The following is a 70,644-nucleotide window of genomic DNA, read 5'->3' as shown; positions in this document are numbered from 1 at the left end:
TGCATCTTGCTGCCTTTCCAATGAAGCAAGTTTAATTTAGTAATAGGTGAAAAACCATCCTTACAAAGGTGTTAATCAGAGACTTGGCTTTGTGGACACCTTTCAGAGAACAAATTTGTTAGCATAAAAATAAAGCCAGAAAATAAAGAGCTGTTTAATCACTCAATTGGATTTTTCTGCCAGCATATTTTTTTTCTCTGCAACCCACTGCTAAATTGTGCTTCCTAGCTGTTTTTATAAAATCACTGAATCAAATCTAACTCTGATTACATCAGAGAAGGCCAGGTACCCTACACCATAACAGGGGGTTTGAAATTTTGACTTGTCTACTTAAAGATCACCAAAATCTGATAACAAGGTCAATTAGGTCCCTGGGTGGGATTGAACCACCAACCTTTTGGTTAATAGCCGTACATACTAACTGATTGCGCCACAGAGACACTTTGCAAAAGAACATACTGACAAAGGCTAATAAGCATTCATCTAAAACGTTTCCTAGAAAAAATTAATAAAGTCAATAATCTGGAGAGTTTTTGTAAGATGTTTCTTCTATCAACCAACGAAGAAACACATTGGTACTTTCCCATGATGAGTGAGTGCTTCAGGATCTCTTGCACTTACATGTGCAGCAGAGTACAGCAATGGAAGCATGCTGGGCCCATAACCCAGAGGTAGGCAGATTGAAACTATCCTCTGCTATATGCATTTTTTTGTTTGTTAATTAAAGTAATCCAAAACTGGGATTGATATTTTGTCTCTTTTATTTTTACTTAAAGTACAATAACTTTTACCATTTTAATTTGTTTTAATAGTATATTGACAGTATTGTTTTCTTTCAAAAATCCACTTCATTTTCTTTACCCTATTATTAAAATGGTAATTGACAAAAACAAACTACATTGTCACCAGAAGAGCAATACAAAATGTACAAGTGATATATTAAATTCATCTTTCCAGCTTGAATTTCAATGATGCATTGGGTCAACAATTTTGTGAGAAACATCTTCACCCTTAAATAAAGATTTTCTTAATTCCTTACCTGTGTGCTAATTAGATATCACCTTGTTTTCACATTAAACAGACTTCCACATGAGAAAGCAGCAAGGATGCAGTGGCGTTAATGTTTCCTGGTGTCAACTTGTATTATTTCAGTAGACATTGAAATGAGGATGCATCTTGCTGCCTTTCCAATGAAGCAAGTTTAATTTAGTAATAGGTGAAAAACCATCCTTACAAAGGTGTTAATCAGAGACTTGGCTTTGTGGACACTTTTCAGAGAACAAATTTGTTAGCATAAAAATAAAGCCAGAAAATGAAGAGCTGTTTAATCACTCAATTGGATTTTTCTGCCAGCATATTTTTTTTCTCTGCAACCCACTGCTAAATTGTGCTTCCTAGCTGTTTTTAATAAAATCACTGAATCAAATCTAACTCTGATTACATCAGAGAAGGCCAGGTACCCTACACAATAAGAGGGGGCTTGAAATTTTGACTTGTCTACTTAAATATCACCAAAATCTGATCACAAGGTCAATTACGTCCCTGGGTGGGATTGAACCACCAACCTTTTGGTTAATAGCCGAACACACTAACCGATTGCGCCACAGAGACACTTTGCAAAAAGTACATACTGACAAAGGCTAATAAGCATACATCTAGAACATTTCCAAGAAAAACATTAAAAAATCAATAATCTGGAGAGTTTTTGTAAGATGTTTCTTCCATCAACCAACGAATAAACACATTGGTACTTTCCCATGATGAGTGAGTGCTTCAGGATCTCTTGCACTTACATGTGCAGCAGAGTACTGCAATGGAAGCATGCTGGACCCATAACCCAGAGGTAGGCAGATTGAAACTATCCTTTGCTATATGCATTTTTTTTTGTTAATTTAAGTAATCAAAACTGGGATTGATATTTTTGCTCTTTTATTTTTACTTAAAGTACAATAACTTTTACCATTTTAATTTGTTTTAATAGTATATTGACAGTATAGTTTTCTTTCAAAAATCCACTTAATTTTCTTTACCCTATTATTAAAATGGTAATTGACAAAAAAAACTACATTGTCACCAGAAGAGCAATACAAAATGTACAAGTGATATATTAAAATCATCTTTCCAGCTTGAATTTCAATGATGCATTGGGGCAACAATTTTGTGAGAAACATCTTCACCCTTAAATAAAGATTTTCGTAATTCCTTACCTGTGTGCTAATTAGATATCACCTTGTTTTCACATTAAACAGACTTCCACATGAGAAAGCAGCAAGGATGCAGTGGCGTTAATGTTTCCTGGTTTCAACCTGTATTATTTCAGTAGACATTGAAATGAGGATGCATCTTGCTGCCTTTCCAATGAAGCAAGTTTAATTTAGTAATAGGTGAAAAATCATCCCTACAAAGGTGTTAATCAGAGACTTGGCTTTGTGGACACTTTTCAGAGAACAAATTTGTTAGCATAAAAATAAAGCCAGAAAATGAAGAGCTGTTTAATCACGCAATTTGATTTTTTTGCCAGCATATTTCTTTTTCTCTGCAACCCACTGCTAAATTGTGCTTCCTAGATGTTTTTAGAAAATCATTGAATCAAATCTAACTCTGATTACATCAGAGAAGGCCAGGTACCCTACACAATAAGAGGGGGTATGACATTTGACTTGTCTACTTAAAGATCACCAAAATCTGATAACAAGGTCAATTACGTCCCTGGGTGGGATTGAACCACCAACCTTTTGGTTAATAGCCGTACACACTAACTGATTGCGCCACAGAGACACTTTGCAAAAGTACATACTGACAAATGCTAATAAGCATTCATCTAAAACGTTTCCTAGAAAAACTTAAAAAAGTCAATAATCTGGAGAGTTTTTGTAAGATGTTTCTTCTATCAACCAACGAAGAAACACATTGATACTTTCCCATGATGAGTGAGTGCTTCAGGATCTCTTGCACTTACATGTGCAGCAGAGTACAGCAATGGAAGCATGCTGGGCCCATAACCCAGAGGTAGGCAGATTGAAACTATCCTCTGCTATATGCATTTTTTTTTGTTAATTAAAGTAATCCAAAACTGGGATTGATATTTTGGCTCTTTTATTTTTACTTAAAGTACAATAACTTTTACCATTTTAATTTGTTTTAATAGTATATTGACAGTATTGTTTTCTTTCAAAAATCCACTTCATTTTCTTTACCCTATTATTAAAATGGTAATTGACAAAAACAAACTACATTGTCACCAGAAGAGCAATACAAAATGTACAAGTGATATATTAAAATCATCTTTCCAGCTTGAATTTCAATGATGCATTGGGGCAACGATTTTGTGAGAAACATCTTCACCCTTAAATAAAGATTTTCTTAATTCCTTACCTGTGTGCTAATTAGATATCACCTTGTTTTCACATTAAACAGACTTCCACATGAGAAAGCAGCAAGGATGCAGTGGCGTTAATGTTTCCTGGTGTCAACCTGTATTATTTCAGTAGACATTGAAATGAGGATGCATCTTGCTGCCTTTCCAATGAAGCAAGTTTAATTTAGTAATAGGTGAAAAACCATCCCTACAAAGGTGTTAATCAGAGACTTTGCTTTGTGGACACTTTTCAGAGAACAAATTTGTTAGCATAAAAATAAAGCCAGAAAATGAAGAGCTGTTTAATCACTCAATTGGATTTTTCTGCCAGCATATTTCTTTTTCTCTGCAACCCACTGCTAAATTGTGCTTCCTAGCTGTTTTTATAAAATCACTGAATCAAATCTAACTCTGATTACATCAGAGAAGGCCAGGTACCCTACACCATAACAGGGGGTTTGAAATTTTGACTTGTCTACTTAAAGATCACCAAAATCTGATAACAATGTCAATTACGTACCTGGGTGGGATTGAACCACCAACCTTTTGGTTAATAGCCGTACACACTAACTGATTGCGCCACAGAGACACTTTGCAAAAGTACATACTGACAAATGCTAATAAGCATTCATCTAAAACGTTTCCTAGAAAAACTTAAAAAAGTCAATAATCTGGAGCGTTTTTGTAAGATGTTTCTTCTATCAACCAACGAAGAAACACATTGGTACTTTCCCATGATGAGTGAGTGCTTCAGGATCTCTTGCACTTACATGTGCAGCAGAGTACAGCAATGGAAGCATGCTGGGCCCATAACCCAGAGGTAGGCAGATTGAAACTATCCTCTGCTATATGCATTTTTTTGTTTGTTAATTAAAGTAATCCAAAACTGGGATTGATATTTTGGCTCTTTTATTTTTACTTAAAGTACAATAACTTTTACCATTTTAATTTGTTTTAATAGTATATTGACAGTATTGTTTTCTTTCAAAAATCCACTTCATTTTCTTTACCCTATTATTAAAATGGTAATTGACAAAAACAAACTACATTGTCACCAGAAGAGCAATACAAAATGTACAAGTGATATATTAAAATCATCTTTCCAGCTTGAATTTCAATGATGCATTGGGGCAACGATTTTGTGAGAAACATCTTCACCCTTAAATAAAGATTTTCTTAATTCCTTACCTGTGTGCTAATTAGATATCACCTTGTTTTCACATTAAACAGACTTCCACATGAGAAAGCAGCAAGGATGCAGTGGCGTTAATGTTTCCTGGTGTCAACCTGTATAATTTCAGTAGACATTGAAATGAGGATGCATCTTGCTGCCTTTCCAATGAAGCAAGTTTAATTTAGTAATAGGTGAAAAACCATCCTTACAAAGGTGTTAATCAGAGACTTGGCTTTGTGGACACCTTTCAGAGAACAAATTTGTTAGCATAAAAATAAAGCCAGAAAATAAAGAGCTGTTTAATCACTCAATTGGATTTTTCTGCCAGCATATTTTTTTTCTCTGCAACCCACTGCTAAATTGTGCTTCCTAGCTGTTTTTATAAAATCACTGAATCAAATCTGATTACATCAGAGAAGGCCAGGTACCCTACACCATAACAGGGGGTTTGAAATTTTGACTTGTCTACTTAAAGATCACCAAAATCTGATAACAAGGTCAATTAGGTCCCTGGGTGGGATTGAACCACCAACCTTTTGGTTAATAGCCGTACATACTAACTGATTGCGCCACAGACACACTTTGCAAAAGTACATACTGACAAAGGCTAATAAGCATTCATCTAAAACGTTTCCTAGAAAAAATTAATAAAGTCAATAATCTGGAGAGTTTTTGTAAGATGTTTCTTCTATCAACCAACGAAGAAACACATTGGTACTTTCCCATGATGAGTGAGTGCTTCAGGATCTCTTACACTTACATGTGCAGCAGAGTACTGCAATGGAAGCATGCTGGGCCCATAACCCAGAGGTAGGCAGATTGAAACTATCCTCTGCTATATGCATTTTTTTTTTGTTAATTAAAGTAATCCAAAACTGGGATTGATATTTTGTCTCTTTTATTTTTACTTAAAGTACAATAACTTTTACCATTTTAATTTGTTTTAATAGTATATTGACAGTATTGTTTTCTTTCAAAAATCCACTTAATTTTCTTTACCCTATTATTAAAATGGTAATTGACAAAAACAAACTACATTGTCACCAGAAGAGCAATACAAAATGTACAAGTGATATATTAAAATCATCTTTCCAGCTTGAATTTCAATGATGCATTGGGGCAACGATTTTGTGAGAAACATCTTCACCCTTAAATAAAGATTTTCTTAATTCCTTACCTGTGTGCTAATTAGATATCACCTTGTTTTCGCATTAAACAGACTTCCACATGAGAAAGCAGCAAGGATGCAGTGGCGTTAATGTTTCCTGGTGTCAACCTGTATTATTTCAGTAGACATTGAAATGAGGATACATCTTGCTGCCTTTCCAATGAAGCAAGTTTAATTTAGTAATAGGTGAAAAACCATCCCTACAAAGGTGTTAATCAGAGACTTGGCTTTGTGGACACTTTTCAGAGAACAAATTTGTTAGCATAAAAATAAAGCCAGAAAATGAAGAGCTGTTTAATCACGCAATTTGATTTTTTTGCCAGCATATTTCTTTTTCTCTGCAACCCACTGCTAAATTGTGCTTCCTAGATGTTTTTATAAAATCACTGAATCAAATCTAACTCTGATTACATCAGAGAAGGCCAGGTACCCTACAACATAACAGGGGGTATGAAATTTGACTTGTCTACTTAAAGATCACCAAAATCTGATAACAAGGTCAATTACGTCCCTGGGTGGGATTGAACCACCAACCTTTTGGTTAACAGCCGTACACACTAACTGATTGCGCCACAGAGACACTTTGCAAAAGTACATACTGACAAATGCTAATAAGCATTCATCTAAAACGTTTCCTAGAAAAACTTAAAAAAGTCAATAATCTGGAGCGTTTTTGTAAGATGTTTCTTCTATCAACCAACGAAGAAACACATTGGTACTTTCCCATGATGAGTGAGTGCTTCAGGATCTCTTGCACTTACATGTGCAGCAGAGTACAGCAATGGAAGCATGCTGGGCCCATAACCCAGAGGTAGGCAGATTGAAACTATCCTCTGCTATATGCATTTTTTTGTTTGTTAATTAAAGTAATCCAAAACTGGGATTGATATTTTGGCTCTTTTATTTTTACTTAAAGTACAATAACTTTTACCATTTTAATTTGTTTTAATAGTATATTGACAGTATTGTTTTCTTTCAAAAATCCACTTCATTTTCTTTACCCTATTATTAAAATGGTAATTGACAAAAACAAACTACATTGTCACCAGAAGAGCAATACAAAATGTACAAGTGATATATTAAAATCATCTTTCCAGCTTGAATTTCAATGATGCATTGGGGCAACGATTTTGTGAGAAACATCTTCACCCTTAAATAAAGATTTTCTTAATTCCTTACCTGTGTGCTAATTAGATATCACCTTGTTTTCACATTAAACAGACTTCCACATGAGAAAGCAGCAAGGATGCAGTGGCGTTAATGTTTCCTGGTGTCAACCTGTATAATTTCAGTAGACATTGAAATGAGGATGCATCTTGCTGCCTTTCCAATGAAGCAAGTTTAATTTAGTAATAGGTGAAAAACCATCCTTACAAAGGTGTTAATCAGAGACTTGGCTTTGTGGACACCTTTCAGAGAACAAATTTGTTAGCATAAAAATAAAGCCAGAAAATAAAGAGCTGTTTAATCACTCAATTGGATTTTTCTGCCAGCATATTTTTTTTCTCTGCAACCCACTGCTAAATTGTGCTTCCTAGCTGTTTTTATAAAATCACTGAATCAAATCTAACTCTGATTACATCAGAGAAGGCCAGGTACCCTACACCATAACAGGGGGTTTGAAATTTTGACTTGTCTACTTAAAGATCACCAAAATCTGATAACAAGGTCAATTAGGTCCCTGGGTGGGATTGAACCACCAACCTTTTGGTTAATAGCCGTACATACTAACTGATTGCGCCACAGAGACACTTTGCAAAAGTACATACTGACAAAGGCTAATAAGCATTCATCTAAAACGTTTCCTAGAAAAAATTAATAAAGTCAATAATCTGGAGAGTTTTTGTAAGATGTTTCTTCTATCAACCAACGAAGAAACACATTGGTACTTTCCCATGATGAGTGAGTGCTTCAGGATCTCTTGCACTTACATGTGCAGCAGAGTACAGCAATGGAAGCATGCTGGGCCCATAACCCAGAGGTAGGCAGATTGAAACTATCCTCTGCTATATGCATTTTTTTGTTTGTTAATTAAAGTAATCCAAAACTGGGATTGATATTTTGTCTCTTTTATTTTTACTTAAAGTACAATAACTTTTACCATTTTAATTTGTTTTAATAGTATATTGACAGTATTGTTTTCTTTCAAAAATCCACTTCATTTTCTTTACCCTATTATTAAAATGGTAATTGACAAAAACAAACTACATTGTCACCAGAAGAGCAATACAAAATGTACAAGTGATATATTAAATTCATCTTTCCAGCTTGAATTTCAATGATGCATTGGGTCAACAATTTTGTGAGAAACATCTTCACCCTTAAATAAAGATTTTCTTAATTCCTTACCTGTGTGCTAATTAGATATCACCTTGTTTTCACATTAAACAGACTTCCACATGAGAAAGCAGCAAGGATGCAGTGGCGTTAATGTTTCCTGGTGTCAACTTGTATTATTTCAGTAGACATTGAAATGAGGATGCATCTTGCTGCCTTTCCAATGAAGCAAGTTTAATTTAGTAATAGGTGAAAAACCATCCTTACAAAGGTGTTAATCAGAGACTTGGCTTTGTGGACACTTTTCAGAGAACAAATTTGTTAGCATAAAAATAAAGCCAGAAAATGAAGAGCTGTTTAATCACTCAATTGGATTTTTCTGCCAGCATATTTTTTTTCTCTGCAACCCACTGCTAAATTGTGCTTCCTAGCTGTTTTTAATAAAATCACTGAATCAAATCTAACTCTGATTACATCAGAGAAGGCCAGTTACCCTACACAATAAGAGGGGGCTTGAAATTTTGACTTGTCTACTTAAATATCACCAAAATCTGATCACAAGGTCAATTACGTCCCTGGGTGGGATTGAACCACCAACCTTTTGGTTAATAGCCGAACACACTAACCGATTGCGCCACAGAGACACTTTGCAAAAAGTACATACTGACAAAGGCTAATAAGCATACATCTAGAACATTTCCAAGAAAAACATTAAAAAATCAATAATCTGGAGAGTTTTTGTAAGATGTTTCTTCCATCAACCAACGAATAAACACATTGGTACTTTCCCATGATGAGTGAGTGCTTCAGGATCTCTTGCACTTACATGTGCAGCAGAGTACTGCAATGGAAGCATGCTGGACCCATAACCCAGAGGTAGGCAGATTGAAACTATCCTTTGCTATATGCATTTTTTTTTTGTTAATTTAAGTAATCAAAACTGGGATTGATATTTTTGCTCTTTTATTTTTACTTAAAGTACAATAACTTTTACCATTTTAATTTGTTTTAATAGTATATTGACAGTATAGTTTTCTTTCAAAAATCCACTTAATTTTCTTTACCCTATTATTAAAATGGTAATTGACAAAAAAAACTACATTGTCACCAGAAGAGCAATACAAAATGTACAAGTGATATATTAAAATCATCTTTCCAGCTTGAATTTCAATGATGCATTGGGGCAACAATTTTGTGAGAAACATCTTCACCCTTAAATAAAGATTTTCGTAATTCCTTACCTGTGTGCTAATTAGATATCACCTTGTTTTCACATTAAACAGACTTCCACATGAGAAAGCAGCAAGGATGCAGTGGCGTTAATGTTTCCTGGTTTCAACCTGTATTATTTCAGTAGACATTGAAATGAGGATGCATCTTGCTGCCTTTCCAATGAAGCAAGTTTAATTTAGTAATAGGTGAAAAATCATCCCTACAAAGGTGTTAATCAGAGACTTGGCTTTGTGGACACTTTTCAGAGAACAAATTTGTTAGCATAAAAATAAAGCCAGAAAATGAAGAGCTGTTTAATCACGCAATTTGATTTTTTTGCCAGCATATTTCTTTTTCTCTGCAACCCACTGCTAAATTGTGCTTCCTAGATGTTTTTATAAAATCATTGAATCAAATCTAACTCTGATTACATCAGAGAAGGCCAGGTACCCTACACAATAAGAGGGGGTATGACATTTGACTTGTCTACTTAAAGATCACCAAAATCTGATAACAAGGTCAATTACGTCCCTGGGTGGGATTGAACCACCAACCTTTTGGTTAATAGCCGTACACACTAACTGATTGCGCCACAGAGACACTTTGCAAAAGTACATACTGACAAATGCTAATAAGCATTCATCTAAAACGTTTCCTAGAAAAACTTAAAAAAGTCAATAATCTGGAGAGTTTTTGTAAGATGTTTCTTCTATCAACCAACGAAGAAACACATTGATACTTTCCCATGATGAGTGAGTGCTTCAGGATCTCTTGCACTTACATGTGCAGCAGAGTACAGCAATGGAAGCATGCTGGGCCCATAACCCAGAGGTAGGCAGATTGAAACTATCCTCTGCTATATGCATTTTTTTTTGTTAATTAAAGTAATCCAAAACTGGGATTGATATTTTGGCTCTTTTATTTTTACTTAAAGTACAATAACTTTTACCATTTTAATTTGTTTTAATAGTATATTGACAGTATTGTTTTCTTTCAAAAATCCACTTCATTTTCTTTACCCTATTATTAAAATGGTAATTGACAAAAACAAACTACATTGTCACCAGAAGAGCAATACAAAATGTACAAGTGATATATTAAAATCATCTTTCCAGCTTGAATTTCAATGATGCATTGGGGCAACGATTTTGTGAGAAACATCTTCACCCTTAAATAAAGATTTTCTTAATTCCTTACCTGTGTGCTAATTAGATATCACCTTGTTTTCACATTAAACAGACTTCCACATGAGAAAGCAGCAAGGATGCAGTGGCGTTAATGTTTCCTGGTGTCAACCTGTATTATTTCAGTAGACATTGAAATGAGGATGCATCTTGCTGCCTTTCCAATGAAGCAAGTTTAATTTAGTAATAGGTGAAAAACCATCCCTACAAAGGTGTTAATCAGAGACTTTGCTTTGTGGACACTTTTCAGAGAACAAATTTGTTAGCATAAAAATAAAGCCAGAAAATGAAGAGCTGTTTAATCACTCAATTGGATTTTTCTGCCAGCATATTTCTTTTTCTCTGCAACCCACTGCTAAATTGTGCTTCCTAGCTGTTTTTATAAAATCACTGAATCAAATCTAACTCTGATTACATCAGAGAAGGCCAGGTACCCTACACCATAACAGGGGGTTTGAAATTTTGACTTGTCTACTTAAAGATCACCAAAATCTGATAACAATGTCAATTACGTACCTGGGTGGGATTGAACCACCAACCTTTTGGTTAATAGCCGTACACACTAACTGATTGCGCCACAGAGACACATTGCAAAAGTATATACTGACAAGGGCTAATAAGCATTCATCTAAAACGTTTCCTAGAAAAACTTTAAAAAGTCAATAATCTGGAGAGTTTTTGTAAGATGTTTCTTCCATCAACCAACGAAGAAACACATTGGTACTTTCCCATGATGAGTGAGTGCTTCAGGATCTCTTGCACTTACATGTGCAGCAGAGTACTGCAATGGAAGCATGCTGGGCCCATAACCCAGAGGTAGGCAGATTGAAACTATCCTCTGCTATATGCATTTTTTTTTTGTTAATTAAAGTAATCCAAAACTGGGATTGATATTTTGTCTCTTTTATTTTTACTTAAAGTACAATAACTTTTACCATTTTAATTTGTTTTAATAGTATATTGACAGTATTGTTTTCTTTCAAAAATCCACTTAATTTTCTTTACCCTATTATTAAAATGGTAATTGACAAAAACAAACTACATTGTCACCAGAAGAGCAATACAAAATGTACAAGTGATATATTAAAATCATCTTTCCAGCTTGAATTTCAATGATGCATTGGGGCAACGATTTTGTGAGAAACATCTTCACCCTTAAATAAAGATTTTCTTAATTCCTTACCTGTGTGCTAATTAGATATCACCTTGTTTTCGCATTAAACAGACTTCCACATGAGAAAGCAGCAAGGATGCAGTGGCGTTAATGTTTCCTGGTGTCAACTTGTATTATTTCAGTAGACATTGAAATGAGGATGCATCTTGCTGCCTTTCCAATGAAGCAAGTTTAATTTAGTAATAGGTGAAAAACCATCCCTACAAAGGTGTTAATCAGAGACTTGGCTTTGTGGACACTTTTCAGAGAACAAATTTGTTAGCATAAAAATAAAGCCAGAAAATGAAGAGCTGTTTAATCACTCAATTGGATTTTTTTTGCCAGCATATTTTTTTTCTCTGCAACCCACTGCTAAATTGTGCTTCCTAGCTGTTTTTTTATAAAATCACTGAATCAAATCTAACTCTGATTACATCAGAGAAGGCCAGGTACCCTACACAATAAGAGGGGGTTTGAAATTTTGACTTGTCTACTTAAATATCACCAAAATCTGATCACAAGGTCAAATACGTTCCTGGGTGGGATTGAACCACCAACCTTTTGGTTAATAGCCTTACACACTAACCAATTGCACCACAGAGACACTTTGCAAAAAGTACATACTGACAAAGGCTAATAAGCATTCATCAAGAACGTTTCCTAGAAAAACTTTAAAAAGTCAATAATCTGGAGAGTTTTTGTAAGATGTTTTTTCCATCAACCAATGAAGAAACACATTGGTACTTTCCCATGATGAGTGAGTGCTTCAGGATCTCTTGCACTTACATGTGCAGCAGAGTACTGCAATGGAAGCATGCTGGGCCCATAACCCAGAGATAGGCAGATTGAAACTATCCTTTGCTATATGCATTTTTTTTGTTAATTAAAGTAATCCAAAACTGGGATTGATATTTTTGCTCTTTTATTTTTACTTAAAGTACAATAACTTTTACCATTTTAATTTGTTTTAATAGTATATTGACAGTATTGTTTTCTTTCAAAAATCCACTTCATTTTCTTTACCCTATTATTAAAATGGTAATTGACAAAAACAAACTACATTGTCACCAGAAGAGCAATACAAAATGTACAAGTGATATATTAAAATCATCTTTCCAGCTTGAATTTCAATGATGCATTGGGGCAACGATTTTGTGAGAAACATCTTCACCCTTAAATAAAGATTTTCTTAATTCCTTACCTGTGTGCTAATTAGATATCACCTTGTTTTCACATTAAACAGACTTCCACATGAGAAAGCAGCAAGGATGCAGTGGCGTTAATGTTTCCTGGTGTCAACCTGTATTATTTCAGTAGACATTGAAATGAGGATGCATCTTGCTGCCTTTCCAATGAAGCAAGTTTAATTTAGTAATAGGTGAAAAACCATCCCTACAAAGGTGTTAATCAGAGACTTTGCTTTGTGGACACTTTTCAGAGAACAAATTTGTTAGCATAAAAATAAAGCCAGAAAATGAAGAGCTGTTTAATCACTCAATTGGATTTTTCTGCCAGCATATTTCTTTTTCTCTGCAACCCACTGCTAAATAGTGCTTCCTAGATGTTTTTATAAAATCACTGTATCAAATCTAACTCTGATTACATCAGAGAAGGCCAGGTACCCTACACCATAACAGGGGGTATAAAATTTGACTTGTCTACTTAAAGATCACCAAAATCTGATAACAAGGTCAATTACGTCCCTGGGTGGGATTGAACCACCAACCTTTTGGTTAATAGCCGTACACACTAACTGATTGCGCCACAGAGACACTTTGCAAAAGTACATACTGACAAAGGCTAATAAGCATTCATCTAAAACGTTTCCTAGAAAAACTTAATAAAGTCAATAATCTGGAGAGTTTTTGTAAGATGTTTCTTCTATCAACCAACGAAGAAACACATTGGTACTTTCCCATGATGAGTGAGTGCTTCAGGATCTCTTGCACTTACATGTGCAGCAGAGTACAGCAATGGAAGCATGCTGGGCCCATAACCCAGAGGTAGGCAGATTGAAACTATCCTCTGCTATATGCATTTTTTTGTTTGTTAATTAAAGTAATCCAAAACTGGGATTGATATTTTGGCTCTTTTATTTTTACTTAAAGTACAATAACTTTTACCATTTTAATTTGTTTTAATAGTATATTGACAGTATTGTTTTCTTTCAAAAATCCACTTCATTTTCTTTACCCTATTATTAAAATGGTAATTGACAAAAACAAACTACATTGTCACCAGAAGAGCAATACAAAATGTACAAGTGATATATTAAAATCATCTTTCCAGCTTGAATTTCAATGATGCATTGGGGCAACGATTTTGTGAGAAACATCTTCACCCTTAAATAAAGATTTTCTTAATTCCTTACCTGTGTGCTAATTAGATATCACCTTGTTTTCACATTAAACAGACTTCCACATGAGAAAGCAGCAAGGATGCAGTGGCGTTAATGTTTCCTGCTGTCAACCTGTATTATTTCAGTAGACATTGAAATGAGGATGCATCTTGCTGCCTTTCCAATGAAGCAAGTTTAATTTAGTAATAGGTGAAAAACCATCCTTACAAAGGTGTTAATCAGAGACTTGGCTTTGTGGACACCTTTCAGAGAACAAATTTGTTAGCATAAAAATAAAGCCAGAAAATAAAGAGCTGTTTAATCACTCAATTGGATTTTTCTGCCAGCATATTTTTTTTCTCTGCAACCCACTGCTAAATTGTGCTTCCTAGCTGTTTTTATAAAATCACTGAATCAAATCTAACTCTGATTACATCAGAGAAGGCCAGGTACCCTACACCATAACAGGGGGTTTGAAATTTTGACTTGTCTACTTAAAGATCACCAAAATCTGATAACAAGGTCAATTAGGTCCCTGGGTGGGATTGAACCACCAACCTTTTGGTTAATAGCCGTACATACTAACTGATTGCGCCACAGAGACACTTTGCAAAAGTACATACTGACAAAGGCTAATAAGCATTCATCTAAAACGTTTCCTAGAAAAAATTAATAAAGTCAATAATCTGGAGAGTTTTTGTAAGATGTTTCTTCTATCAACCAACGAAGAAACACATTGGTACTTTCCCATGATGAGTGAGTGCTTCAGGATCTCTTGCACTTACATGTGCAGCAGAGTACAGCAATGGAAGCATGCTGGGCCCATAACCCAGAGGTAGGCAGATTGAAACTATCCTCTGCTATATGCATTTTTTTGTTTGTTAATTAAAGTAATCCAAAACTGGGATTGATATTTTGGCTCTTTTATTTTTACTTAAAGTACAATAACTTTTACCATTTTAATTTGTTTTAATTGTATATTGACAGTATTGTTTTCTTTCAAAAATCCACTTCATTTTCTTTACCCTATTATTAAAATGGTAATTGACAAAAACAAACTACATTGTCACCAGAAGAGCAATACAAAATGTACAAGTGATATATTAAATTCATCTTTCCAGCTTGAATTTCAATGATGCATTGGGTCAACAATTTTGTGAGAAACATCTTCACCCTTAAATAAAGATTTTCTTAATTCCTTGCCTGTGTGCTAATTAGATATCACCTTGTTTTTTTTACATTAAACAGACTTCCACATGAGAAAGCAGCAAGGATGCAGTGGCGTTAATGTTTCCTGGTGTCAACTTGTATTATTTCAGTAGACATTGAAATGAGGATGCATCTTGCTGCCTTTCCAATGAAGCAAGTTTAATTTAGTAATAGGTGAAAAACCATCCTTACAAAGGTGTTAATCAGAGACTTGGCTTTGTGGACACTTTTCAGAGAACAAATTTGTTAGCATAAAAATAAAGCCAGAAAATGAAGAGCTGTTTAATCACTCAATTGGATTTTTCTGCCAGCATATTTTTTTTCTCTGCAACCCACTGCTAAATTGTGCTTCCTAGCTGTTTTTTATAAAATCACTGAATCAAATCTAACTCTGATTACATCAGAGAAGGCCAGGTACCCTACACAATAAGAGGGGGTTTGAAATTTTGACTTGTCTACTTAAATATCACCAAAATCTGATCACAAGGTCAATTACGTCCCTGGGTGGGATTGAACCACCAACCTTTTGGTTAATAGCCGAACACACTAACCGATTGCGCCACAGAGACACTTTGCGAAAAGTACATACTGACAAAGGCTAATAAGCATACATCTAGAACATTTCCTAGAAAAACATTAAAAAATCAATAATCTGGAGAGTTTTTGTAAGATGTTTCTTCCATCAACCAATGAATAAACACATTGGTACTTTCCCATGATGAGTGAGTGCTTCAGGATCTCTTGCACTTACATGTGCAGCAGAGTACAGCAATGGAAGCATGCTGGGCCCATAACCCAGAGGTAGGCAGATTGAAACTATCCTCTGCTATATGCATTTTTTTGTTTGTTAATTAAAGTAATCCAAAACTGGGATTGATATTTTGGCTCTTTTATTTTTACTTAAAGTACAATAACTTTTACCATTTTAATTTGTTTTAATAGTATATTGACAGTATTGTTTTCTTTCAAAAATCCACTTAATTTTCTTTACCCTATTATTAAAATGGTAATTGACAAAAACAAACTACATTGTCACCAGAAGAGCAATACAAAATGTACAAGTGATATATTAAAATCATCTTTCCAGCTTGAATTTCAATGATGCATTGGGGCAACGATTTTGTGAGAAACATCTTCACCCTTAAATAAAGATTTTCTTAATTCCTTACCTGTGTGCTAATTAGATATCACCTTGTTTTCACATTAAACAGACTTCCACATGAGAAAGCAGCAAGGATGCAGTGGCGTTAATGTTTCCTGGTGTCAACCTGTATTATTTCAGTAGACATTGAAATGAGGATGCATCTTGCTGCCTTTCCAATGAAGCAAGTTTAATTTAGTAATAGGTGAAAAACCATCCTTACAAAGGTGTTAATCAGAGACTTGGCTTTGTGGACACCTTTCAGAGAACAAATTTGTTAGCATAAAAATAAAGCCAGAAAATAAAGAGCTGTTTAATCACTCAATTGGATTTTTCTGCCAGCATATTTTTTTTCTCTGCAACCCACTGCTAAATTGTGCTTCCTAGCTGTTTTTATAAAATCACTGAATCAAATCTAACTCTGATTACATCAGAGAAGGCCAGGTACCCTACACCATAACAGGGGGTTTGAAATTTTGACTTGTCTACTTAAAGATCACCAAAATCTGATAACAAGGTCAATTAGGTCCCTGGGTGGGATTGAACCACCAACCTTTTGGTTAATAGCCGTACATACTAACTGATTGCGCCACAGAGACACTTTGCAAAAGTACATACTGACAAAGGCTAATAAGCATTCATCTAAAACGTTTCCTAGAAAAAATTAATAAAGTCAATAATCTGGAGAGTTTTTGTAAGATGTTCCTTCTATCAACCAACGAAGAAACACATTGGTACTTTCCCATGATGAGTGAGTGCTTCAGGATCTCTTGCACTTACATGTGCAGCAGAGTACAGCAATGGAAGCATGCTGGGCCCATAACCCAGAGGTAGGCAGATTGAAACTATCCTCTGCTATATGCATTTTTTTGTTTGTTAATTAAAGTAATCCAAAACTGGGATTGATATTTTGTCTCTTTTATTTTTACTTAAAGTACAATAACTTTTACCATTTTAATTTGTTTTAATAGTATATTGACAGTATTGTTTTCTTTCAAAAATCCACTTCATTTTCTTTACCCTATTATTAAAATGGTAATTGACAAAAACAAACTACATTGTCACCAGAAGAGCAATACAAAATGTACAAATGATATATTAAATTCATCTTTCCAGCTTGAATTTCAATGATGCATTGGGTCAACAATTTTGTGAGAAACATCTTCACCCTTAATTAAAGATTTTCTTAATTCCTTACCTGTGTGCTAATTAGATATCACCTTGTTTTCACATTAAACAGACTTCCACATGAGAAAGCAGCAAGGATGCAGTGGCGTTAATGTTTCCTGGTGTCAACTTGTATTATTTCAGTAGACATTGAAATGAGGATGCATCTTGCTGCCTTTCCAATGATGCAAGTTTAATTTAGTAATAGGTGAAAAACCATCCTTACAAAGGTGTTAATCAGAGACTTGGCTTTGTGGACACTTTTCAGAGAACAAATTTGTTAGCATAAAAATAAATCCAGAAAATGAAGAGCTGTTTAATCACTCAATTGGATTTTTCTGCCAGCATATTTTTTTTCTCTGCAACCCACTACTAAATTGTGCTTCCTAGCTGTTTTTTATAAAATCACTGAATCAAATCTAACTCTGATTACATCAGAGAAGGCCAGGTACCCTACACAATAAGAGGGGGTTTGAAATTTTGACTTGTCTACTTAAATATCACCAAAATCTGATCACAAGGTCAATTACGTCCCTGGGTGGGATTGAACCACCAACCTTTTGGTTAATAGCCGAACACACTAACCGATTGCGCCACAGAGACACTTTGCAAAAAGTACATACTGACAAAGGCTAATAAGCATACATCTAGAACATTTCCTAGAAAAACATTAAAAAATCAATAATCTGGAGAGTTTTTGTAAGATGTTTCTTCCATCAACCAACGAATAAACACATTGGTACTTTCCCATGATGAGTGAGTGCTTCAGGATCTCTTGCACTTACATGTGCAGCAGAGTACTGCAATGGAAGCATGCTGGACCCATAACCCAAAGGTAGGCAGATTGAAACTATCCTCTGCTATATGCATTTTTTTTTGTTAATTAAAGTAATCCAAAACTGGGATTGATATTTTGGCTCTTTCATTTTTACTTAAAGTACAATAACTTTTACCATTTTAATTTGTTTTAATAGTATATTGACAGTATTGTTTTCTTTCAAAAATCCACTTCATTTTCTTTACCCTATTATTAAAATGGTAATTGACAAAAACAAACTACATTGTCACCAGAAGAGCAATACAAAATGTACAAGTGATATATTAAAATCATCTTTCCAGCTTGAATTTCAATGATGCATTGGGGCAACGATTTTGTGAGAAACATCTTCACCCTTAAATAAAGATTTTCTTAATTCCTTACCTGTGTGCTAATTAGATATCACCTTGTTTTCACATTAAACAGACTTCCACATGAGAAAGCAGCAAGGATGCAGTGGCGTTAATGTTTCCTGGTGTCAACCTGTATTATTTCAGTAGACATTGAAATGAGGATGCATCTTGCTGCCTTTCCAATGAAGCAAGTTTAATTTAGTAATAGGTGAAAAACCATCCCTACAAAGGTGTTAATCAGAGACTTGGCTTTGTGGACACTTTTCAGAGAACAAATTTGTTAGCATAAAAATAAAGCCAGAAAATGAAGAGCTGTTTAATCACTCAATTGGATTTTTTTGCCAGCATATTTCTTTTTCTCTGCAACCCACTGCTAAATTGTGCTTCCTATCTGTTTTTATAAAATCACTGAATCAAATCTAACTCTGATTACATCAGAGAAGGCCAGGTACCCTACACCATAACAGGGGGTTTGAAATTTTGACTTGTCTACTTAAAGATCACCAAAATCTGATAACAAGGTCAATTACGTACCTGGGTGGGATTGAACCACCAACCTTTTGGTTAATAGCCGTACACACTAACTAATTGCGCCACAGAGACACATTGCAAAAGTATATACCGACAAGGGCTAATAAGCATTCATCTAAAACGTTTCCTAGAAAAACTTTAAAAAGTCAATAATCTGGAGAGTTTTTGTAAGATGTTTCTTCCATCAACCAACGAAGAAACACATTGGTACTTTCCCATGATGAGTGAGTGCTTCAGGATCTCTTGCACTTACATGTGCAGCAGAGTACTGCAATGGAAGCATGCTGGGCCCATAACCCAGAGGTAGGCAGATTGAAACTATCCTCTGCTATATGCATTTTTTTTTTGTTAATTAAAGTAATCCAAAACTGGGATTGATATTTTGGCTCTTTTATTTTTACTTAAAGTACAATAACTTTTACCATTTTAATTTGTTTTAATAGTATATTGACAGTATTGTTTTCTTTCAAAAATCCACTTCATTTTCTTTACCCTATTATTAAAATGGTAATTGACAAAAACAAACTACATTGTCACCAGAAGAGCAATACAAAATGTACAAGTGATATATTAAAATCATCTTTCCAGCTTGAATTTCAATGATGCATTGGGGCAACGATTTTGTGAGAAACATCTTCACCCTAATATAAAGATTTTCTTAATTCCTTACCTGTGTGCTAATTAGATATCACCTTGTTTTCGCATTAAACAGACTTCCACATGAGAAAGCAGCAAGGATGCAGTGGCGTTAATGTTTCCTGGTGTCAACTTGTATTATTTCAGTAGACATTGAAATGAGGATGCATCTTGCTGCCTTTCCAATGAAGCAAGTTTAATTTAGTAATAGGTGAAAAACCATCCCTACAAAGGTGTTAATCAGAGACTTGGCTTTGTGGACACTTTTCAGAGAACAAATTTGTTAGCATAAAAATAAATCCAGAAAATGAAGAGCTGTTTAATCACTCAATTGGATTTTTTTTGCCAGCATATTTTTTTTCTCTGCAACCCACTGCTAAATTGTGCTTCCTAGCTGTTTTTTTATAAAATCACTGAATCAAATCTAACTCTGATTACATCAGAGAAGGCCAGGTACCCTACACAATAAGAGGGGGTTTGAAATTTTGACTTGTCTACTTAAATATCACCAAAATCTGATCACAAGGTCAATTACGTTCCTGGGTGGGATTAAACCACCAACCTTTTGGTTAATAGCCTTACACACTAACCAATTGCACCACAGAGACACTTTGCAAAAAGTACATACTGACAAAGGCTAATAAGCATTCATCAAGAACGTTTCCTAGAAAAACTTTAAAAAGTCAATAATCTGGAGAGTTTTTGTAAGATGTTTCTTCCATCAACCAATGAAGAAACACATTGGTACTTTCCCATGATGAGTGAGTGCTTCAGGATCTCTTGCACTTACATGTGCAGCAGAGTACTGCAATGGAAGCATGCTGGGCCCATAACCCAGAGATAGGCAGATTGAAACTATCCTTTGCTATATGCATTTTTTTTGTTAATTAAAGTAATCCAAAACTGGGATTGATATTTTTGCTCTTTTATTTTTACTTAAAGTACAATAACTTTTACCATTTTAATTTGTTTTAATAGTATATTGACAGTATTGTTTTCTTTCAAAAATCCACTTAATTTTCTTTACCCTATTATTAAAATGGTAATTGACAAATACAAACTACATTGTCACCAGAAGAGCAATACAAAATGTACAAGTGATATATTAAAATCATCTTTCCAGCTTGAATTTCAATGATGCATTGGGGCAACGATTTTGTGAGAAACATCTTCACCCTTAAATAAAGATTTTCGTAATTCCTTACCTGTGTGCTAATTAGATATCACCTTGTTTTCACATTAAACAGACTTCCACATGAGAAAGCAGCAAGGATGCAGTGGCGTTAATGTTTCCTGGTGTCAACCTGTATTATTTCAGTAGACATTGAAATGAGGATGCATCTTGCTGCCTTTCCAATGAAGCAAGTTTAATTTAGTAATAGGTGAAAAACCATCCCTACAAAGGTGTTAATCAGAGACTTGGCTTTGTGGACACTTTTCAGAGAACAAATTTGTTAGCATAAAAATAAACCAGAAAATGAAGAGCTGTTTAATCACTCAATTGGATTTTTTTGCCAGCATATTTTTTTTCTCTGCAACCCACTGCTAAATTGTGCTTCCTAGCTGTTTTTTTATAAAATCACTGAATCAAATCTAACTCTGATAACATCAGAGAAGGCCAGGTACCCTACACAATAAGAGGGGGTTTGAAATTTTGACTTGTCTACTTAAATATCACCAAAATCTGATCACAAGGTCAATTACGTCCCTGGGTGGGATTGAACCACCAACCTTCTGGTTAATAGCCTTACACACTAACCAATTGCACCACAGAGACACTTTGCAAAAGTACATACTGACAAAGGCTAATAAGCATTCATCTAGAACGTTTCCTAGAAAAACTTTAAAAAGTCAATAATCTGGAGAGTTTTTGTAAGATGTTTCTTCCATCAACCAATGAAGAAACACATTGGTACTTTCCCATGATGAGTGAGTGCTTCAGGATCTCTTGCACTTACATGTGCAGCAGAGTACTGCAATGGAAGCATGCTGGGCCCATAACCCTGAGGTAGGCAGATTGAAACTATCCTTTGCTATATGCATTTTTTTTGTTAATTAAAGTAATCCAAAACTGGGATTGATATTTTTGCTCTTTTATTTTTACTTAAAGTACAATAACTTTTACCATTTTAATTTGTTTTGATAGTATATTGACAGTATTGTTTTCTTTCAAAAATCCACTTAATTTTCTTTACCCTATTATTAAAATGGTAATTGACAAAAACAAACTACATTGTCACCAGAAGAGCAATACAAAATGTACAAGTGATATATTAAAATCATCTTTCCAGCTTGAATTTCAATGATGCATTGGGGCAACGATTTTGTGAGAAACATCTTCACCCTTAAATAAAGATTTTCTTAATTCCTTACCTGTGTGCTAATTAGATATCACCTTGTTTTCACATTAAACAGACTTCCACATGAGAAAGCAGCAAGGATGCAGTGGCGTTAATGTTTCCTGGTGTCAACCTGTATTATTTCAGTAGACATTGAAATGAGGATGCATCTTGCTGCCTTTCCAATGAAGCAAGTTTAATTTAGTAATAGGTGAAAAACCATCCCTACAAAGGTGTTAATCAGAGACTTGGCTTTGTGGACACTTTTCAGAGAACAAATTTGTTAGCATAAAAATAAAGCCAGAAAATGAAGAGCTGTTTAATCACTCAATTGGATTTTTTTGCCAGCATATTTCTTTTTCTCTGCAACCCACTGCTAAATTGTGCTTCCTAGCTGTTTTTATAAAATCACTGAATCAAATCTAACTCTGATTACATCAGAGAAGGCCAGGTACCCTACACCATAACAGGGGGTTTGAAATTTTGACTTGTCTCCTTAAAGATCACCAAAATCTGATCACAAGGTCAATTACGTCCCTGGGTGTGATTGAATTACCAACCTTTTGGTTAGTAGCCGTACACACTAACTGATTGCGCCACAGAGACACTTTGCAGAAGTAAATACTGACAAAGGCTAATAAGCATTCATCTAAAACGTTTCCTAGAAAAACTTTAAAAAGTCAATAATCTGGAGAGTTTTTGTAAGATGTTTCTTCCATCAACCAACGAAGAAACACATTGGTACTTTCCCATGATGAGTGAGTGCTTCAGGATCTCTTGCACTTACATGTGCAGCAGAGTACAGCAATGGAAGCATGCTGGGCCCATAACCCAGAGGTAGGCAGATTGAAACTATCCTCTGCTATATGCATTTTTTTTTGTTAATTAAAGTAATCCAAAACTGGGATTGATATTTTGCCTCTTTTATTTTTACTTAAAGTACAATAACTTTTACCAATTAATTTGTTTTAATAGTATATTGACAGTATTGTTTTCTTTCAAAAATCCACTTAATTTTCTTTACCCTATTATTAAAATGGTAATTGACAAAAACAAACTACATTGTCACCAGAAGAGCAATACAAAATGTACAAGTGATACATTAAAATCATCTTTCCAGCTTGAATTTCAATGATGCATTGGGGCAACGATTTTGTGAGAAACATCTTCACCCTTAAATAAAGATTTTCTTAATTCCTTGCTTGTGTGCTAATTAGATATCACCTTGTTTTCACATTAAACAGACTTCCACATGAGAAAGCAGCAAGGATGCAGTGGCGTTAATGTTTCCTGGTGTCAACTTGTATTATTTCAGTAGACATTGAAATGAGGATGCATCTTGCTGCCTTTCCAATGAAGCAAGTTTAATTTAGTAATATGTGAAAAACCATCCCTACAAAGGTGTTAAACAGAGACTTGGCTTTGTGGACACTTTTCAGAGAACAAATTTGTTAGCATAAAAATAAAGCCAGAAATGAAGAGCTGTTTAATCACTCAATTGGATTTTTTTGCCAGCATATTTCTTTTTCTCTGCAACCCACTGCTAAATTGTGCTTCCTATCTGTTTTTATAAAATCACTGAATCAAATCTAACTCTGATTACATCAGAGAAGGCCAGGTACCCACACCATAACAGGGGGTTTGAAATTTTGACTTGTCTACTTAAATATCACCAAAATCTGATCACAAGGTCAATTACATCCCTGGGTGGGATTGAACCACCTACCTTTTGGTTAATAGCCGAACACACTAACCGATTGCGCCACAGAGACACTTTGCAAAAAGTTCATACTGACAAAGGCTAATAAGCATTCATCTAGAACGTTTCCTAGAAAAACTTTAAAAAGTCAATAATCTGGAGAGTTTTTGTAAGATGTTTCTTCCATCAACCAACGAAGAAACACATTGGTACTTTCCCATGATGAGTGAGTGCTTCAGGATCTCTTGCACTTACATGTGCAGCAGAGTACTGCAATGGAAGCATGCTGGGCCGATAACCCAGAGGTAGGCAGATTGAAACTATCCTCTGCTATATGCATTTTTTTTTAATTAAAGTAATCCAAAATTGGGATTGATATTTTAGCTCTTTTATTTTTACTTAAAGTACAATAACTTTTACCATTTTAATTTGTTTAATAGTATATTGACAGTATTGTTTTCTTTCAAAAATCCACTTAATTTTCTTTACCCTATTATTAAAATGGTAATTGACAAAAACAAACTACATTGTCACCAGAAGAGCAATACAAAATGTACAAGTGATATATTAAAATCATCTTTCCAGCTTGAATTTCAATGATGCATTGGGGCAACGATTTTGTGAGAAACATCTTCACCCTTAAATAATGATTTTCTTAATTCCTTACCTGTGTGCTAATTAGATATCACCTTGTTTTCACATTAAACAGACTTCCACATGAGAAAGCAGCAAGGATGCAGTGGCGTTAATGTTTCCTGGTGTCAACCTGTATTATTTCAGTAGATATTGAAATGACGATGCATCTTGCTGCCTTTCCAATGAAGCAAGTTTAATTTAGTAATAGGTGAAAAACCATCCCTACAAAGGTGTTAAACAGAGACTTGGCTTTGTGGACACTTTTCAGAGAACAAATTTGTTAGCATAAAAATAAAGCCAGAAAATGAAGAGCTGTTTAATCACTCAATTGGATTTTTTTGCCAGCATATTTCTTTTTCTCTGCAACCCACTGCTAAATTGTGCTTCCTATCTATTTTTATAAAATCACTGAATCAAATCTAACTCTGATTACATCAGAGAAGGCCAGGTACCCACACCATAACAGGGGGTTTGAAATTTTGACTTGTCTACTTAAATATCACCAAAATCTGATCACAAGGTCAATTACATCCCTGGGTGGGATTGAACCACCTACCTTTTGGTTAATAGCCGAACACACTAACCGATTGCGCCACAGAGACACTTTGCAAAAAGTTCATACTGACAAAGGCTAATAAGCATTCATCTAGAACGTTTCCTAGAAAAACTTTAAAAAGTCAATAATCTGGAGAGTTTTTGTAAGATGTTTCTTCCATCAACCAACGAAGAAACACATTGGTACTTTCCCATGATGAGTGAGTGCTTCAGGATCTCTTGCACTTACATGTGCAGCAGAGTACTGCAATGGAAGCATGCTGGGCCGATAACCCAGAGGTAGGCAGATTGAAACTATCCTCTGCTATATGCATTTTTTTTTAATTAAAGTAATCCAAAATTGGGATTGATATTTTAGCTCTTTTATTTTTACTTAAAGTACAATAACTTTTACCATTTTAATTTGTTTAATAGTATATTGACAGTATTGTTTTCTTTCAAAAATCCACTTAATTTTCTTTACCCTATTATTAAAATGGTAATTGACAAAAACAAACTACATTGTCACCAGAAGAGCAATACAAAATGTACAAGTGATATATTAAAATCATCTTTCCAGCTTGAATTTCAATGATGCATTGGGGCAACGATTTTGTGAGAAACATCTTCACCCTTAAATAATGATTTTCTTAATTCCTTACCTGTGTGCTAATTAGATATCACCTTGTTTTCACATTAAACAGACTTCCACATGAGAAAGCAGCAAGGATGCAGTGGCGTTAATGTTTCCTGGTGTCAACCTGTATTATTTCAGTAGATATTGAAATGACGATGCATCTTGCTGCCTTTCCAATGAAGCAAGTTTAATTTAGTAATAGGTGAAAAACCATCCCTACAAAGGTGTTAATCAGATACTTGGCTTTGTGGACACTTTTCAGAGAACAAATTTGTTAGCATAAAAATAAAGCCAGAAAATGAAGAGCTGTTTAATCACTCAATTGGATTTTTTTGCCAGCATATTTCTTTTTCTCTGCAACCCACTGCTAAATTGTGCTTCCTAGCTGTTTTTTTTATAAAATCACTTAATCAAATCTAACTCTGATTACATCAGAGAAGGCCAGGTACCCTACACCACAAGAGGGGGTTTGAAATTTTGACTTGTCTACTTAAAGATCACCAAAATCTGATAACAAGGTAAATTACGTCCCTGGGTGGGATTGAACCACCAATCTTTTGGATAATAACCGAACACACTAACTGATTGCGCCACAGTGACACTTTGCAAACGTACATTCTGACAAACGCTAATAAGCATTCATCTAGAACGTTTCCTAGAAAAACTTTAAAAAGTCAATAATCTGGAGAGTTTTTGTAAGATGTTTCTTCCATCAATCAACGAAGAACATTCAAGCTGATTTCTTGCAGCAGCTGGGCACTGTAACAGCTCCAGAGCTGCTCTGTAAGGCAACTAAAAGGGTGTGGGCCCTGCAGCACTACCTGTAGTTCGCATTGTGCGTTGGAAGGCACAAAGTAAGCAGACGGGAGAAGTCAGGATAGTGCGCAAGGGCATAGAAGGGAGCGGCTCAAGAAAAGAGAAGTGGAAACAGACAGCAAACTAGGCTGGAGAAAGACCTGAGACAAAGAGATCTGAATTATACGAGAGCCGACCAGGGGAAACACAAATTATGCAGTCGAGTTTCCCACATTTGGGGAAATCGCTGGAGCAGCACACACAGAGTGCAATGGGTGAGCCTTGCCCTGGGAGAAGCACCTTCATGATCATAGTATCTCACCTGGCAGGTAAGTAGGAGTTGGGCAAGAGCTGAGGAGGGTCGCTGCTCGGGCAAACCCCTGTCAAGTGAAGGAGATCCAACTGAGGCAGCACAAGAGAACTCTCGAAAGAAGAACAAGGCTAGAGGAAGATCTGAGACACAGAAATCTGGCTTTTGCCAGAGCTGACCAGAGGAAAGCACAAACACAGTCCCCCACTACCACAAATAATGCAGTCGAGTTTCCCACATTTGGGGAAATCACAGGGGTCAGCATACCCAGAATGCAATGAATGAACCTCACCCTGGGAGAACAATCTTCATGACCATGGTATCTCCTATGCAAAATAAGTATGATTTGGGATAGGGCTGGGGAGGGCCGCTGCTCAGGCACATCTCTGTCAAGTAAAGGAGATTCAACTGAGGCAGCACAAGGGAACTCTCATCTGGGGACAACAACTGCAGGTAGAACACATATTTTCAGATGAACATGGGAGGGCAGAAGGCTGCCTAATACTGAAGCACCCCCAAACAACAAACCAAATGCAACAACTAGTACAAGCATTCCTGGGGGAAGGCCTGCAGCAGATGGATTTGCATATGGTGATGTCATCCAAGCAGTGGGTCAAAGTTGGCTTCAACCCTCATCTGCATATGAAAAGAAAAAAGGGATGTGCAGGGCATGGCATCCTTTTGTGGCGCTTGGATGACCCTTAATTCGCATTAAACATCTCCACCCTCCTTCGGTGTGGGGCTCATGTTGGCTATGCCCCAGCCCCTGAAGCATTCAAGATGATTTCTTGCAGCAGCTGGGCACTGTAACAGCTCCAGAGCTGTTCTGTAAAGCATGTAAAAGGGTGTGGGCCCTGCAGCACTACCTGTAGTATGCATTGTGCGTTGGAAGGCACAAAGTAAGCAGACGGGAGAGGTCAGGATAGTGCGCAAGGGCATAGAAGGGAGCGGCTCAAGAAAAGAGAAGTGGAAACAGACAGCAAACTAGGCTGGAGAAAGACCTGAGACAAAGAGATCTGAATTATACGAGAGCCGACCAGAGGAAACACAAATTATGCAGTCAAGTTTCCCACATTTGGGGAAATCGCAGGAGCAGCACACCCAGAGTGCAATGGGTGAGCCTTTCCCTGGGAGAAGCACCTTCCTGATCATAGTATCTCACCTGGCAGGTAAGTAGGAGTTGGGCTAGAGCTAGGGAGGGTCGCTGCTCGGGCACCCCCCTGTCAAGTGAAGGAGATCCAACTGAGGCAGCTCAAGGGAACTCTCGAAAGAAGAACAAGGCTAGAGGAAGATCTGAGACAAAGAAATCTGACTTTTACCAGAGCTGAGCAGAGGAAAGCACAAACACAGTCCCCCACTACCACAAATAATGCAGTCGAGTTTCCCACATTTGGGGAAATCACAGGGGTCAGCATACCCAGAATGCAATGAATGAACCTCACCCTGGGAGAACAATCTTCATGACCATGGTATCTCCTATGCAAAATAAGTATGATTTGGGATAGGGCTGGGGAGGGCCGCTGCTCAGGCACATCTCTGTCAAGTAAAGGAGATTCAACTGAGGCAGCACAAGGGAACTCTCATCTGGGGACAACAACTGCAGGGAGAACACATATTTTCAGATGAACATGGGAGGGCAGAAGGCTGCCTAATACTGAAGCACCCCCAAACAACAAACCAAATGCAACAACTAGTGCAAGCATTCCTGGGGGAAGGCCTGCAGCAGATTGATTTGCATATGGTAATGCCATCCAAGCAGTGGGTCAAAGTTGGCTTCAACCCTCGTCTGCATATGAAAAGAGAAAAGGGGCGTGCAGGGCATGGCGGCCTTTTGCGGCGCTTGGGTGACCCTTAGTTCGCATTAAACACCCCCACCCTCCTTCGGTGTGGGGCTCATGTTGGCAATGCCCCAGCCCCTGAAGCATTCAAGCTGATTTCTTGCAGCAGCTGGGCACTGTAACAGCTCCAGAGCTGCTCTGTGAGGCAAGTAAAAGGGTGTGGGCCCTGCAGCACTACCTGTAGTTTGCATTGTGTGTTGGAAGGCACAAAGTAAGCAGACGGGAGAAGTCAGGATAGTGCGCAAGGGCATAGAAGGGAGCGGCTCAAGAAAAGAGAAGTGGAAACAGACAGCAAACTAGGCTGGAGAGAGACCTGAGACAAAGAGATCTGAATTATACGAGAGCCGACCAGAGGAAACACAAATTATGCAGTCAAGTTTCCCACATTTGGGGAAATCACAGGGGCAGCACACCCAGAGTGCAATGGGTGAGCCTTGCCCTGGGAGAAGCACCTACATGATCATAGTATCTCACCTGGCAGGTAAGTAGGAGTTGGGCTAGAGCTGCGAAGGGTCGCTGCTCGGGTACCCCCCTGTCAAGTGAAGGAGATCCAACTGAGGCAGCACAAGGGAACTCTCGAAAGAGGAACAAGGCTAGAGGAAGATCTGAGACAAAGAAATCTGATTTTTACCAGAGTTGACCAGAAGAAAGCACAAACACAGTCCCCCACTACCACAAATAATGCAGTTGAGTTTCCCACATTTGGGGAAATCACAGGGGTCAGCATACCCAGAATGCAATGAATGAACCTCACCCTGGGAGAACAATCTTCATGACCATGGTATCTCCTATGCAAAATAAGTATGATTTGGGATAGGGCTGGGGAGGGCCGCTGCTCAGGCACATCTCTGTCAAGTAAAGGAGATTCAACTGAGGCAGCACAAGGGAACTCTCATCTGGGGACAACAACTGCAGGGAGAACACATATTTTCAGATGAACATGGGAGGGCAGAAGGCTGCCTAATACTGAAGCACCCCCAAACAACAAACCAAATGCAACAACTAGTGCAAGCATTCCTGGGGGAAGGCCTGCAGCAGATGGATTTGCATATGGTGATGTCATCCAAGCAGTGGGTCAAAGTTGGCTTCAACCCTCGTCTGCATATGAAAAGAAAAAAGGGATGTGCAGGGCATGGCGTCCTTTTGTGGCGCTTGGATGACCCCTAATTCGCATTAAACATCTCCACCCTCCTTCGGTGTGGGGCTCATGTTGGCTATGCCCCAGCCCCTGAAGCATTCAAGATGATTTCTTGCAGCAGCTGGGCACTGTAGCAGCTCCAGAGCTTCTCTGTAAAGCATGTAAAAGGGTGTGGGCCCTGCAGCACTACCTGTAGTATGCATTGTGCGTTGGAAGGCACAAAGTAAGCAGACGGGAGAGGTCAGGATAGTGCGCAAGGGCATAGAAGGGAGCGGCTCAAGAAAAGAGAAGTGGAAACAGACAGCAAACTAGGCTGGAGAAAGACCTGAGACAAAGAGATCTGAATTATATGAGAGCCGACCAGAGGAAACACAAATTATGCAGTCAAGTGTCCCACATTTGGGGAAATCGCAGGAGCAGCACACCCAGAGTGCAATGGGTGAGCCTTGCCCTGGGAGAAGCACCTTCCTGATCATAGTATCTCACCTGGCAGGTAAATAGGAGTTGGGCTAGAGCTGGGGAGGGTCGCTGCTCGTGCACCCCACTGTCAAGTGAAGGAGATCCAACTGAGGCAGCACAAGGGAACTCTCGAAAGAAGAACAAGGCTAGAGGAAGATCTGAGACAAAGAAATCTGACTTTTACCAGAGCTGACCAGAGGAAAGCACAAACACAGTCCCCCACTACCACAAATAATGCAGTTGAGTTTCCCACATTTGGGGAAATCACAGGGGTCAGCATACCCAGAATGCAATGAATGAACCTCACCCTGGGAGAACAATCTTCATGACCATGGTATCTCCTATGCAAAATAAGTATGATGTGGGATAGGGCTGGGGAGGGCCGCTGCTCAGGCACATCTCTGTCAAGTAAAGGAGATTCAACTGAGGCAGCACAAGGGAACTCTCATCTGGGGACAACAACTGCAGGGAGAACACATATTTTCAGATGAGCATGGGAGGGCAGAAGGCTGCCTAATACTGAAGCACCCCCAAACAACAAACCAAATGCAACAACTAGTGCAAGCAATCCTGGGGGAAGGCCTGCAGCAGATTGATTTGCATATGGTAATGCCATCCAAGCAGTGGGTCAAAGTTGGCTTCAACCCTCGTCTGCATATCAAAAAAGAGAAAAGGGGCGTGCAGGGCATGGCGGCCTTTTGCGGCGCTTGGATGACCCCTAGTTTGCATTAAACACCTCCACCCTCCTTCGGTGTGGGGCTCATGTTGGCTATGCCCCAGCCCCTGAAGCATTCAAGCTGATTTCTTGCAGCAGCTGGGCACTGTAACAGCTCAAGAGCTGCTCTGTAAGGCAAGTAAAAGGGTGTGGGCCCTGCAGCACTACCTGTAGTTTGCATTGTGCATTGGAAGGCACAAAGTAAGCAGACGGGAGAAGTCAGGATAGTGCGCAAGGGCATAGAAGGGAGCGGCTCAAGAAAAGAGAAGTGGAAACAGACAGCAAACTAGGCTGGAGAGAGACCTGAGACAAAGAGATCTGAATTATACGAGAGCCGACCAGGGGAAACACAAATTATGCAGTCAAGTGTCCCACATTTGGGGAAATTGCAGGAGCAGCACACCCAGAGTGCAATGGGTGAGCCTTGCCCTGGGAGTAGCACCTTCATGATCATAGTATCTCACCTGGCAGGTAAGTAGGAGTTGGGCTAGAGCTGGGGAGGGTCGCTGCTCGGGCACCCCCCTGTCAAGTGAAGGAGATCCAACTGAGGCAGCACAAGGGAACTCTTGAAAGAGGAACAAGGCTAGAGGAAGATCTGAGACAAAGAAATCTGACTTTTATCAGAGCTGACCAGAGGAAAGCACAAACACAGTCCCCCTCTACCACAAATAATGCAGTCGAGTTTCCCACATTTGGGGAAATCACAGGGGTCAGCATACCCAGAATGCAATGAATGAACCTCACCCTGGGAGAACAATCTTCATGACCATGGTATCTCCTATGCAAAATAAGTATGATTTGGGATAGGGCTGGGGAGGGCCGCTGCTCAGGCACATCTCTGTCAAGTAAAGGAGATTCAACTGAGGCAGCACAAGGGAACTCTCATCTGGGGACAACAACTGCAGGGAGAACACATATTTTCAGATGAACATGGGAGGGCAGAAGGCTGCCTAATACTGAAGCACCCCCAAACAACAAACCAAATGCAACAACTAGTACAAGCATTCCTGGGGGAAGGCCTGCAGCAGATGGATTTGTATAGGGTGATGTCATCCAAGCAGTGGGTCAAAGTTGGCTTCAACCCTCATCTGCATATGAAAAGAGAAAAGGGGCGTGCAGGGCATGGCGGTCTTTTGCGGCGCTTGGATGACCCCTAGTTCGCATTAAACACCTCCACCCTCATTCGGTGTGGGGCTCATGTTGGCTATGCCCCAGCCCCTGAAGCATTCAAGCTGATTTCTTGCAGCAGCTGGGCACTGTAACAGCTCCAGAGCTGCTCTGTAAGGCAAGTAAAAGGGTGTGGGCCCTGCAGCACTACCTGTAGTTCGCATTGTGCGTTGGAAGGCACAAAGTAAGCAGACGGGAGAAGTCAGGATAGTGCGCAAGGGCATAGAAGGGAGCGGCTCAAGAAAAGAGAAGTGGAAACAGACAGCAAACTAGGCTGGAGAGAGACCTGAGACAAAGAGATCTGAATTATATGAGAGCCGACCAAGGGAAACACAAATTATGCAGTCAAGTTTCCCACATTTGGGGAAATCAAAGGGGCAGCACACCCAGAGTGCAATAGGTGAGCCTTGCCCTGGGAGAAGCACCTACATGATCATAGTATCTCACCTGGCAGGTAAGTAGGAGTTGAGCTAGAGCTGGGGAGGGTCGCTGCTCGGGCACCCCCCTGTCAAGTGAAGGAGATCCAACTGAGGCAGCACAAGGGAACTCTCGAAAGAAGAACAAGGCTAGAGGAAGATCTGAGACAAAGAAATCTGACTTTTGCCAGAGCTGACCAGAGGAAAGCACAAACACAGTCCCCCTCTACCACAAATAATGCAGTCGAGTTTCCCACATTTGGGGAAATCACAGGGGTCATCATACCCAGAATGCAATGAATGAACCTCACCCTGGGAGAACAATCTTCATGACCATGATATCTCCTATGCAAAATAAGTATGATTTGGGATAGGGCTGGGGAGGGCCGCTGCTCAGGCACATCTCTGTCAAGTAAAGGCGATTCAACTGAGGCAGCACAAGGGAACTCTCATCTGGGGACAACAACTGCAGGGAGAACACATATTTTCAGATGAACATGGGAGGGCAGAAGGCTGCCTAATACTGAAGCACCCCCAAACAACAAACCAAATGCAACAACTAGTACAAGCATTCCTGGGGGAAGGCCTGCAGCAGATGGATTTGCATATGGTGATGTCATCCAAGCAGTGGGTCAAAGTTGGCTTCAACCCTCGTCTGCATATGAAAAGAAAAAAGGGATGTGCAGGGCATGGCGGCCTTTTGCGGCGCTTGCATGACCCCTAATTCGCATTAAACACCTCCACCCTCCTTCGGTGTGGGGCTCATGTTGGCTATGCCCCAGTACCTGAAGCATTCAAGCTGATTTCTTGCAGCAGCTGGGCACTGTAACAGCTCCAGAGCTGCTCTGTAAGGCATCTAAAAGGGTGTGGGCCCTGCAGCACTACCTGTAGTTCGCATTGTGCGTTGGAAGGCACAAAGTAAGCAGACGGGAGAAGTCAGGATAGTGCGCAAGGGCATAGAAGGGAGCGGTTCAAGAAAAGAGAAGTGGAAACAGACAGCAAACTAGGCTGGAGAGAGACCTGAGACAAAGAGATCTGAATTATACGAGAGCCGACCAGAGGAAACACAAATTATGCAGTCAAGTGTCCCACATTTGGGGAAATCGCAGGAGCAGCACACCCAGAGTGCAATGGGTGAGCCTTGCCCTGGGAGAAGCACCTTCCTGATCATAGTATCTCACCTGGCAGGTAAGTAGGAGTTGAGCTAGAGCTGGGGAGGGTCGCTGCTCGGGCACCCCCCTGTCAAGTGAAGGAGATCCAACTGAGGCAGCACAAGGGAACTCTCGAAAGAAGAACAAGGCTAGAGGAAGATCTGAGACAAAGAAATCTGACTTTTACCAGAGCTGACCAGAGGAAAGCACAAACACAGTCCCCCTCTACCACAAATAATGCAGTCGAGTTTCCCACATTTGGGGAAATCACAGGGGTCATCATACCCAGAATGCAATGAATGAACCTCACCCTGGGAGAACAATCTTCATGACCATGATATCTCCTATGCAAAATAAGTATGATTTGGGATAGGGCTGGGGAGGGCCGCTGCTCAGGCACATCTCTGTCAAGTAAAGGCGATTCAACTGAGGCAGCACAAGGGAACTCTCATCTGGGGACAACAACTGCAGGGAGAACACATATTTTCAGATGAACATGGGAGGGCAGAAGGCTGCCTAATACTGAAGCACCCCCAAACAACAAACCAAATGCAACAACTAGTACAAGCATTCCTGGGGGAAGGCCTGCAGCAGATGGATTTGCATATGGTGATGTCATCCAAGCAGTGGGTCAAAGTTGGCTTCAACCCTCGTCTGCATATGAAAAGAAAAAAGGGATGTGCAGGGCATGGCGTCCTTTTGTGGCGCTTGGATGACCCTTAATTCGCATTAAACATCTCCACCCTCCATCGGTGTGGGGCTCATGTTGGCTATGCCCCAGCCTCTGAAGCATTCAAGATGATTTCTTGCAGCAGCTGGGCACTGTAACAGCTCCAGAGCTGTTCTGTAAAGCATGTAAAAGGGTGTAGGCCCTGCAGCACTACCTGTAGTATGCATTGTGCGTTGGAAGGCACAAAGTAAGCAGACGGGAGAGGTCAGGATAGTGCGCAAGGGCATAGAAGGGAGCGGCTCAAGAAAAGAGAAGTGGAAACAGACAGCAAACTAGGCTGGAGAAAGACCTGAGACAAAGAGATCTGAATTATACGAGAGCCGACCAGAGGAAACACAAATTATGCAGTCAAGTTTCCCACATTTGGGGAAATCGCAGGAGCAGCACACCCAGAGTGCAATGGGTGAGCCTTGCCCTGGGAGAAGCACCTACATGATCATAGTATCTCACCTGGCAGGTAAGTAGGAGTTGGGCTAGAGCTGGGGAGGGTCGCTGCTCGGGCACCCCCCTGTCAAGTGAAGGAGATCCAACTGAGGCAGCACAAGGGAACTCTCGAAAGAAGAACAAGGCTAGAGGAAGATCTGAGACAAAGAAATCTGACTTTTACCAGAGCTGAGCAGAGGAAAGCACAAACACAGTCCCCCACTACCACAAATAATGCAGTCGAGTTTCCCACATTTGGGGAAATCACAGGGGTCAGCATACCCAGAATGCAATGAATGAACCTCACCCTGGGAGAACAATCTTCATGACCATGGTATCTCCTATGCAAAATAAGTATGATTTGGGATAGGGCTGGGGAGGGCCGCTGCTCAGGCACATCTCTGTCAAGTAAAGGAGATTCAACTCAGGCAGCACAAGGGAACTCTCATCTGGGGACAACAACTGCAGGGAGAACACATATTTTCAGATGAACATGGGAGGGCAGAAGGCTGCCTAATACTGAAGCACCCCCAAACAACAAACCAAATGCAACAACTAGTGCAAGCATTCCTGGGGGAAGGCCTGCAGCAGATTGATTTGCATATGGTAATGCCATCCAAGCAGTGGGTCAAAGTTGGCTTCAACCCTCGTCTGCATATGAAAAGAGAAAAGGGGCGTGCAGGGCATGGCGGCCTTTTGCGGCGCTTGGGTGACCCTTAGTTCGCATTAAACACCCCCACCCTCCTTCGGTGTGGGGCTCATGTTGGCAATGCCCCAGCCCCTGAAGCATTCAAGCTGATTTCTTGCAGCAGCTGGGTACTGTAACAGCTCCAGAGCTGCTCTGTAAGGCAAGTAAAAGGGTGTGGGCCCTGCAGCACTACCTGTAGTTTGCATTGTGTGTTGGAAGGCACAAAGTAAGCAGACGGGAGAAGTCAGGATAGTGCGCAAGGGCATAGAAGGGAGCGGCTCAAGAAAAGAGAAGTGGAAACAGACAGCAAACTAGGCTGGAGAGAGACCTGAGACAAAGAGATCTGAATTATACGAGAGACGACCAGGGGAAACACAAATTATGCAGTCAAGTTTCCCACATTTGGGGAAATCACAGGGGCAGCACACCCAGAGTGCAATGGGTGAGCCTTGCCCTGGGAGAAGCACCTACATGATCATAGTATCTCACCTGGCAGGTAAGTAGGAGTTGGGCTAGAGCTGGGGAGGGTCGCTGCTCGGGTACCCCCCTGTCAAGTGAAGGAGATCCAACTGAGGCAGCACAAGGGAACTCTCGAAAGAGGAACAAGGCTAGAGGAAGATCTGAGACAAAGAAATCTGATTTTTACCAGAGTTGACCAGAAGAAAGCACAAACACAGTCCCCCACTACCACAAATAATGCAGTCGAGTTTCCCACATTTGGGGAAATCACAGGGGTCAGCATACCCAGAATGCAATGAATGAACCTCACCCTGGGAGAACAATCTTCATGACCATGGTATCTCCTATGCAAAATAAGTATGATTTGGGATAGGGCTGGGGAGGGCCGCTGCTCAGGCACATCTCTGTCAAGTAAAGGAGAGTCAACTGAGGCAGCACAAGGGAACTCTCATCTGGGGACAACAACTGCAGGGAGAACACATATTTTCAGATGAACATGGGAGGGCAGAAGGCTGCCTAATACTGAAGCACCCCCAAACAACAAACCAAATGCAACAACTAGTGCAAGTATTCCTGGGGGAAGGCCTGCAGCAGATGGATTTGTATATGGTGATGTCATCCAAGCAGTGGGTCAAAGTTGGCTTCAACCCTCGTCTGCATATGAAAAGAAAAAAGGGATGTGCAGGGCATGGTGTCCTTTTGTGGCGCTTGGATGACCCCTCCTTCGGTGTGGGGCTCATGTTGGCTATGCCCCAGCCCCTGAAGCATTCAAGATGATTTCTTGCAGCAGCTGGGAACTGTAACAGCTCCAGAGTTGCTCTGTAAAGCATGTAAAAGGGTGTGGGCCCTGCAGCACTACCTGTAGTATGCATTGTGCGTTGGAAGGCACAAAGTAAGCAGACGGGAGAGGTCAGGATAGTGCGCAACTGCATAGAAGGGAGCGGCTCAAGAAAAGAGAAGTGGAAACAGACAGCAAACTAGGCTGGAGAAAGACCTGAGACAAAGAGATCTGAATTATATGAGAGACGACCAGAGGAAACACAAATTATGCAGTCAAGTGTCCCACATTTGGGGAAATCGCAGGAGCAGCACACCCAGAGTGCAATGGGTGAACCTTGCCCTGGGAGAAGCACCTTCCTGATCATAGTATCTCACCTGGCAGGTAAATAGGAGTTGGGCTAGAGCTGGGGAGGGTCGCTGCTCGTGCACCCCCCTGTCAAGTGAAGGAGATCCAACTGAGGCAGCACAAGGGAACTCTCGAAAGAAGAACAAGGTTAGAGGAAGATCTGAGACAAAGAAATCTGACTTTTACCAGAGCTGACCAGAGGAAAGCACAAACACAGTCCCCCACTACCACAAATAATGCAGTCGAGTTTCCCACATTTGGGGAAATCACAGGGGTCAGCATACCCAGAATGCAATGAATGAACCTCACCCTGGGAGAACAATCTTCATGACCATAGTATCTCCTATGCAAAATAAGTATGATTTGAGATAGGGCTGGGGAGGGCCGCTGCTCAGGCACATCTCTGTCAAGTAAAGGAGATTCAACTGAGGCAGCACAAGGGAACTCTCATCTGGGGACAACAACTGCAGGGAGAACACATATTTTCAGATGAACATGGGAGGGCAGAAGGCTGCCTAATACTGAAGCACCCCCAAACAACAAACCAAATGCAACAACTAGTACAAGCATTCCTGGGGGAAGGCCTGCAGCAGATTGATTTGCATATGGTAATGCCATCCAAGCAGTGGGTCAAAGTTGGCTTCAACCCTCGTCTGCATATGAAAAGAGAAAAGGGGCGTGCAGGGCATGGCGGCCTTTTGCGGCGCTTGGATGACCCCTAGTTCGCATTAAACACCTCCACCCTCCTTCGGTGTGGGGCTCATGTTGGCTATGCCCCAGCCCCTGAAGCATTCAAGCTGATTTCTTGCAGCAGCTGGGCACTGTAACAGCCCCAGAGCTGCTCTGTAAGGCAAGTAAAAGGGTGTGGGCCCTGCAGTACTACCTGTAGTTTGCATTGTGCATTGGAAAGCACAAAGTAAGCAGACGGGAGAAGTCAGGATAGTGCGCAAGGGCATAGAAGGGAGCGGCTCAAGAAAAGAGAAGTGGAAACAGACAGCAAACTAGGCTGGAGAGAGACCTGAGACAAAGAGATCTGAATTATACGAGAGCCGACCAGGGGAAACACAAATTATGCAGTCAAGTTTCCCACATTTGGGGAAATCGCAGGAGCAGCACACCCAGAGTGCAATGGGTGAGCCTTGCCCTGGGAGAAGCACCTTCATGATCATAGTATCTCACCTGGCAGGTAAGTAGGAGTTGGGCTAGAGCTGGGGAGGGTTGCTGCTCGGGTACCCCCCTGTCAAGTGAAGGAGATCCAACTGAGGCAGCACAAGGGAACTCTCATCTGGGGACAACAACTGCAGGGAGAACACATATTTTCAGATGAACATGGGAGGGCAGAAGGCTGCCTAATACTGAAGCACCCCCAAACAACAAACCAAATGCAACAACTAGTGCAAGCATTCCTGGGGGAAGGCCTGCAGCAGATGGATTTGCATATGGTGATGTCATCACATCAACCCTCGTCTGCATATGAAAAGAGAAAAGGGGCGTGCAGGGCATGGCGGCCTTTTGCGGCGCTTGGATGACCCCTAGTTCGCATTAAACACCTCCACCCTCCTTCGGTGTGGGGCTCATGTTGGCTATGCCCCAGCCGCTTAAGCATTCAAGCTGATTTCTTGCAGCAGCCGGGCACTGTAACAGCTCCAGAGCTGCTCTATAAGGCAAGTAAAAGGGTCTATGTGGCGCAATCAGTTAGTATGTACGGCTATTAACCAAAAGGTTGGTGGTTCAATCCCACCCAGGGACCTAATTGACCTTGTTATCAGATTTTGGTGATCTTTAAGTAGACAAGTCAAATTTCATACCCCCTGTTATGGTGTAGGGTACCTGGCCTTCTCTGATGTAATCAGAGTTAGATTTGATTCAGTGATTTTATAAAAACAAGTAGGAAGCACTATTTAGCAGTGGGTTGCAGAGAAAAAGAAATATGCTGGCAAAAAAATCAAATTGCGTGATTAAACAGCTCTTCATTTTCTGGCTTTATTTTTATGCTAACAAATTTGTTCTCTGAAAAGTGTCCACAAAGCCAAGTCTCTGATTAACACCTTTGTAGGGATGGTTTTTCACCTATTACTAAATTAAACTTGCTTCATTGGAAAGGCAGCAAGATGCATCCTCATTTCAATGTCTACTGAAATAATACAGGTTGACACCAGGAAACATTAACGCCACTGCATCCTTGCTGCTTTCTCATGTGGAAGTCTGTTTAATGTGAAAACAAGGTGATATCTAATTAGCACACAGGTAAGAAATTACGAAAATCTTTATTTAAGGGTGAAGAGGTTTCTCACAAAATTGTTGCCCCAATGCATCATTGAAATTCAAGCTGGAAAGATGATTTTAATATATCACTTGTACATTTTGTATTGCTCTTCTGGTGACAATGTAGTTTTTTTTGTCAATTACCATTTTAATAATAGGGTAAAGAAAATTAAGTGGATTTTTGAAAGAAAAGTATACTGTCAATATACTATTAAAACAAATTAAAATGGTAAAAGTTGTTGTACTTTAAGTAAAAATAAAAGAGCAAAAATATCAATCCCAGTTTTGATTACTTAAATTAACAAAAAAAAATGCATATAGCAAAGGATAGTTTCAATCTGCCTACCTCTGGGTTATGGGTCCAGCATGCTTCCATTGCAGTACTCTGCTGCACATGTAAGTGCAAGAGATCCTGAAGCACTCACTCATCATAGGAAAGTACCAATGTGTTTATTCATTGGTTGATGGAAGAAACATCTTACAAAAACTCTCCAGATTATTGATTTTTTAATGTTTTTCTAGGAAACGTTCTAGATGTATGCTTATTAGCCTTTGTCAGTATGTACTGTTTGCAAAGTGTCTCTGTGGCGCAATCGGTTAGTGTGTTCGGCTATTAACCAAAAGGTTGGTGGTTCAATCCCACCCAGGGACGTAATTGACCTTGTGATCAGATTTTGGTGATATTTAAGTAGACAAGTCAAAATTTCAAACCCCCTCTTATTGTGTAGGGTACCTGGCCTTCTCTGATGTAATCAGAGTTAGATTTGATTCAGTGATTTTATAAAAAACAGCTAGGAAGCACAATTTAGCAGTGGGTTGCAGAGAAAAAAAATATGCTGGCAGAAAAATCCAATTGAGTGATTAAACAGCTCTTCATTTTCTGGCTTTATTTTTATGCTAACAAATTTGTTCTCTGAAAAGTGTCCACAAAGCCAAGTCTCTGATTAACACCTTTGTAAGGATGGTTTTTCACCTATTACTAAATTAAACTTGCTTCATTGGAAAGGCAGCAAGATGCATCCTCATTTCAATGTGTACTGAAATAATACAAGTTGACACCAGGAAACATTAACGCCACTGCATCCTTGCTGCTTTCTCATGTGGAAGTCTGTTTAATGTGAAAACAAGGTGATATCTAATTAGCACACAGGTAAGGAATTAAGAAAATCTTTATTTAAGGGTGAAGATGTTTCTCACAAAATTGTTGACCCAATGCATCATTGAAATTCAAGCTGGAAAGATGAATTTAATATATCACTTGTACATTTTGTATTGCTCTTCTGGTGACAATGTAGTTTGTTTTTGTCAATTACCATTTTAATAATAGGGTAAAGAAAATGAAGTGGATTTTTGAAAGAAAACAATACTGTCAATATACTATTAAAACAAATTAAAATGGTAAACGTTATTGTACTTTAAGTAAAAATAAAAGAGACAAAATATCAATCCCAGTTTTGGATTACTTTAATTAACAAAAAAAAATGCATATAGCAGAGGATAGTTTCAATCTGCCTACCTCTGGTTTATGGGCCCAGCATGCTTCCATTGCAGTACTCTGCTGCACATGTAAGTGCAAGAGATCCTGAAGCACTCACTCATCATGGGAAAGTACCAATGTGTTTCTTCGTTGGTTGATGGAAGAAACATCTTACAAAAACTCTCCCGTTTATTGACTTTTTAAAGTTTTGCTAGGAAACGTTTTAGATGAATGCTTATTAGCCTTTGTCAGTATGGACTTTTGCAAAGTGTCTCTGTGGCGCAATCAGTTAGTATGTACGGCTATTAACCAAAAGGTTGGTGGTTCAATCCCACCCAGGGACCTAATTGACCTTGTTATCAGATTTTGGTGATCTTTAAGTAGACAAGTCAAAATTTCAAACCCCCTGTTATGGTGTAGGGTACTTGGCCTTCTCTGATGTAATTAGAGTTAGATTTGATTCAGTGATTTTATAAAAACAGCTAGGAAGCACAATTTAGCAGTGGGTTGCAGAGAAAAAAAATATGCTGGCAGAAAAATCCAATTGAGTGATTAAACAGCTCTTTATTTTCTGGCTTTATTTTTATGCTAACAAAATTGTTCTCTGAAAAGTGTCCACAAAGCCAAGTCTCTGATTAACACCTTTGTAAGGATGGTTTTTCACCTATTACTAAATTAAACTTGCTTCATTGGAAAGGCAGCAAGATGCATCCTCATTTCAATGTGTACTGAAATAATACAGGTTGACACCAGGAAACATTAACGCCACTGCATCCTTGCTGCTTTCTCATGTGGAAGTCTGTTTAATATGAAAACAAGGTGATATCTAATTAGCACACAGGTAAGGAATTAAGAAAATCTTTATTTAAGGGTGAAGATGTTTCTCACAAAATCGTTGCCCCAATGCATCATTGAAATTCAAGCTGGAAAGATGATTTTAATATATCACTTGTACATTTTGTATTGCTCTTCTGGTGACAATGTAGTTTGTTTTTGTCAATTACCATTTTAATAATAGGGTAAAGAAAATGAAGTGGATTTTTGAAAGAAAACAATACTGTCAATATACTATTAAAACAAATTAAAATGGTAAAAGTTATTGTACTTTAAGAAAAAATAAAAGAGCCAAAATATCAATCCCAGTTTTGGATTACTTTAATTAACAAAAAAAAATGCATATAGCAGAGGATAGTTTCAATCTGCCTACCTCTGGGTTATGGGCCCAGCATGCTTCCATTGCAGTACTCTGCTGCACATGTAAGTGCAAGAGATCCTGAAGCACTCACTCATCATGGGAAAGTACCAATGTGTTTCTTCGTTGGTTGATGGAAGAAACATCTTACAAAAACTCTCCAGATTATTGACTTTTTAAAGTTTTTCTAGGAAACGTTTTAGATGAATGCTTATTAGCATTTGTCAGTATGTACTTTTGCAAAGTGTCTCTGTGGCGCAATCAGTTAGCGTGTACGGCTATTAACCAAAAGGTTGGTGGTTCAATCCCACCCAGGGACCTAATTGACCTTGTTATCAGATTTTGGTGATCTTTAAGTAGACAAGTCAAATTTCATACCCCCTGTTATGGTGTAGGGTACCTGGCCTTCTCTGATGTAATCAGAGTTAGATTTGATTCAGTGATTTTATAAAAACATATAGGAAGCACAATTTAGCAGTGGCTTGCAGAGAAAAAGAAATATGCTGGCAAAAAAATCAAATTGCGTGATTAAACAGCTCTTAATTTTCTGGCTTTATTTTTATGCTAACAAATTTGTTCTCTGAAAAGTGTCCACAAAGCCAAGTCTCTGATTAACACCTTTGTAGGGATGGTTTTTCACCTATTACTAAATTAAACTTGCTTCATTGGAAAGGCAGCAAGATGCATCCTCATTTCAATGTCTACTGAAATAATACAGGTTGACACCAGGAAACATTAACGCCACTGCATCCTTGCTGCTTTCTCATGTGGAAGTCTGTTTAATGTGAAAACAAGGTGATATCTAATTAGCACACAGGTAAGAAATTACGAAAATCTTTATTTAAGGGTGAAGATGTTTCTCACAAAATTGTTGCCCCAATGCATCATTGAAATTCAAGCTGGAAAGATGATTTTAATATATCACTTGTACATTTTGTATTGCTCTTCTGGTGACAATGTAGTTTTTTTTGTCAATTACCATTTTAATAATAGGGTAAAGAAAATTAAGTGGATTTTTGAAAGAAAACTATACTGTCAATATACTATTAAAACAAATTAAAATGGTAAAAGTTATTGTACTTTAAGTAAAAATAAAAGAGCAAAAATATCAATCCCAGTTTTGATTACTTAAATTAACAAAAAAAATGCATATAGCAAAGGATAGTTTCAATCTGCCTACCTCTGGGTTATGGGTCCAGCATGCTTCCATTGCAGTACTCTGCTGCACATGTAAGTGCAAGAGATCCTGAAGCACTCACTCATCATGGGAAAGTACCAATGTGTTTATTCGTTGGTTGATGGAAGAAACATCTTACAAAAACTCTCCAGATTATTGATTTTTTAATGTTTTTCTAGGAAACGTTCTAGATGTATGCTTATTAGCCTTTGTCAGTATGTACTTTTTCGCAAAGTGTCTCTGTGGCGCAATCGGTTAGTGTGTTTGGCTATTAACCAAAAGGTTGGTGGTTCAATCCCACCCAGGGACGTAATTAACCTTGTGATCAGATTTTGGTGATATTTAAGTAGACAAGTCAAAATTTCAAACCTCCTCTTATGGTGTAGGGTACATGGCCGTCTCTGATGTAATCAGAGTTAGATTTGATTCAGTGATTTTATAAAAAACAGCTAGGAAGCACAATTTAGCAGTGGGTTGCAGAGAAAAAAAATATGCTGGCAGAAAAATCCAATCGAGTGATTAAACAGCTCTTCATTTTCTGGCTTTATTTTTATGCTAACAAATTTGTTCTCTGAAAAGTGTCCACAAAGCCAAGTCTCTGATTAACACCTTTGTAAGGATGGTTTTTCACCTATTACTAAATTAAACTTGCTTCATTGGAAAGGCAGCAAGATGCATCCTCATTTCAATGTCTACTGAAATAATACAAGTTGACACCAGGAAACATAAACGCCACTGCATCCTTGCTGCTTTCTCATGTGGAAGTCTGTTTAATGTGAAAACAAGGTGATATCTAATTAGCACACAGGTAAGGAATTAAGAAAATCTTTATTTAAGGGTGAAGATGTTTCTCACAAAATTGTTGACCCAATGCATCATTGAAATTCAAGCTGGAAAGATGATTTTAATATATCACTTGTACATTTTGTATTGCTCTTCTGGTGACAATGTAGTTTGTTTTTGTCAATTACCATTTTAATAATAGGGTAAAGAAAATGAAGTGGATTTTTGAAAGAAAACAATACTGTCAATATACTATTAAAACAAATTAAAATGGTAACAGTTATTGTACTTTAAGTAAAAATAAAAGAGACAAAATATCAATCCCAGTTTTGGATTACTTTAATTAACAAAAAAAAAATGCATATAGCAGAGGATAGTTTCAATCTGCCTACCTCTGGGTTATGGGCCCAGCATGCTTCCATTGCAGTACTCTGCTGCACATGTAAGTTCAAGAGATCCTGAAGCACTCACTCATCATGGGAAAGTACCAATGTGTTTCTTCGTTGGTTGATGGAAGAAACATCTTACAAAAACTCTCCAGATTATTGACTTTTTAAAGTTTTTCTAGGAAACGTTTTAGATGAATGCTTATTAGCCTTTGTCAGTATGGACTTTTGCAAAGTGTCTCTGTGGCGCAATCAGTTAGTATGTATGACTATTAACCAAAAGGTTGGTGGTTCAATCCCACCCAGGGACCTAATTGACCTTGTTATCAGATTTTGGTGATCTTTAAGTAGACAAGTCAAAATTTCAAACCCCCTGTTATGGTGTAGGGTACCTGGCCTTCTCTGATGTAATCAGAGTTAGATTTGATTCAGTGATTTTATAAAAACAGCTAGGAAGCACAATTTAGCAGTGGGTTGCAGAGAAAAAAAATATGCTGGCAGAAAAATCCAATTGAGTGATTAAACAGCTCTTTATTTTCTGGCTTTATTTTTATGCTAACAAATTTGTTCTTTTGAAAAGTGTCCACAAAGCCAAGTCTCTGATTAACACCTTTGTAAGGATGGTTTTTCACCTATTACTAAATTAAACTTGCTTCATTGGAAAGGCAGCAAGATGCATCCTCATTTCAATGTCTACTGAAATAATACAGGTTGACACCAGGAAACATTAACGCCACTGCATCCTTGCTGCTTTCTCATGTGGAAGTCTGTTTAATGTGAAAACAAGGTGATATCTAATTAGCACACAGGTAAGGAATTAAGAAAATCTTTATTTAAGGGTGAAGATGTTTCTCACAAAATCGTTGCCCCAATGCATCATTGAAATTCAAGCTGGAAAGATGATTTTAATATATCACTTGTACATTTTGTATTGCTCTTCTGGTGACAATGTAGTTTGTTTTTGTCAATTACCATTTTAATAATAGGGTAAAGAAATTTAAGTGGATTTTTGAAAGAAAACAATACTGTCAATATACTATTAAAACAAATTAAAATGGTAAAAGTTATTGTACTTTAAGTAAAAATAAAAGAGCCAAAATATCAATCCCAGTTTTGGATTACTTTAATTAACAAACAAAAAAATGCATATAGCAGAGGATAGTTTCAATCTGCCTACCTCTGGGTTATGGGCCCAGCATGCTTCCATTGCAGTACTCTGCTGCACATGTAAGTGCAAGAGATCCTGAAGCACTCACTCATCATGGGAAAGTACCAATGTGTTTCTTCGTTGGTTGATGGAAGAAACATCTTTCAAAAACTCTCCAGATTATTGACTTTTTAAAGTTTTTCTAGGAAACGTTTTAGATGAATGCTTATTAGCCTTTGTCAGTATGGACTTTTGCAAAGTGTCTCTGTGGCGCAATCAGTTAGTATGTATGGCTATTAACCAAAAGGTTGGTGGTTCAATCCCACCCAGGGACCTAATTGACCTTGTTATCAGATTTTGGTGATCTTTAAGTAGACAAGTCAAAATTTCAAACCTCCTGTTATGGTGTAGGGTACCTGGCCGTCTCTGATGTAATCAGAGTTAGATTTGATTCAGTGATTTTATAAAAACAGCTAGGAAGCACAATTTAGCAGTGGGTTGCAGAGAAAAAAAATATGCTGGCAGAAAAATCCAATTGAGTGATCAAACAGCTCTTTATTTTCTGGCTTTATTTTTATGCTAACAAATTTGTTCTCTGAAAAGTGTCCACAAAGCCAAGTCTCTGATTAACACCTTTGTAAGGATGGTTTTTCACCTATTACTAAATTAAACTTGCTTCATTGGAAAGGCAGCAAGATGCATCCTCATTTCAATGTCTACTGAAATAATACAGGTTGACACCAGGAAACATTAACGCCACTGCATCCTTGCTGCTTTCTCATGTGGAAGTCTGTTTAATGTGAAAACAAGGTGATATCTATTTAGCACACAGGTAAGGAATTAAGAAAATCTTTATTTAAGGGTGAAGATGTTTCTCACAAAATCGTTGCCCCAATGCATCATTGAAATTCAAGCTGGAAAGATGATTTTAATATATCACTTGTACATTTTGTATTGCTCTTCTGGTGACAATGTAGTTTGTTTTTGTCAATTACCATTTTAATAATAGGGTAAAGAAAATTAAGTGGATTTTTGAAAGAAAACAATACTGTCAATATACTATTAAAACAAATTAAAATGGTAAAAGTTATTGTACTTTAAGTAAAAATAAAAGAGCCAAAATATCAATCCCAGTTTTGGATTACTTTAATTAACAAACAAAAAAATGCATATAGCAGAGGATAGTTTCAATCTGCCTACCTCTGGGTTATGGGCCCAGCATGCTTCCATTGCTGTACTCTGCTGCACATGTAAGTGCAAGAGATCCTGAAGCACTCACTCATCATGGGAAAGTACCAATGTGTTTCTTCGTTGGTTGATAGAAGAAACATCTTACAAAAACTCTCCAGATTATTGATTTTTTAAGTTTTTCTAGGAAACGTTTTAGATGAATGCTTATTAGCCTTTGTCAGTATGAACTTTTGCAAAGTGTCTCTGTGGCGCAATCAGTTAGTATGTACGGCTATTAACCAAAAGGTTGGTGGTTCAATCCCACCCAGGGACCAAATTGACCTTGTTATCAGATTTTGGTGATCTTTAAGTAGACAAGTCAAATTTCATACCCCCTGTTATGGTGTAGGGTACCTGGCCTTCTCTGATGTAATTAGATTTGATTCAGTGATTTTATAAAAACATCTAGGAAGCACAATTTAGCAGTGGGTTGCAGAGAAAAAGAAATATGCTGGCAAAAAAATCAAATTGCGTGATTAAACAGCTCTTCATTTTCTGGCTTTATTTTTATGCTAACAAATTTGTTCTCTGAAAAGTGTCCACAAAGCCAAGTCTCTGATTAACACCTTTGTAGGGATGGTTTTTCACCTATTACTAAATTAAACTTGCTTCATTGGAAAGGCAGCAAGATGCATCCTCTTTTCAATGTCTACTGAAATAATACAGGTTGACACCAGGAAACATTAACGCCACTGCATCCTTGCTGCTTTCTCATGTGGAAGTCTGTTTAATGTGAAAACAAGGTGATATCTAATTAGCACACAGGTAAGGAATTAAGAAAATCTTTATTTAAGGGTGAAGATGTTTCTCACAAAATTGTTGCCCCAATGCATCATTGAAATTCAAGCTGGAAAGATGATTTTAATATATCACTTGTACATTTTGTATTGCTCTTCTGGTGACAATGTAGTTTTTTTTGTGAATTACCATTTTAATAATAGGGTAAAGAAAATTAAGTGGATTTTTGAAAGAAAACTATACTGTCAATATACTATTAAAACAAATTAAAATGGTAAAAGTTATTGTACTTTAAGTAAAAATAAAAGAGCAAAAATATCAATCCCAGTTTTGATTACTTAAATTAACAAAAAAAATGCATATAGCAAAGGATAGTTTCAATCTGCCTACCTCTGGGTTAAGGGTCCAGCATGCTTCCATTGCAGTACTCTGCTGCACATGTAAGTGCAAGAGATCCTGAAGCACTCACTCATCATGGGAAAATACCAATGTGTTTATTCATTGGTTGATGGAAGAAACATCTTACAAAAACTCTCCAGATTATTGATTTTTTAATGTTTTTCTAGGAAACGTTCTAGATGTATGCTTATTAGCCTTTGTCAGTATGTACTGTTTGCAAAGTGTCTCGGTGGCGCAATCGGTTAGTGTGTTCAGCTATTAACCAAAAGTTTGGTGGTTCAATCCCACCCAGGGACGTAATTGACCTTGTGATCAGATTTTGGTGATATTTAAGTAGACAAGTCAAAATTTCAAACCCCCTCTTATTGTGTAGGGTACCTGGCCTTCTCTGATGTAATCAGAGTTAGATTTGATTCAGTGATTTAAAAAAAAACAGCTAGGAAGCACAATTTAGCAGTGGGTTGCAGAGAAAAAAAATATGCTGGCAGAAAAATCCAATTGAGTGATTAAACAGTTCTTCATTTTCTGGCTTTATTTTTATGCTAACAAATTTGTTCTCTGAAAAGTGTCCACAAAGCCAAGTCTCTGATTAACACCTTTGTAAGGATGTTTTTTCACCTATTACTAAATTAAACTTGCTTCATTGGAAAGGCAGCAAGATGCATCCTCATTTCAATGTCTACTGAAATAATACAGGTTGACACCAGGAAACATTAACGCCACTGCATCCTTGCTGCTTTCTCATGTGGAAGTCTGTTTAATGTGAAAACAAGGTGATATCTAATTAGCACACAGGTAAGGAATTACGAAAATCTTTATTTAAGGGTGAAGATGTTTCTCACAAAATTGTTGCCCCAATGCATCATTGAAATTCAAGCTGGAAAGATGATTTTAATATATCACTTGTACATTTTGTATTGCTCTTCTGGTGACAATGTAGTTTTTTTGTCAATTACCATTTTAATAACAGGGTAAAGAAAATTAAGTGGATTTTTGAAAGAAAACTATACTGTCAATATACTATTAAAACAAATTAAAATGGTAAAAGTTATTGTACTTTAAGTAAAAATAAAAGAGCAAAAATATCAATCCCAGTTTTGATTACTTAAATTAACAAAAAAAATGCATATAGCAAAGGATAGTTTCAATCTGCCTACCTCTGGGTTATGGGTCCAGCATGCTTCCATTGCAGTACTCTGCTGCCCATGTAAGTGCAAGAGATCCTGAAGCACTCACTCATCATGGGAAAGTACCAATGTGTTTATTCGTTGGTTGATGGAAGAAACATCTTACAAAAACTCTCCAGATTATTGATTTTTTAATGTTTTTCTAGGAAACGTTCTAGATGTATGCTTATTAGCCTTTGTCAGTATGTACTTTTTGCAAAGTGTCTCTGTGGCGCAATCGGTTAGTGTGTTTGGCTATTAACCAAAAGGTTGGTGGTTCAATCCCACCCAGGGACGTAATTAACCTTGTGATCAGATTTTGGTGATATTTAAGTAGACAAGTCAAAATGTCAAACCTCCTCTTATGGTGTAGGGTACATGGCCTTCTCTGATGTAATCAGAGTTAGATTTGATTCAGTGATTTTATAAAAAACAGCTAGGAAGCACAATTTAGCAGTGGGTTGCAGAGAAAAAAAATATGCTGGCAGAAAAATCCAATTGAGTGATTAAACAGCTCTTTATTTTCTGGCTTTATTTTTATGCTAACAAATTTGTTCTCTGAAAAGTGTCCACAAAGCCAAGTCTCTGATTAACACCTTTGTAAGGATGGTTTTTCACCTATTACTAAATTAAACTTGCTTCATTGGAAAGGCAGCAAGATGCATCCTCATTTCAATGTCTACTGAAATAATACAGGTTGACACCAGGAAACATTAACGCCACTGCATCCTTGCTGCTTTCTCATGTGGAAGTCTGTTTAATGTGAAAACAAGGTGATATCTAATTAGCACACAGGTAAGGAATTAAGAAAATCTTTATTTAAGGGTGAAGATGTTTCTCACAAAATCGTTGCCCCAATGCATCATTGAAATTCAAGCTGGAAAGATGATTTTAATATATCACTTGTACATTTTGTATTGCTCTTCTGGTGACAATGTAGTTTGTTTTTGTCAATTACCATTTTAATAATAGGGTAAAGAAAATGAAGTGGATTTTTGAAAGAAAACAATACTGTCAATATACTATTAAAACAAATTAAAATGGTAACAGTTATTGTACTTTAAGTAAAAATAAAAGAGACAAAATATCAATCCCAGTTTTGGATTACTTTAATTAACAAAAAAAAAATGCATATAGCAGAGGATAGTTTCAATCTGCCTACCTCTGGGTTATGGGCCCAGCATGCTTCCATTGCAGTACTCTGCTGCACATGTAAGTTCAAGAGATCCTGAAGCACTCACTCATCATGGGAAAGTACCAATGTGTTTCTTCGTTGGTTGATGGAAGAAACATCTTACAAAAACTCTCCAGATTATTGACTTTTTAAAGTTTTTCTAGGAAACGTTTTAGATGAATGCTTATTAGCCTTTGTCAGTATGGACTTTTGCAAAGTGTCTCTGTGGCGCAATCAGTTAGTATGTATGACTATTAACCAAAAGGTTGGTGGTTCAATCCCACCCAGGGACCTAATTGACCTTGTTATCAGATTTTGGTGATCTTTAAGTAGACAAGTCAAAATTTCAAACCCCCTGTTATGGTGTAGGGTACCTGGCCTTCTCTGATGTAATCAGAGTTAGATTTGATTCAGTGATTTTATAAAAACAGCTAGGAAGCACAATTTAGCAGTGGGTTGCAGAGAAAAAAAATATGCTGGCAGAAAAATCCAATTGAGTGATTAAACAGCTCTTTATTTTCTGGCTTTATTTTTATGCTAACAAATTTGTTCTCTGAAAAGTGTCCACAAAGCCAAGTCTCTGATTAACACCTTTGTAAGGATGGTTTTTCACCTATTACTAAATTAAACTTGCTTCATTGGAAAGGCAGCAAGATGCATCCTCATTTCAATGTCTACTGAAATAATACAGGTTGACACCAGGAAACATTAACGCCACTGCATCCTTGCTGCTTTCTCATGTGGAAGTCTGTTTAATGTGAAAACAAGGTGATATCTAATTAGCACACAGGTAAGGAATTAAGAAAATCTTTATTTAAGGGTGAAGATGTTTCTCACAAAATCGTTGCCCCAATGCATCATTGAAATTCAAGCTGGAAAGATGATTTTAATATATCACTTGTACATTTTGTATTGCTCTTCTGGTGACAATGTAGTTTGTTTTTGTCAATTACCATTTTAATAATAGGGTAAAGAAATTTAAGTGGATTTTTGAAAGAAAACAATACTGTCAATATACTATTAAAACAAATTAAAATGGTAAAAGTTATTGTACTTTAAGTAAAAATAAAAGAGCCAAAATATCAATCCCAGTTTTGGATTACTTTAATTAACAAACAAAAAAATGCATATAGCAGAGGATAGTTTCAATCTGCCTACCTCTGGGTTATGGGCCCAGCATGCTTCCATTGCTGTACTCTGCTGCACATGTAAGTGCAAGAGATCCTGAAGCACTCACTCATCATGGGAAAGTACCAATGTGTTTCTTCGTTGGTTGATGGAAGAAACATCTTACAAAAACTCTCCAGATTATTGACTTTTTAAAGTTTTTCTAGGAAACGTTTTAGATGAATGCTTATTAGCCTTTGTCAGTATGAACTTTTGCAAAGTGTCTCTGTGGTGCAATCAGTTAGTATGTATGGCTATTAACCAAAAGGTTGGTGGTTTAATCCCACCCAGGGACCTAATTGACCTTGTTATCAGATTTTGGTGATCTTTAAGTAGACAAGTCAAATTTCATACCCCCTGTTATGGTGTAGGGTACCTGGCCTTCTCTGATGTAATCAGAGTTAGATTTGATTCAGTGATTTTATAAAAACATCTAGGAAGCACAATTTAGCAGTGGGTTGCAGAGAAAAAGAAATATGCTGGCAAAAAAATCAAATTGCGTGATTAAACAGCTCTTCATTTTCTGGCATTGTTTTTATGCTAACAAATTTGTTCTCTGAAAAGTGTCCACAAAGCCAAGTCTCTGATTAACACCTTTGTAGGGATGGTTTTTCACCTATTACTAAATTAAACTTGCTTCATTGGAAAGGCAGCAAGATGCATCCTCATTTCAATGTCTACTGAAATAATACAGGTTGACACCAGGAAACATTAACGCCACTGCATCCTTGCTGCTTTCTCATGTGGAAGTCTGTTTAATGTGAAAACAAGGTGATATCTAATTAGCACACAGGTAAGGAATTAAGAAAATCTTTATTTAAGGGTGAAGATGTTTCTCACAAAATCGTTGACCCAATGCATCATTGAAATTCAAGCTGGAAAGATGATTTTAATATATCACTTGTACATTTTGTATTGCTCTTCTGGTGACAATGTAGTTTGTTTTTGTCAATTACCATTTTAATAATAGGGTAAAGAAAATGAAGTGGATTTTTGAAAGAAAACAATACTGTCAATATACTATTAAAACAAATTAAAATGGTAAAAGTTATTGTACTTTAAGTAAAAATAAAAGAGACAAAATATCAATCCCAGTTTTGGATTACTTTAATTAACAAAAAAAAAATGCATATAGCAGAGGATAGTTTCAATCTGCCTACCTCTGGGTTATGGGCCCAGCATGCTTCCATTGCAGTACTCTGCTGCACATGTAAGTGCAAGAGATCCTGAAGCACTCACTCATCATGGGAAAGTACCAATGTGTTTCTTCGTTGGTTGATGGAAGAAACATCTTTCAAAAACTCTCCAGATTATTGACTTTTTAAAGTTTTTCTAGGAAACGTTTTAGATGAATGCTTATTAGCCTTTGTCAGTACGGACTTTTGCAAAGTGTCTCTGTGGCGCAATCAGTTAGTATGTATGGCTATTAACCAAAAGGTTGGTGGTTCAATCCCACCCAGGGACCTAATTGACCTTGTTATCAGATTTTGGTGATCTTTAAGTAGACAAGTCAAAATTTCAAACCTCCTGTTATGGTGTAGGGTACCTGGCCGTCTCTGATGTAATCAGAGTTAGATTTGATTCAGTGATTTTATAAAAACAGCTAGGAAGCACAATTTAGCAGTGGGTTGCAGAGAAAAAAAATATGCTGGCAGAAAAATCCAATTGAGTGATCAAACAGCTCTTTATTTTCTGGCTTTATTTTTATGCTAACAAATTTGTTCTCTGAAAAGTGTCCACAAAGCCAAGTCTCTGATTAACACCTTTGTAAGGATGGTTTTTCACCTATTACTAAATTAAACTTGCTTCATTGGAAAGGCAGCAAGATGCATCCTCATTTCAATGTCTACTGAAATAATACAGGTTGACACCAGGAAACATTAACGCCACTGCATCCTTGCTGCTTTCTCATGTGGAAGTCTGTTTAATGTGAAAACAAGGTGATATCTATTTAGCACACAGGTAAGGAATTAAGAAAATCTTTATTTAAGGGTGAAGATGTTTCTCACAAAATCGTTGCCCCAATGCATCATTGAAATTCAAGCTGGAAAGATGATTTTAATATATCACTTGTACATTTTGTATTGCTCTTCTGGTGACAATGTAGTTTGTTTTTGTCAATTACCATTTTAATAATAGGGTAAAGAAAATTAAGTGGATTTTTGAAAGAAAACAATACTGTCAATATACTATTAAAACAAATTAAAATGGTAAAAGTTATTGTACTTTAAGTAAAAATAAAAGAGCCAAAATATCAATCCCAGTTTTGGATTACTTTAATTAACAAACAAAAAAATGCATATAGCAGAGGATAGTTTCAATCTGCCTACCTCTGGGTTATGGGCCCAGCATGCTTCCATTGCTGTACTCTGCTGCACATGTAAGTGCAAGAGATCCTGAAGCACTCACTCATCATGGGAAAGTACCAATGTGTTTCTTCGTTGGTTGATAGAAGAAACATCTTACAAAAACTCTCCAGATTATTGATTTTTTAAGTTTTTCTAGGAAACGTTTTAGATGAATGCTTATTAGCCTTTGTCAGTATGAACTTTTGCAAAGTGTCTCTGTGGCGCAATCAGTTAGTATGTACGGCTATTAACCAAAAGGTTGGTGGTTCAATCCCACCCAGGGACCAAATTGACCTTGTTATCAGATTTTGGTGATCTTTAAGTAGACAAGTCAAATTTCATACCCCCTGTTATGGTGTAGGGTACCTGGCCTTCTCTGATGTAATTAGATTTGATTCAGTGATTTTATAAAAACATCTAGGAAGCACAATTTAGCAGTGGGTTGCAGAGAAAAAGAAATATGCTGGCAAAAAAATCAAATTGCGTGATTAAACAGCTCTTCATTTTCTGGCTTTATTTTTATGCTAACAAATTTGTTCTCTGAAAAGTGTCCACAAAGCCAAGTCTCTGATTAACACCTTTGTAGGGATGGTTTTTCACCTATTACTAAATTAAACTTGCTTCATTGGAAAGGCAGCAAGATGCATCCTCTTTTCAATGTCTACTGAAATAATACAGGTTGACACCAGGAAACATTAACGCCACTGCATCCTTGCTGCTTTCTCATGTGGAAGTCTGTTTAATGTGAAAACAAGGTGATATCTAATTAGCACACAGGTAAGGAATTAAGAAAATCTTTATTTAAGGGTGAAGATGTTTCTCACAAAATTGTTGCCCCAATGCATCATTGAAATTCAAGCTGGAAAGATGATTTTAATATATCACTTGTACATTTTGTATTGCTCTTCTGGTGACAATGTAGTTTTTTTTGTGAATTACCATTTTAATAATAGGGTAAAGAAAATTAAGTGGATTTTTGAAAGAAAACTATACTGTCAATATACTATTAAAACAAATTAAAATGGTAAAAGTTATTGTACTTTAAGTAAAAATAAAAGAGCAAAAATATCAATTCCAGTTTTGATTACTTAAATTAACAAAAAAAATGCATATAGCAAAGGATAGTTTCAATCTGCCTACCTCTGGGTTAAGGGTCCAGCATGCTTCCATTGCAGTACTCTGCTGCACATGTAAGTGCAAGAGATCCTGAAGCACTCACTCATCATGGGAAAATACCAATGTGTTTATTCATTGGTTGATGGAAGAAACATCTTACAAAAACTCTCCAGATTATTGATTTTTTAATGTTTTTCTAGGAAACGTTCTAGATGTATGCTTATTAGCCTTTGTCAGTATGTACTGTTTGCAAAGTGTCTCGGTGGCGCAATCGGTTAGTGTGTTCAGCTATTAACCAAAAGTTTGGTGGTTCAATCCCACCCAGGGACGTAATTGACCTTGTGATCAGATTTTGGTGATCTTTAAGTAGACAAGTCAAAATTTCAAACCCCCTCTTATTGTGTAGGGTACCTGGCCTTCTCTGATGTAATCAGAGTTAGATTTGATTCAGTGATTTAAAAAAAAACAGCTAGGAAGCACAATTTAGCAGTGGGTTGCAGAGAAAAAAAATATGCTGGCAGAAAAATCCAATTGAGTGATTAAACAGTTCTTCATTTTCTGGCTTTATTTTTATGCTAACAAATTTGTTCTCTGAAAAGTGTCCACAAAGCCAAGTCTCTGATTAACACCTTTGTAAGGATGTTTTTTCACCTATTACTAAATTAAACTTGCTTCATTGGAAAGGCAGCAAGATGCATCCTCATTTCAATGTCTACTGAAATAATACAGGTTGACACCAGGAAACATTAACGCCACTGCATCCTTGCTGCTTTCTCATGTGGAAGTCTGTTTAATGTGAAAACAAGGTGATATCTAATTAGCACACAGGTAAGGAATTACGAAAATCTTTATTTAAGGGTGAAGATGTTTCTCACAAAATTGTTGCCCCAATGCATCATTGAAATTCAAGCTGGAAAGATGATTTTAATATATCACTTGTACATTTTGTATTGCTCTTCTGGTGACAATGTAGTTTTTTTGTCAATTACCATTTTAATAACAGGGTAAAGAAAATTAAGTGGATTTTTGAAAGAAAACTATACTGTCAATATACTATTAAAACAAATTAAAATGGTAAAAGTTATTGTACTTTAAGTAAAAATAAAAGAGCAAAAATATCAATCCCAGTTTTGATTACTTAAATTAACAAAAAAAATGCATATAGCAAAGGATAGTTTCAATCTGCCTACCTCTGGGTTATGGGTCCAGCATGCTTCCATTGCAGTACTCTGCTGCCCATGTAAGTGCAAGAGATCCTGAAGCACTCACTCATCATGGGAAAGTACCAATGTGTTTATTCGTTGGTTGATGGAAGAAACATCTTACAAAAACTCTCCAGATTATTGATTTTTTAATGTTTTTCTAGGAAACGTTCTAGATGTATGCTTATTAGCCTTTGTCAGTATGTACTTTTTGCAAAGTGTCTCTGTGGCGCAATCGGTTAGTGTGTTTGGCTATTAACCAAAAGGTTGGTGGTTCAATCCCACCCAGGGACGTAATTAACCTTGTGATCAGATTTTGGTGATATTTAAGTAGACAAGTCAAAATGTCAAACCTCCTCTTATGGTGTAGGGTACATGGCCTTCTCTGATGTAATCAGAGTTAGATTTGATTCAGTGATTTTACAAAAAACAGCTAGGAAGCACAATTTAGCAGTGGGTTGCAGAGAAAAAAAATATGCTGGCAGAAAAATCCAATTGAGTGATTAAACAGCTCTTTATTTTCTGGCTTTATTTTTATGCTAACAAATTTGTTCTCTGAAAAGTGTCCACAAAGCCAAGTCTCTGATTAACACCTTTGTAAGGATGGTTTTTCACCTATTACTAAATTAAACTTGCTTCATTGGAAAGGCAGCAAGATGCATCCTCATTTCAATGTCTACTGAAATAATACAGGTTGACACCAGGAAACATTAACGCCACTGCATCCTTGCTGCTTTCTCATGTGGAAGTCTGTTTAATGTGAAAACAAGGTGATATCTAATTAGCACACAGGTAAGGAATTAAGAAAATCTTTATTTAAGGGTGAAGATGTTTCTCACAAAATCGTTGCCCCAATGCATCATTGAAATTCAAGCTGGAAAGATGATTTTAATATATCACTTGTACATTTTGTATTGCTCTTCTGGTGACAATGTAGTTTGTTTTTGTCAATTACCATTTTAATAATAGGGTAAAGAAAATTAAGTGGATTTTTGAAAGAAAACAATACTGTCAATATACTATTAAAACAAATTAAAATGGTAAAAGTTATTGTACTTTAAGTAAAAATAAAAGAGCCAAAATATCAATCCCAGTTTTGGATTACTTTAATTAACAAACAAAAAAATGCATATAGCAGAGGATAGTTTCAATCTGCCTACCTCTGGGTTATGGGCCCAGCATGCTTCCATTGCTGTACTCTGCTGCACATGTAAGTGCAAGAGATCCTGAAGCACTCACTCATCATGGGAAAGTACCAATGTGTTTCTTCGTTGGTTGATGGAAGAAACATCTTACAAAAACTCTCCAGATTATTGACTTTTTTAAGTTTTTCTAGGAAACGTTTTAGATGAATGCTTATTAGCATTTGTCAGTATGTACTTTTGCAAAGTGTTTCTGTGGCGCAATCAGTTAGTGTGTACGGCTATTAACCAAAAGGTTGGTGGTTCAATCCCACCCAGGGATGTAATTGACCTTGTTATCAGATTTTGGTGATCTTTAAGTAGACAAGTCAAATTTCATACCCCCTGTTATGGTGTAGGGTACCTGGCCTTCTCTGATGTAATCAGAGTTAGATTTGATTCAGTGATTTTATAAAAACATCTAGGAAGCACAATTTAGCAGTGGGTTGCAGAGAAAAAGAAATATGCTGGCAAAAAAATCAAATTGCGTGATTAAACAGCTCTTCATTTTCTGGCTTTATTTTTATGCTAACAAATTTGTTCTCTGAAAAGTGTCCACAAAGCCAAGTCTCTGATTAACACCTTTGTAAGGATGGTTTTTCACCTATTACTAAATTAAACTTGCTTCATTGGAAAGGCAGCAAGATGCATCCTCATTTCAATGTCTACTGAAATAATACAGGTTGACACCAGGAAACATTAACGCCACTGCATCCTTGCTGCTTTCTCATGTGGAAGTCTGTTTAATGTGAAAACAAGGTGATATCTAATTAGCACACAGGTAAGGAATTAAGAAAATCTTTATTTAAGGGTGAAGATGTTTCTCACAAAATCGTTGCCCCAATGCATCATTGAAATTCAAGCTGGAAAGATGATTTTAATATATCACTTGTACATTTTGTATTGCTCTTCTGGTGACAATGTAGTTTGTTTTTGTCAATTACCATTTTAATAATAGGGTAAAGAAAATGAAGTGGATTTTTGAAAGAAAACAATACTGTCAATATACTATTAAAACAAATTAAAATGGTAAAAGTTATTGTACTTTAAGTAAAAATAAAAGAGACAAAATATCAATCCCAGTTTTGGATTACTTTAATTAACAAACAAAAAAATGCATATAGCAGAGGATAGTTTCAATCTGCCTACCTCTGGGTTATGGGCCCAGCATGCTTCCATTGCTGTACTCTGCTGCACATGTAAGTGCAAGAGATCCTGAAGCACTCACTCATCATGGGAAAGTACCAATGTGTTTCTTCGTTGGTTGATAGAAGAAACATCTTACAAAAACTCTCCAGATTATTGACTTTTTTAAGTTTTTCTAGGAAACGTTTTAGATGAATGCTTATTAGCATTTGTCAGTATGTACTTTTTGCAAAGTGTCTCTGTGGCGCAATCAGTTAGTGTGTACGGCTATTAACCAAAAGGTTGGTGGTTCAATCCCACCCAGGGACGTAATTGACCTTGTTATCAGATTTTGGTGATCTTTAAGTAGACAAGTCAAATTTCATACCCCCTGTTATGGTGTAGGGTACCTGGCCTTCTCTGATGTAATCAGAGTTAGATTTGATTCAGTGATTTTATAAAAACATCTAGGAAGCACAATTTAGCAGTGGGTTGCAGAGAAAAAGAAATATGCTGGCAAAAAAATCAAATTGCGTGATTAAACAGCTCTTCATTTTCTGGCTTTATTTTTATGCTAACAAATTTGTTCTCTGAAAAGTGTCCACAAAGCCAAGTCTCTGATTAATACCTTTATAAGGAAGGTTTTTCACCTATTACTAAATTAAACTTGCTTCATTGGAAAGGCAGCAAGATGCATCCTCATTTCAATGTCTACTGAAATAATACAGGTTGACACCAGGAAACATTAACGCCACTGCATCCTTGCTGCTTTCTCATGTGGAAGTCTGTTTAATGTGAAAACAAGGTGATATCTAATTAGCACACAGGTAAGGAATTAAGAAAATCTTTATTTAAGGGTGAAGATGTTTCTCACAAAATCGTTGCCCCAATGCATCATTGAAATTCAAGCTGGAAAGATGATTTTAATATATCACTTGTACATTTTGTATTGCTCTTCTGGTGACAATGTAGTTTGTTTTTGTCAATTACCATTTTAATAATAGGGTAAAGAAAATGAAGTGGATTTTTGAAAGAAAACAATACTGTCAATATACTATTAAAACAAATTAAAATGGTAAAAGTTATTGTACTTTAAGTAAAAATAAAAGAGACAAAATATCAATCCCAGTTTTGGATTACTTTAATTAACAAACAAAAAAATGCATATAGCAGAGGATAGTTTCAATCTGCCTACCTCTGGGTTATGGGCCCAGCATGCTTCCATTGCTGTACTCTGCTGCACATGTAAGTGCAAGAGATCCTGAAGCACTCACTCATCATGGGAAAGTACCAATGTGTTTCTTCGTTGGTTGATAGAAGAAACATCTTACAAAAACTCTCCAGATTATTGACTTTTTTAAGTTTTTCTAGGAAACGTTTTAGATGAATGCTTATTAGCATTTGTCAGTATGTACTTTTTGCAAAGTGTCTCTGTGGCGCAATCAGTTAGTGTGTACGGCTATTAACCAAAAGGTTGGTGGTTCAATCCCACCCAGGGACGTAATTGACATTGTTATCAGATTTTGGTGATCTTTAAGTAGACAAGTCAAATGTCATACCCCCTGTTATGGTGTAGGGTACCTGGCCTTCTCTGATGTAATCAGAGTTAGATTTGATTCAGTGATTTTATAAAAACATCTAGGAAGCACAATTTAGCAGTGGGTTGCAGAGAAAAAGAAATATGCTGGCAAAAAAACCAAATTGCGTGATTAAACAGCTCTTCATTTTCTAGCTTTATTTTTATGCTAACAAATTTGTTCTCTGAAAAGTGTCCACAAAGCCAAGTCTCTGATTAACACCTTTGTAGGGATGGTTTTTCACCTATTACTAAATTAAACTTGCTTCATTGGAAAGGCAGCAAGATGTATCCTCATTTCAATGTCTACTGAAATAATACAGGTTGACACCAGGAAACATTAACGCCACTGCATCCTTGCTGCTTTCTCATGTGGAAGTCTGTTTAATGTGAAAACAAGGTGATATCTAATTAGCACACAGGTAAGGAATTAAGAAAATCTTTATTTAAGGGTGAAGATGTTTCTCACAAAATCGTTGCCCCAATGCATCATTGAAATTCAATCTGGAAAGATGATTTTAATATATCACTTGTACATTTTGTATTGCTCTTCTGGTGACAATGTAGTTTGTTTTTGTCAATTACCATTTTAATAATAGGGTAAAGAAAATGAAGTGGATTTTTGAAAGAAAACAATACTGTCAATATACTATTAAAACAAATTAAAATGGTAAAAGTTATTGTACTTTAAGTAAAAATAAAAGAGACAAAATATCAATCCCAGTTTTGGATTACTTTAATTAACAAACAAAAAAATGCATATAGCAGAGGATAGTTTCAATCTGCCTACCTCTGGGTTATGGGCCCAGCATGCTTCCATTGCTGTACTCTGCTGCACATGTAAGTGCAAGAGATCCTGAAGCACTCACTCATCATGGGAAAGTACCAATGTGTTTCTTCGTTGGTTGATAGAAGAAACATCTTACAAAAACTCTCCAGATTATTGACTTTTTTAAGTTTTTCTAGGAAACGTTTTAGATGAATGCTTATTAGCATTTGTCAGTATGTACTTTTTGCAAAGTGTCTCTGTGGCGCAATCAGTTAGTGTGTACGGCTATTAACCAAAAGGTTGGTGGTTCAATCCCACCCAGGGACGTAATTGACATTGTTATCAGATTTTGGTGATCTTTAAGTAGACAAGTCAAATGTCATACCCCCTGTTATGGTGTAGGGTACCTGGCCTTCTCTGATGTAATCAGAGTTAGATTTGATTCAGTGATTTTATAAAAACATCTAGGAAGCACAATTTAGCAGTGGGTTGCAGAGAAAAAGAAATATGCTGGCAAAAAAACCAAATTGCGTGATTAAACAGCTCTTCATTTTCTAGCTTTATTTTTATGCTAACAAATTTGTTCTCTGAAAAGTGTCCACAAAGCCAAGTCTCTGATTAACACCTTTGTAGGGATGGTTTTTCACCTATTACTAAATTAAACTTGCTTCATTGGAAAGGCAGCAAGATGTATCCTCATTTCAATGTCTACTGAAATAATACAGGTTGACACCAGGAAACATTAACGCCACTGCATCCTTGCTGCTTTCTCATGTGGAAGTCTGTTTAATGTGAAAACAAGGTGATATCTAATTAGCACACAGGTAAGGAATTAAGAAAATCTTTATTTAAGGGTGAAGATGTTTCTCACAAAATCGTTGCCCCAATGCATCATTGAAATTCAAGCTGGAAAGATGATTTTAATATATCACTTGTACATTTTGTATTGCTCTTCTGGTGACAATGTAGTTTGTTTTTGTCAATTACCATTTTAATAATAGGGTAAAGAAAATGAAGTGGATTTTTGAAAGAAAACAATACTGTCAATATACTATTAAAACAAATTAAAATGGTAAAAGTTATTGTACTTTAAGTAAAAATAAAAGAGACAAAATATCAATCCCAGTTTTGGATTACTTTAATTAACAAAAAAAAATGCATATAGCAGAGGATAGTTTCAATCTGCCTACCTCTGGGTTATGGGCCCAGCATGCTTCCATTGCTGTACTCTGCTGCACATGTAAGTGCAAGAGATCCTGAAGCACTCACTCATCATGGGAAAGTACCAATGTGTTTCTTCGTTGGTTGATGGAAGAAACATCTTACAAAAACTCTCCAGATTATTGACTTTTTTAAGTTTTTCTAGGAAACGTTTTAGATGAATGCTTATTAGCATTTGTCAGTATGTACTTTTGCAAAGTGTCTCTGTGGCGCAATCAGTTAGTGTGTACGGCTATTAACCAAAAGGTTGGTGGTTCAATCCCACCCAGGGACGTAATTGACCTTGTTATCAGATTTTGGTGATCTTTAAGTAGACAAGTCAAATTTCATACCCCCTGTTATGGTGTAGGGTACCTGGCCTTCTCTGATGTAATCAGAGTTAGATTTGATTCAGTGATTTTATAAAAACATCTAGGAAGCACAATTTAGCAGTGGGTTGCAGAGAAAAAGAAATATGCTGGCAAAAAAATCAAATTGCGTGATTAAACAGCTCTTCATTTTCTGGCTTTATTTTTATGCTAACAAATTTGTTCTCTGAAAAGTGTCCACAAAGCCAAGTCTCTGATTAACACCTTTGTAAGGATGGTTTTTCACCTATTACTAAATTAAACTTGCTTCATTGGAAAGGCAGCAAGATGCATCCTCATTTCAATGTCTACTGAAATAATACAGGTTGACACCAGGAAACATTAACGCCACTGCATCCTTGCTGCTTTCTCATGTGGAAGTCTGTTTAATGTGAAAACAAGGTGATATCTAATTAGCACACAGGTAAGGAATTAAGAAAATCTTTATTTAAGGGTGAAGATGTTTCTCACAAAATCGTTGCCCCAATGCATCATTGAAATTCAAGCTGGAAAGATGATTTTAATATATCACTTGTACATTTTGTATTGCTCTTCTGGTGACAATGTAGTTTGTTTTTGTCAATTACCATTTTAATAATAGGGTAAAGAAAATGAAGTGGATTTTTGAAAGAAAACAATACTGTCAATATACTATTAAAACAAATTAAAATGGTAAAAGTTATTGTACTTTAAGTAAAAATAAAAGAGACAAAATATCAATCCCAGTTTTGGATTACTTTAATTAACAAACAAAAAAATGCATATAGCAGAGGATAGTTTCAATCTGCCTACCTCTGGGTTATGGGCCCAGCATGCTTCCATTGCTGTACTCTGCTGCACATGTAAGTGCAAGAGATCCTGAAGCACTCACTCATCATGGGAAAGTACCAATGTGTTTCTTCGTTGGTTGATAGAAGAAACATCTTACAAAAACTCTCCAGATTATTGACTTTTTTAAGTTTTTCTAGGAAACGTTTTAGATGAATGCTTATTAGCATTTGTCAGTATGTACTTTTTGCAAAGTGTCTCTGTGGCGCAATCAGTTAGTGTGTACGGCTATTAACCAAAAGGTTGGTGGTTCAATCCCACCCAGGGACGTAATTGACATTGTTATCAGATTTTGGTGATCTTTAAGTAGACAAGTCAAATTTCATACCCCCTGTTATGGTGTAGGGTACCTGGCCTTCTCTGATGTAATCAGAGTTAGATTTGATTCAGTGATTTTATAAAAACATCTAGGAAGCACAATTTAGCAGTGGGTTGCAGAGAAAAAGAAATATGCTGGCAAAAAAATCAAATTGCGTGATTAAACAGCTCTTCATTTTCTGGCTTTATTTTTATGCTAACAAATTTGTTCTCTGAAAAGTGTCCACAAAGCCAAGTCTCTGATTAACACCTTTGTAAGAATGTTTTTTCACCTATTACTAAATTAAACTTGCTTCATTGGAAAGGCAGCAAGATGCATCCTCATTTCAATGTCTACTGAAATAATACAGGTTGACACCAGGAAACATTAACGCCACTGCATCCTTGCTGCTTTCTCATGTGGAAGTCTGTTTAATGTGAAAACAAGGTGATATCTAATTAGCACACAGGTAAGGAATTAAGAAAATCTTTATTTAAGGGTGAAGATGTTTCTCACAAAATCGTTGCCCCAATGCATCATTGAAATTCAAGCTGGAAAGATGATTTTAATATATCACTTGTACATTTTGTATTGCTCTTCTGGTGACAATGTAGTTTGTTTTTGTCAATTACCATTTTAATAATAGGGTAAAGAAAATGAAGTGGATTTTTGAAAGAAAACAATACTGTCAATATACTATTAAAACAAATTAAAATGGTAAAAGTTATTGTACTTTAAGTAAAAATAAAAGAGACAAAATATCAATCCCAGTTTTGGATTACTTTAATTAACAAACAAAAAATGCATATAGCAGAGGATAGTTTCAATCTGCCTACCTCTGGGTTATGGGCCCAGCATGCTTCCATTGCTGTACTCTGCTGCACATGTAAGTGCAAGAGATCCTGAAGCACTCACTCATCATGGAAAAGTACCAATGTGTTTCTTCGTTGGTTGATAGAAGAAACATCTTACAAAAACTCTCCAGATTATTGACTTTTTTAAGTTTTTCTAGGAAACGTTTTAGATGAATGCTTATTAGCATTTGTCAGTATGTAATTTTTGCAAAGTGTCTCTGTGGCGCAATCAGTTAGTGTGTACGGCTATTAACCAAAAGGTTGGTGGTTCAATCCCACCCAGGGACGTAATTGACATTGTTATCAGATTTTGGTGATCTTTAAGTAGACAAGTCAAATTTCATACCCCCTGTTATGGTGTAGGGTACCTGGCCTTCTCTGATGTAATCAGAGTTAGATATGATTCAGTGATTTTATAAAAACATCTAGGAAGCACAATTTAGCAGTGGGTTGCAGAGAAAAAGAAATATGCTGGCAAAAAAACCAAATTGCGTGATTAAACAGCTCTTCATTTTCTAGCTTTATTTTTATGCTAACAAATTTGTTCTCTGAAAAGTGTCCACAAAGCCAAGTCTCTGATTAACACCTTTGTAGGGATGGTTTTTCACCTATTACTAAATTAAACTTGCTTCATTGGAAAGGCAGCAAGATGCATCCTCATTTCAATGTCTACTGAAATAATACAGGTTGACACCAGGAAACATTAACGCCACTGCATCCTTGCTGCTTTCTCATGTGGAAGTCTGTTTAATGTGAAAACAAGGTGATATCTAATTAGCACACAGGTAAGGAATTAAGAAAATCTTTATTTAAGGGTGAAGATGTTTCTCACAAAATCGTTGCCCCAATGCATCATTGAAATTCAAGCTGGAAAGATGATTTTAATATATCACTTGTACATTTTGTATTGCTCTTCTGGTGACAATGTAGTTTGTTTTTGTCAATTACCATTTTAATAATAGGGTAAAGAAAATTAAGTGGATTTTTGAAAGAAAACAATACTGTCAATATACTATTAAAACAAATTAAAATGGTAAAAGTTATTGTACTTTAAGTAAAAATAAAAGAGCCAAAATATCAATCCCAGTTTTGGATTACTTTAATTAACAAACAAAAAAATGCATATAGCAGAGGATAGTTTCAATCTGCCTACCTCTGGGTTATGGGCCCAGCATGCTTCCATTGCTGTACTCTTCTGCACATGTAAGTGCAAGAGATCCTGAAGCACTCACTCATCATGGGAAAGTACCAATGTGTTTCTTCGTTGGTTGATAGAAGAAACATCTTACAAAAACTCTCCAGATTATTGATTTTTTTAAGTTTTTCTAGGAAACGTTTTAGATGAATGCTTATTAGCATTTGTCAGTATGTACTTTTGCAAAGTGTCTCTGTGGCGCAATCAGTTAGCGTGTACGGCTATTAACCAAAAGGTTGGTGGTTCAATCCCACCCAGGGACGTAATTGACCTTGTTATCAGATTTTGGTGATCTTTAAGTAGACAAGTCAAATTTCATACCCCCTGTTATGGTGTAGGGTACCTGGCCTTCTCTGATGTAATCAGAGTTAGATTTGATTCAGTGATTTTATAAAAACATCTAGGAAGCACAATTTAGCAGTGGGTTGCAGAGAAAAAGAAATATGCTGGCAAAAAAATCAAATTGCGTGATTAAACAGCTCTTCATTTTCTGGCTTTATTTTTATGCTAACAAATTTGTTCTCTGAAAAGTGTCCACAAAGCCAAGTCTCTGATTAACACCTTTGTAGGGATGGTTTTTCACCTATTACTAAATTAAACTTGCTTCATTGGAAAGGCAGCAAGATGTATCCTCATTTCAATGTCTACTGAAATAATACAGGTTGACACCAGGAAACATTAACGCCACTGCATCCTTGCTGCTTTCTCATGTGGAAGTCTGTTTAATGTGAAAACAAGGTGATATCTAATTAGCACACAGGTAAGGAATTAAGAAAATCTTTATTTAAGGGTGAAGATGTTTCTCACAAAATTGTTGACCCAATGCATCATTGAAATTCAAGCTGGAAAGATGATTTTAATATATCACTTGTACATTTTGTATTGCTCTTCTGGTGACAATGTAGTTTGTTTTTGTCAATTACCATTTTAATAATAGGGTAAAGAAAATGAAGTGGATTTTTGAAAGAAAACAATACTGTCAATATACTATTAAAACAAATTAAAATGGTAAAAGTTATTGTACTTTAAGTAAAAATAAAAGAGACACAATATCAATCCCAGTTTTGGATTACTTTAATTAACAAAAAAAATGCATATAGCAGAGGATAGTTTCAATCTGCCTACCTCTGGGTTATGGGCCCAGCATGCTTCCATTGCAGTACTCTGCTGCACATGTAAGTGCAAGAGATCCTGAAGCACTCACTCATCATGGGAAAGTACCAATGTGTTTCTTCGTTGGTTGATGGAAGAAACATCTTACAAAAACTCTCCAGATTATTGACTTTTTAAAGTTTTTCTAGGAAACGTTTTAGATGAATGCTTATTAGCCTTTGTCAGTATGGACTTTTGCAAAGTGTCTCTGTGGCGCAATCGGTTAGTGTGTTTGGCTATTAACCAAAAGGTTGGTGGTTCAATCCCACCCAGGGATGTAATTAACCTTGTGATCAGATTTTGGTGATATTTAAGGAGACAAGTCAAAATTTCAAACCTCCTCTTATGGTGTAGGGTACATGGCCTTCTCTGATGTAATCAGAGTTAGATTTGATTCAGTGATTTTATAAAAAACAGCTAGGAAGCACAATTTAGCAGTGGGTTGCAGAGAAATAAAATATGCTGGCAGAAAAATCCAATCGAGTGATTAAACAGCTCTTCATTTTCTGGCTTTATTTTTATGCTAACAAATTTGTTCTCTGAAAAGTGTCCACAAAGCCAAGTCTCTGATTAACACCTTTGTAAGGATTGTTTTTCACCTATTACTAAATTAAACTTGATTCATTGGAAAGGCAGCAAGATGCATCCTCATTTCAATGTGTACTGAAATAATACAAGTTGACACCAGGAAACATTAACGCCACTGCATCCTTGCTGCTTTCTCATGTGGAAGTCTGTTTAATGTGAAAACAAGGTGATATCTAATTAGCACACAGGTAAGGAATTAAGAAAATCTTTATTTAAGGGTGAAGATGTTTCTCACAAAATTGTTGACCCAATGCAACATTGAAATTCAAGCTGGAAAGATGATTTTAATATATCACTTGTACATTTTGTATTGCTCTTCTGGTGACAATGTAGTTTGTTTTTGTCAATTACCATTTTAATAATAGGGTAAAGAAAATGAAGTGGATTTTTGAAAGAAAACAATACTGTCAATATACTATTAAAACAAATTAAAATGGTAAACGTTATTGTACTTTAAGTAAAAATAAAAGAGACAAAATATCAATCCCAGTTTTGGATTACTTTAACAAAAAAAAATGCATATAGCAGAGGATAGTTTCAATCTGCCTACCTCTCGGTTATGAGCCCAGCATGCTTCCATTGCAGTACTCTGCTGCACATGTAAGTTCAAGAGATCCTGAAGCACTCACTCATCATGGGAAAGTACCAATGTGTTTCTTCGTTGGTTGATGGAAGAAACATCTTACAAAAACTCTCCAGATTATTGACTTTTTAAAGTTTTTCTAGGAAACGTTTTAGATGAATGCTTATTAGCCTTTGTCAGTATGGACTTTTGCAAAGTGTCTCTGTGGTGCAATCAGTTAGCGTGTACGGCTATTAACCAAAAGGTTGGTGGTTCAATCCCACCCAGGGACCTAATTGACCTTGTTATCAGATTTTGGTGATCTTTAAGTAGACAAGTCAAATTTCATACCCCCTGTTATGGTGTAGGGTACCTGGCCTTCTCTGATGTAATCAGAGTTAGATTTGATTCAGTGATTTTATAAAAACATCTAGGAAGCACAATTTAGCAGTGGGTTGCAGAGAAAAAGAAATATGCTGGCAAAAAAATCAAATTGCGTGATTAAACAGCTCTTCATTTTCTGGCTTTATTTTTATGCTAACAAATTTGTTCTCTGAAAAGTGTCCACAAAGCCAAGTCTCTGATTAACACCTTTGTAGGGATGGTTTTTCACCTATTACTAAATTAAACTTGCTTCATTGGAAAGGCAGCAAGATGTATCCTCATTTCAATGTCTACTGAAATAATACAGGTTGACACCAGGAAACATTAACGCCACTGCATCCTTGCTGCTTTCTCATGTGGAAGTCTGTTTAATGTGAAAACAAGGTGATATCTAATTAGCACACAGGTAAGGAATTAAGAAAATCTTTATTTAAGGGTGAAGATGTTTCTCACAAAATTGTTGACCCAATGCATCATTGAAATTCAAGCTGGAAAGATGATTTTAATATATCACTTGTACATTTTGTATTGCTCTTCTGGTGACAATGTAGTTTGTTTTTGTCAATTACCATTTTAATAATAGGGTAAAGAAAATGAAGTGGATTTTTGAAAGAAAACAATACTGTCAATATACTATTAAAACAAATTAAAATGGTAAAAGTTATTGTACTTTAAGTAAAAATAAAAGAGACACAATATCAATCCCAGTTTTGGATTACTTTAATTAACAAAAAAAATGCATATAGCAGAGGATAGTTTCAATCTGCCTACCTCTGGGTTATGGGCCCAGCATGCTTCCATTGCAGTACTCTGCTGCACATGTAAGTGCAAGAGATCCTGAAGCACTCACTCATCATGGGAAAGTACCAATGTGTTTCTTCGTTGGTTGATGGAAGAAACATCTTACAAAAACTCTCCAGATTATTGACTTTTTAAAGTTTTTCTAGGAAACGTTTTAGATGAATGCTTATTAGCCTTTGTCAGTATGGACTTTTGCAAAGTGTCTCTGTGGCGCAATCGGTTAGTGTGTTTGGCTATTAATCAAAAGGTTGGTGGTTCAATCCCACCCAGGTAAATCTGTCAGAGGGACACAGAGGATTTTTCAGCTCACAATCCAGCGCCAAAAGTACACAGTCTGGGAAATAATAAACTCTATAGTGATAGACTTGTAATGCTCTAAAGATGTTCTGGTGAGGTGAGGAAGAAGCCCCGCCGCTGTAATGGCGCGTATCTGTCCCGCTCAGAAATAATTAATTACGCTAGCGGGGTAAGGACAGTGCCCAGGCACTAATGTCCACTTTTGCCAGCCTTTTGTGAGGAATTTATGCTGCCCAGGGTGCCCCCCCCCCACCCACCCACATGCCCTGCACCCTGCAGTGCCTGTGTTTGTGTGGAAGCATGGCGCACAGCATTCCGCTCGCTGCGTGGAACCTCAGAATGCCGTCACTGGAGAAGAAGTCTTCTGTTCTTCTGCTACTCGCCTGTCTTCTGACTTCTGGCTCTGTAAGGGGGTGATGGCAGGCTACGGGAGTGGGCATCTAGGCGTACCCAGCGATCAGCACCCTCAGGAGCTAATGGTGTCCTGTCAGCCAGAAGCAGAGCCATTGAACTCACTAGAAGTTGGTCATACTTCTCTCCCCTAAGTTCCACGAAGCAGGGAGACTGTTGCCAGCAGCCTCCCTGAAAATAAGAAAAACTAACATAAGTCTTTTCAGAGAAACTCAGTAGAGCTCCCCTGTAGTGCATCCAGTCTCACTGGGCACAATTCTAAAACTGGAGTCTGGAGGAGGGGCATAGAGGGAGGAGACAGTTCACACCCTTTGAAAGTCTTAAAGTGCCCATGTCTCCTGCGGATCCCGTCTATACCCCATGGTTCTTAATGTGATCCCAGCATCCTCTAGGACGTATGAGAAAACAAATAACGCACACACGAGGAGGAGAGAACAAAGGAAGCTATAAGGAGGGGAGGGGAGGGGGGGGGGGGTAAGGTAGTAAAGGGATATTGGATAAACTACAACCTTATACATATTCATTAATGTACCAGTAGTTAGAAGTAGAAGAGCTCTAACAGAAACCACAAAGCTTATCTAAAGCCACACCACGCTGGATATGCCCAATCTCATTTGATCTTTGAAGCAAAGCAGTATTGGACTTTGTTACTACCAAGCAGTCTCCCATCCATGTATTATCAGATTATTTAGGTGTTTTTAAACTACCAACACCCTTTTCTTGGTACTGTACATTTAATTTTTACACATATTCTTTTATGTACCAGAAGTTAGAAGTAGAAGAGCTCTAACAGAAACCACGAGGTCATCTACAGCCACAGCACACTGGATTTGCCCAATCTCTCCTGATCATGGAAGCTGAGCAGTGTTGGTCCTGGTTTTAGTACTTGGATGGGAGACCACCAGGAAATACCAGGAGCTGTGTGTATTTTTACAATACCAACACCGTTCTCTTGATGCATTCCATTTTGAAACATTGGGGCAGATCTATTAAGCCTGGTGAACTGATAAAGTGCAAGGTGATAAAGTACCAGCCAGTCAGCTCCTAACTGTCATTTTTCAAACCCAGCCTGTGACATGGCAATTAGGAGCTGATTGGCTGGTACTTTAT

At 37.7% G+C, this 70,644-nt stretch overlaps 24 non-coding genes and 1 pseudogene across 24 annotated transcripts; 4 read left to right on the top strand and 21 right to left on the bottom strand.

The window, feature by feature from the left end:
• Positions 1–26,532: 26,532 nt before the first annotated feature.
• LOC135043362 (U1 spliceosomal RNA) lies at positions 26,533–26,695 on the bottom strand. The gene has a single exon (XR_010236249.1). It is a non-coding gene; the product is annotated as a U1 spliceosomal RNA (small nuclear RNA).
• Positions 26,696–26,847: 152 nt separating this feature from the next.
• On the bottom strand, positions 26,848–27,011 carry LOC135043350 (U1 spliceosomal RNA). Its single transcript, XR_010236237.1, has one exon. It is a non-coding gene; the product is annotated as a U1 spliceosomal RNA (small nuclear RNA).
• A 671-nt stretch (positions 27,012–27,682) lies between these two features.
• LOC135043356 (U1 spliceosomal RNA) lies at positions 27,683–27,845 on the bottom strand. The gene has a single exon (XR_010236243.1). It is a non-coding gene; the product is annotated as a U1 spliceosomal RNA (small nuclear RNA).
• Positions 27,846–27,997: 152 nt separating this feature from the next.
• LOC135043349 (U1 spliceosomal RNA) lies at positions 27,998–28,161 on the bottom strand. The gene has a single exon (XR_010236236.1). It is a non-coding gene; the product is annotated as a U1 spliceosomal RNA (small nuclear RNA).
• A 671-nt stretch (positions 28,162–28,832) lies between these two features.
• LOC135043360 (U1 spliceosomal RNA) lies at positions 28,833–28,995 on the bottom strand. Its single transcript, XR_010236247.1, has one exon. It is a non-coding gene; the product is annotated as a U1 spliceosomal RNA (small nuclear RNA).
• A 152-nt stretch (positions 28,996–29,147) lies between these two features.
• Positions 29,148–29,311, bottom strand: LOC135043352 (U1 spliceosomal RNA). Its single transcript, XR_010236239.1, has one exon. It is a non-coding gene; the product is annotated as a U1 spliceosomal RNA (small nuclear RNA).
• Positions 29,312–29,982: 671 nt separating this feature from the next.
• LOC135043363 (U1 spliceosomal RNA) lies at positions 29,983–30,145 on the bottom strand. The gene has a single exon (XR_010236250.1). It is a non-coding gene; the product is annotated as a U1 spliceosomal RNA (small nuclear RNA).
• A 152-nt stretch (positions 30,146–30,297) lies between these two features.
• Positions 30,298–30,461, bottom strand: LOC135043346 (U1 spliceosomal RNA). Its single transcript, XR_010236233.1, has one exon. It is a non-coding gene; the product is annotated as a U1 spliceosomal RNA (small nuclear RNA).
• A 673-nt stretch (positions 30,462–31,134) lies between these two features.
• Positions 31,135–31,297, bottom strand: LOC135043361 (U1 spliceosomal RNA). Its single transcript, XR_010236248.1, has one exon. It is a non-coding gene; the product is annotated as a U1 spliceosomal RNA (small nuclear RNA).
• Positions 31,298–31,449: 152 nt separating this feature from the next.
• LOC135043351 (U1 spliceosomal RNA) lies at positions 31,450–31,613 on the bottom strand. The gene has a single exon (XR_010236238.1). It is a non-coding gene; the product is annotated as a U1 spliceosomal RNA (small nuclear RNA).
• A 698-nt stretch (positions 31,614–32,311) lies between these two features.
• On the bottom strand, positions 32,312–32,447 carry LOC135043366 (U1 spliceosomal RNA; annotated as a pseudogene).
• A 152-nt stretch (positions 32,448–32,599) lies between these two features.
• LOC135043355 (U1 spliceosomal RNA) lies at positions 32,600–32,763 on the bottom strand. Its single transcript, XR_010236242.1, has one exon. It is a non-coding gene; the product is annotated as a U1 spliceosomal RNA (small nuclear RNA).
• A 671-nt stretch (positions 32,764–33,434) lies between these two features.
• Positions 33,435–33,597, bottom strand: LOC135043358 (U1 spliceosomal RNA). The gene has a single exon (XR_010236245.1). It is a non-coding gene; the product is annotated as a U1 spliceosomal RNA (small nuclear RNA).
• A 152-nt stretch (positions 33,598–33,749) lies between these two features.
• LOC135043354 (U1 spliceosomal RNA) lies at positions 33,750–33,913 on the bottom strand. Its single transcript, XR_010236241.1, has one exon. It is a non-coding gene; the product is annotated as a U1 spliceosomal RNA (small nuclear RNA).
• A 671-nt stretch (positions 33,914–34,584) lies between these two features.
• On the bottom strand, positions 34,585–34,747 carry LOC135043359 (U1 spliceosomal RNA). The gene has a single exon (XR_010236246.1). It is a non-coding gene; the product is annotated as a U1 spliceosomal RNA (small nuclear RNA).
• A 152-nt stretch (positions 34,748–34,899) lies between these two features.
• Positions 34,900–35,063, bottom strand: LOC135043348 (U1 spliceosomal RNA). Its single transcript, XR_010236235.1, has one exon. It is a non-coding gene; the product is annotated as a U1 spliceosomal RNA (small nuclear RNA).
• A 671-nt stretch (positions 35,064–35,734) lies between these two features.
• LOC135043364 (U1 spliceosomal RNA) lies at positions 35,735–35,897 on the bottom strand. The gene has a single exon (XR_010236251.1). It is a non-coding gene; the product is annotated as a U1 spliceosomal RNA (small nuclear RNA).
• A 152-nt stretch (positions 35,898–36,049) lies between these two features.
• LOC135043353 (U1 spliceosomal RNA) lies at positions 36,050–36,213 on the bottom strand. Its single transcript, XR_010236240.1, has one exon. It is a non-coding gene; the product is annotated as a U1 spliceosomal RNA (small nuclear RNA).
• Positions 36,214–36,859: 646 nt separating this feature from the next.
• On the bottom strand, positions 36,860–37,022 carry LOC135043365 (U1 spliceosomal RNA). Its single transcript, XR_010236252.1, has one exon. It is a non-coding gene; the product is annotated as a U1 spliceosomal RNA (small nuclear RNA).
• Positions 37,023–37,174: 152 nt separating this feature from the next.
• On the bottom strand, positions 37,175–37,338 carry LOC135043347 (U1 spliceosomal RNA). The gene has a single exon (XR_010236234.1). It is a non-coding gene; the product is annotated as a U1 spliceosomal RNA (small nuclear RNA).
• Positions 37,339–38,009: 671 nt separating this feature from the next.
• On the bottom strand, positions 38,010–38,172 carry LOC135043357 (U1 spliceosomal RNA). The gene has a single exon (XR_010236244.1). It is a non-coding gene; the product is annotated as a U1 spliceosomal RNA (small nuclear RNA).
• Positions 38,173–43,325: 5,153 nt separating this feature from the next.
• On the top strand, positions 43,326–43,399 carry TRNAN-AUU (transfer RNA asparagine (anticodon AUU)). The gene has a single exon. It is a non-coding gene; the product is annotated as a tRNA-Asn (tRNA).
• A 5,762-nt stretch (positions 43,400–49,161) lies between these two features.
• On the top strand, positions 49,162–49,235 carry TRNAN-AUU (transfer RNA asparagine (anticodon AUU)). Its single transcript has one exon. It is a non-coding gene; the product is annotated as a tRNA-Asn (tRNA).
• Positions 49,236–56,165: 6,930 nt separating this feature from the next.
• On the top strand, positions 56,166–56,239 carry TRNAN-AUU (transfer RNA asparagine (anticodon AUU)). Its single transcript has one exon. It is a non-coding gene; the product is annotated as a tRNA-Asn (tRNA).
• Positions 56,240–66,695: 10,456 nt separating this feature from the next.
• Positions 66,696–66,769, top strand: TRNAN-AUU (transfer RNA asparagine (anticodon AUU)). Its single transcript has one exon. It is a non-coding gene; the product is annotated as a tRNA-Asn (tRNA).
• Positions 66,770–70,644: the final 3,875 nt, after the last annotated feature.

The sequence above is a fragment of the Pseudophryne corroboree genome, unplaced genomic scaffold (assembly GCF_028390025.1).
Source record: "Pseudophryne corroboree isolate aPseCor3 unplaced genomic scaffold, aPseCor3.hap2 scaffold_855, whole genome shotgun sequence".
NCBI lineage: Eukaryota > Metazoa > Chordata > Amphibia > Anura > Myobatrachidae > Pseudophryne > Pseudophryne corroboree.
This window is presented reverse-complemented; position numbering and strand designations above follow the sequence as displayed.